The sequence below is a fragment of the Carettochelys insculpta genome, chromosome 2, assembly GCF_033958435.1.
Source record: "Carettochelys insculpta isolate YL-2023 chromosome 2, ASM3395843v1, whole genome shotgun sequence".
In the NCBI taxonomy this organism is placed as follows: domain Eukaryota; kingdom Metazoa; phylum Chordata; order Testudines; family Carettochelyidae; genus Carettochelys; species Carettochelys insculpta.
Genome location: NC_134138.1, coordinates 193,501,746 through 193,573,142, shown reverse-complemented (window position 1 = coordinate 193,573,142; position 71,397 = coordinate 193,501,746). Strand labels below are relative to the sequence as shown.

Genomic DNA, 71,397 nt, shown 5'->3' with positions numbered 1-71,397 from the left:
AATTTTAATTATGCAAGGGTGCGCGGGAACACAATTGTCACATAACTGGGTGGACTACTGTACCTAAAAGAGGTATACGAGCAGGAGGGAAAAAATTGTTCTCCTCAGCCTCTGAGGCTAGGACAATGAGCAATGGGCTTAAACTGCAGCAAGGGAGGTTTAGGTTGGACATACGGAAAAACTTCTTAATTGTCAAGGTGGTTAAACACTGGAATAAATTGCCTAGGAAGGGCTGTGGAATCTCCATCACTGGAGAGATATATAAGCAGGTTAGTCAGACACCTATCAGGGGTGGTCTAGACCAGCAGTTCCCAACCTTTTCCAGACAGGGACCCATTTTGACAATTCAGGAAGACTTGATGACCCAAGGAATACAAAAATGTAGGGGAGAGGGAGGAGAGCCATAGCTAGCTAATTTTGCACCTCAGGCAAGAACATAAAATTGTGTCCCCTCATGTTTATATGTTCATAATAGTTACTTCATAGACAAGGGGAAATATAGTAATAAAATAACACTACCTTTACTATAGTTAGTCAGAGTGGTGGTGGTCGAAAGACACTCATCCCCAAACTCCTCTCCCAGCTTAAACCCCACAATCAGGAGCTAGAGGAGTCACACTGTGGGGCTAGGAGTCACTCAGGGGCTTGAGGGGGCTAGGTGAGTCACACTCAGGGGCTGGGAGTCACACTCAGGAACTAGAACAACAAGAAGTCCTGTAGCACCTTATAGACTAACATATTTTGGAGCATGAGCTTTTGTGGGCAAAGACCCGCTTCATCAGATGCCTGATCATCTGCATGAAGCAGGGCTTTGCCCACAAAAGCTCATGCTCCTGTTGGCGGGGGAAACGTTGTTATATTCTGTTCTCATAGAAACATTGTTTTGTAAATGAATGCTTACTGATGTTCCCATGAGGTTCAATATTGTATTTAGTATTGTTAGTGAATCCTCCTTAGTTTTCTCATGAAATTCAGCATTGTTTTGTTACTGAAATCCTGTTCATGTTCTATACGACTGAATAACTCTACCTCCCTGTAACTTACATTCTGTTAATAATCTATTGGTACTTTACCTCCTGCTCAATAGGGAATTACCAGAGCGGAATGCCATATGGGCAGTAGGAATTCGGTTTGAGCTGGAGGAATGGATAAAGGGAGTATGAGAAACTCTCCCCTGGTTTGTTGGGGGGGTGGTGAACAAAGGAGGAGAGAGGTATAAGTATTGCTCACTTTGTGTTGCAAGGTGCGCAGGCTTTGAGGAGAGATCCCCCTGCGCCTTACTTGGCATGCCAAATAAAGATTCTTCTTCCACTCTCGGTGTGTTATGGGGCCAGCGTTGCACACTGGGCACGAACTGCCACTGTGCCACCTTAAGGAGGCAACACTCCAAAACATCTGTTAGTCTATAAGGTGCCACAGGACTTCTTGTTGTTCGTGAAGATACAGACTAACACAACTACCTCTCTGATACTCAAAGACTAGGAGTCACTCAGCGGCAAGGGGGAGCTAGATGAGGCACAGAGACCCCTGCAGCTGGAAGCAGGCTGGGGCACAGAGTCCCAGCCAGCAGCACCAGCTGTGGGAACCCTGCTGGAGTCTGCAAGGACCCCATCTCCTGCAGATGCTGGAAGCCAGGGTGCTAATCAGCCCTGCCTGCCTCCCTCAGATTCAGGTCCTCACCTTACCTGAACTGGGCACTACTCTTCGGGTATGCAGTTCTCTGCCCTGCAGCTGAAATGGTTCTCAATGTAAGTGATTGGCCAATTAAGAAGTTGAGAACCACTACCTGCATGGCCCCTCAATATGCCAATATTTTCATGGCTGACCTAGAACAGCGCTTCCTCAACTCTCGTCCACTGACACCCCGGCTCTATTTACACTACATTGACGACATCTTCATCATCTGGACCCATGGGAAGGAGACTCTGGAGGAATTCCACCGGGACTTCAACAACTTCCACCCCAACATCAGGCTCAGCCTGGACCAATCTACACAGGAGATCCACTTCCTTGACACTACCGTGCTTATACACAATGGACACATCAGTACCACCCTGTACCGTAAACCCACTGACCGCTACGCCTACCTCCATGCCTCCAGCTTCCATCCCAGACACACCACACGATCCATCGTTTACAGCCAAGCACTTAGATATAACCGCATTTGTTCCAGCCCCTCCGACAGAGACAAACACCTACAGGATCTGCACCAAGCATTCTTGAGACTGCAATACCCACCTCAGGAAGTGAGAAAACAAATCAACAGAGCCAGATGTGTGCCACGAAGCCTCCTACTACAGGACAAGCCCGAGAGAGAAACCAACAGAACACCACTAGCCATCACCTACAGTCCTCAGCTAAAACCTCTACAGCGCATCATCAGGGATCTACAACCCATCCTGGACAATGATCCCACACTTTCACAGGCCTTGGGAGGCAGACCTATCATTGCTCACAGACAACCTGCCAACCTAAAACAAATCCTAACAAGCAACTATACACCGCACCACAGTCACTCTATCTCAGGGACCCATCCATGCAACAAACCTCGTTGCCAGCTCTGCCCACATATACACACCAGCAACATCATTACAGGACCTAACCGGATCAGCCACACCATCGTGGGCTCATTCAGCTGCACATCTACCAATGTAATTTATGCCATCATGTGCCAGCAATGCCCCTCTGCCATATACATCGGACAAACTGGACAGTCTCTACGTAAAAGAATAAATGCACACAAATCAGACATCAGAAATGGCAATATACAAAAACCCATAGGAGAGCACTTCAATCTCCCAGGACACACAGTAGCAGATTTAAAAGTAGCTATCCTGCAGCAAAGAAATTTCAAGAACAGATTCCAAAGAGAAATTGCTGAGCTACAATTCATCTGCAAATTCAATACCCTCAGCTCAGGATTAAACAAAGACTGTGAATGGCTGGCTAAATACAAAAGCAGCTTCCCCTCTCTTGGAGTTCACACCTCCAGATCTACTGATGACAATACAACTCAGCCTGCCTGACTGAGCTAACCTCCTTATCCCCAGCCTTGCTCTGGCCTATTTATACCTGGCCTTGCAGATTTCCAGGACCAGCATCTGAAGAAGTGAGTTAACTCACGAAAGCTCATGCTCTAAACTTTTCTGTTAGTCTACAAGGTGCCACAGTACCCTTCGTTGCTGCTACAGATCCAGACTAACACGGCTACCCCTTTGATACTTGACTTCAGGAGTGTGAATGTTTCTTAACAGCCATTTGTGGAGCTGCCCAGCCCAGCCCATCACCCTTCTGAAATGTAATCGCTACCTATTTTTGGGTCCAGACCCATAGGTTGGGAAACCCTGGGTGCTTGGTCCTGCTGTGAGAGCAGGGAACTGGACTTGATAACGTCTCAAGGTCCCTTCCAATTCTAGTGTTTTATGATTCTATATTTTCAGTTAAAGAATTTCTAAGCAATAGTCTCAGTGAATTCTGTGCAAACATAATGAGGAAAAGTGGGCTGAGGCACTGTGGAAAATGGGAACATTTTACATTAGCTACAGAAGTGAGCTTCAGTCAGATCTTTAACATAAGAAATCAGAACGAGGGCACAAAATCAGGAATATCATGCATAACATTTTTGGATAGTTTTGTTAGTGTTCAGAGTTCTGTATAGACATGCATTTCACATTATGGTGTGTGGAAGCCATCTTATATAAAAACATTTCTTGTTTCTTATTTCTGCATGTACACAAGAGCTTGAACTTTTCCTCACCTATTTGGGAATGGCAGGGAGGATGAGTTCTATGGAACACCTTAATGAACTGTTTGGATTTGGGGCTTCTACTCCCTGACACCTGTTCCTCCTTGCTGCTAATAGTTTTCTCTCTGAAAATTATTTATGTTTCTCTAACTAATTGCCTCTGGCATTGGGCTTGTTTGTGTAAGGTTATAAAATACTAGAGTTAGCTGCATCAAGCAGCCTTGCTGGACCTGGTTTTACTAGTGTCTAGTTTGGCTCATCTGGTGCCTTATTGAATTTAATAAAGCTGAATGTTAGCCACCTAAAACAGAGAAGCTCTCTGCTTCAACAGGTATTACTACTGTGAACACAAATCTGCATTAATCTTGCATAAATCTCATGTTTCAAGGCATGAATCAACCAGTTGCCACTGAAGGTTGGGAAGAAATTTCCCCATTATGTAAAGCAATAAAAAGGCAAGCAAATTAAATTAGGTTTGAGTTTTATGTAGAGATTTTTCATTGGATTTAAGGAAGAAATCTGTACTTCTACCGATACAAGGAGATGCATATAGAAGGCTGGTAAAGAAACATACGGGCTGTGTCTGCACAGGCACAAATCTTTGAAATAGCCACATTTTGAAGATTACTAATGAGGTGCTGAATTGAATATTCACCTCCTCATTAGCATTAGGAAGGACGCTTCCGGCCGTGGCGCTTCAAAAGTATTGCTTTCAAAAGTGCCCGGCTCTGTGTGGCTACACGGGGGTCCTTTTCGAAAGGACCCCGCATCTTTCGAATCCCCTTGTCCCACTCACTGATCAGAATAAGGGGATTTCGAAAGGTGCAGGGTCCTTTTGAAAAGGACCCCCATGTAGCTGCGACGAGCCGCGTGCTTTCAAAAGCATCCTAATGCTAATAAGGCACTGAATATTCAGTTCAGCACCTCATTAGTAATCTTCGAAATATGGCTATTTTGAAGATTTGTGCCCGTGTAGACACACCCATGATGTCACAATAACTTCTTGAAAGATGTTTGACTTCCCAATTGAAGGAAAATATACAAATCTCAAAGAGCTGATTTTCTTTGTTGTCGTAACATAAAGTGCTTGATGTGTAATAGGAAAAAAAAATCAAAACATGATAGAAAATAGTTTTAAAAAGTACTATAATAAATCCAACTAGTTTAAAGAAACATCTTAAGAAATTATACATGTAATTTATAGAAGGTGGCTTAGCTGCTATTGAGTAGGAAAGTATTTTTAAAAAATCAGCCAACTCAGGAGCAAGGTATATCACTTTTCTAGGTTGAAAGACTTGCCCACAGAGATCAGAATCAGCTGTCAGGTCACCCAGTTGTTTGGTGTAGCCTTGGAACTGGACAGAGGAGAAATTATGTCAGAGCCCGCCAGTGATAGCCTTTCAGAGTAAGGACTAGTCATCTCATTCCAGATCCTCTCCATTTGAGGCTTAGGCTACACGCTACATCAGTGGGGTTTTTTGAAAGTCACTTTCCTAATTAAAAATAGTTAAATTGGTACAAAATCTGTTTAACCCAGGCCTGATGTGCTACATAGGTTTTATGTGGCCTTCTAATTTTCACCCTTCAGTCTTCCTCTGAATTCCTAATGTAAAAAACAAGCTAAATAATAACCTATAAAAAAAGCTCCTGCTGCATATATACCCCATAAACAAGCTAAGTGCTGAAGCTCAAACCATTTCCTTTGCAGGCCACCTCTGAAGTACTAGTTAGCCTGATAAGTTGCATGTTTACATCAGTAAATAAATCCCTGATTTGCCACTCCATACCAGGTCTGCAAAGACACCCTTCCTTGTTTTAATCATTAGAGAGACTTCTGCTAGGTCAGGCAAAACATTACCTCCCTTGCCTATCCCCAGGTTAACAGCTGATCAGGGATTTCTTTCTGACTTCTATTAAGTATTAATCAATAAAATTAAATTTAAGAACTTATTAAATATTTATTCATTTCTTTCATTAATTGCCACTGTCAAACACCATGCTTTAGATGAAGAAATCCTTTATTTATATGACAGTGCCTGCTACTGTCCCTGCTCATTGTGTTATGCTGTGCACAAACACAAACAGAACCAGAGGGCTGTAACAAGGATGAGGCAACTGAGGCACTCGCCACAGATGCTCCACCTCAGGGGGTGCGGTTAGCCAGCTGGGCAGTTCCATCCGAGCTCCATGTGGCTCTTTAAGAGCCACTTGCACCTCCTTATGCTGCCGCTGCCTCCAGCTCCTGCTGCTGCAGGGCCAAAAGCAGCTGCAGCTGGCAGCTCCCCTCCCCCAAACTCCATGCACACCCCAGCTGGAGCTAGAGCTGCAGCTGCAGGCAGCATAACAAGCTGCAACGGGCTCTTAAAGAGTCACATGCAGCTCTGACAGAGCTGCCCAGCTGGCTACCTGTGCCCCCTGAGGTGACCCTCCCCCAGCTGCAGCTGTGGTAGGTGCTCACAGTACTACACCATTCCCCTCGGCCTGGGAACTCACTGCTGGGTTTTTTAGGGGTACTGAGGAGCTGCTGGGTGAGTGGCGCTTGGGGGAGAAGCTGGGTGTGGGGGTACTGGAGAGGTTGCTGGGTGAGTGGGGCTAGGGGGAGAAGCTGGGTTTGGAGGTGTTGGGGGTTGCTGGAAGCCTGGGGGAGGACCTGGGTTTGTAGGGATGCTGGGGGACTTCAGAGGGAGTGGGGCTTGGGAAGTAGCTGGGCTTGGGGGTGTCAGAGGCTGCTGGTGAGTGGGGCTCTGGGGAGAAGCTGGCTTTGGGGGGCTGGGGTGGATGTAGAGGGGAGAAGCAGGCTGGGGTCAGTCTGCCCCCTGCCATTTTCTCCCTCTTTATCTCCGCTACCTGTTGGCCTGGCTACTTCTCCCTGCGCTGAGCCATGGAAGGTGCAGCCTGCTCAGCCAGCCTCCCAGCTGCCTGGGTGCCTGTCTGTGCAGCAGGCATGAGGGGGAAGCAGGCACCAGTGTCACCTGAGCTGCCTCCTGCTGGGTGTGGCTGAGGCCTCTTCCTGTGACTCACTTTACCTCCCTATCTGCACGACCCATCAGTCAGTGAAGGAACTACACCGGCACAGGGGGATTCAAATCCCTGTTTACTGACTGCGTCTCACATGTAAGGCCTAGTCTCGTATACACACAGCTGCTCTGGCCGGCTGTTAAGCAGAGAACACACTGAGCACCATTGGTGCACTAATGTATCATTGGCAGAGATACACACATCTCATGGAGCTGGAAGGGACCTTGGGAGGTCATTGAGTCCAGTCCCCTGCCCTCTGGGCAGGACCAAGCACCATCCTCCCCCACCCCACCCACACAATCTATTTCACCCCACAGCCCTAAATGGCCCCTCAAGGGGTAAACTCACAACCCTGGGTTTAGCAAGCCAATGCTCAAACTACTGACTTCCCAGTTTTTATACCTCAGTGCATAATACTCGTTCCCTGAGGTACTGCAAGTGGTTTGCAAAGCACGAGAAAGAGAGAAAGCCCTGTGTTGCAATGCCTGCTCTCTGCCACTCTCCACATACAAGATAGCGCAATGGACTTGTAAACCCAGGGATGTGAATTCAGTCCTTGAGGGGGCCTTTCAAGGTTCTGGGGTAGGTTAGATTTAAAAAAAAAAAAAAAAACAAGCATGGCAGGGATGGTGATAGGCCCTGCTCTGAGTGCTGGGAACTGGACTTGACAACCTTTCAAGGTCCCTTCCAGCTCTGTATGTATATCTCCTTCACAGGGTTTTGTTTGGGAGTGAGGGAGGATGTGGCAACACCGGGATGACTGAGCTACCAGCACATTCTCCCCTAAAAAAGGAGATACTGACAAAAGTACGGTTTTACGTTATTCATTAAGGCCTGTCCCGTATTCACATGCACTGCAGCTCTTGAAATGCTGATTTTGTAACTGAATTGGAAAAAAAATGGCTCTTCTCACTGTTTCGGTTGCAGACCCCTGGCTCTAGGCTCTGGGGTAGGTAATGCCCCCTCACTAGAGCCAGCACACAGATAACATTCTTACACTCCTACCCAGGGTGCCACCTGGCAACAGAGCTCAATCCCTTCCTTGTCTGACTCCCTCAAACAAATTATCTGCCCCGGAAACTACTCATGGCAGGGTCATTATGATTAGGCAGTGTGTCCAATCCGCTGTCTCCCCACCTGGGTGCGCTTTCTCTGCAACCGTAGTCTGTACCAGCCAGCTCACTTGGTGCTTAGTGTGCCTCCTGCCCTGCCCATTTCTCCCGGGCAGGCAAGGTGTGCTCCTCAATTGCATCTGCCTGGGCATGTTTTGAACCTACTCTTCAACTTCCAGGCAGATTTTATACAGCTGGTGTCTTCAGGTCCTGGCAGGCATGAGGCCCTCATCACTATAATAAATACATGTGTTTTTATCATTTATTATTTAATATTTTCCATTTTTCTACAAAATAACTACTATGAATTTATAAACATGAGGGGGCACGATTTTATATTCTTGCCTCAAGCGCAAAATTAGCTAATTACAGCACCTTGCCCTGAATATTTTATAATCTGCATAGGAAAGACAGACAAAGGGTTAGAATAAATGAAGTATTACCGCACCCATATTACTGATGGAGAACTGAAGCCTGGGGTTAGAGAGGAGGCTAAGGGGCCACGAGTGTGTTAAACTCCCCCATCCCCAAAGAAATAGACCCTGAATCAGAGAAACGGGTCTATCACCTGTAGGTCACCACCCTTTCCTTAACCCAATAATGAGGGGTTGAAAGTATGGTTCAAAATCAGAATTAAGTGTATTAAGGGTCAATTTACAACACTGGAGAGGGAAAAGGATCCGTAAACAATAAACAATTGGATAAAACACACAACTGTGGAACAGTGACCATCCCAATAGGGATGCAGCCCCCAGACCCAGCACAGTTGCCCTGGATAACCAATATGATAATTACGCCTGAATATAGTGACCTGATCTTGGTGGCTTCTGTCAGGAAGTTGGGTGCTCAGGCTCTACAACCTTTAGATTCTATGGAGCTCTCAGGAGGATCACTGAGGAGTCCCTCAGCACTGGATTCATTGAAGGAGAATCACCGATGGTAAGAGTTTTACAGGTGTACAGGTGGCATACAATGCAACGGATGGATGAGATGCTGATCTTCTCTGTCAAGCAACAGACAGACAGCAATGGGCAGCGTGCTGCTGCTGAGGGGGATGGCAACAGACAGTGACCTTATGAGGTAAGTCACAGTCTTTTACAGATTCCTTGGCAGGAAAACTTGAGAGGATTTGTACCAAGTGTAAGAAAGGTGCCCGCAGGAACTCAGTGCTGCTGAAGTTGGGAGGAATGTGTCTCCCAGGCATCATTCTCATGAGAATGCAAAGGTGTGCATATGTGATACCTTGCAAACAAAGACTGATGGGTAGCCAGAAAGCAATAGAGAACAACAAGAAGTCTTGTGGCACCTCATAGACTAACAGATATTTTGGAGCATAAGCTTTCGTGGGCAAAGACAACAAGACTTCTTGTTGTTCTCGAAGCTACAGACTAACACGGCTACCTCTCTGATACTTGTCACCAAGAAAGCAATCATATTTTGTCTATTGTAAACACATTGTTGTAAAATCACAATTTATGCTAACACTCAGTATAAGAATTGTGAAATCTCACCAATGCTCCAAGTCATTGTGGGGGACAGGGCAGTCGATATAACTGCATAAGACCTGGATTACACAGGGCTCCTGGGTTTAAAGCATTGTAAAGCAGATGGGGAGGGGTAGGGGTTGAACCAGCTAGATGAGTGCCTTGGCCCTGCCTATGCCTTGGCCATATAGCTATAAGCCTGGTTTGACTAGCCCTCCCCACCTGTTAAAAGATAGAGCTGGGTACTAGTGTTTTTACGAGACTCCACTTTGGTGGATACCAAGAGCTGAAATCACAGGGTGGCAGCTGAGGCCACCAAGAGCTGAAATCATAGGGTTTTGCCTCAGGCCAGACCCACAGCAGTGTACGGAGTGACTGGCGGGTGGCTGGTAGGAGGAGCAGCAGATGGACAGTGCAACCGGCGGGCGGGCAGGCGGTAGGAGGAGCAGTGGACAGTGTGACTGGCAGGTGGCCGGTAGGAGGAGCAGCAGACGGACACACCCCGCCCCGCTCTCTGATTTGCTCACCTTGATAATTTTTTTCTGATTTGTCAACTTTGATTACTGTTTTGGTTCTCTGTGCCTTAAACATTGAGTCTGTTCTGGTACGGCTATGGTCTGAAGAAGTGGGTCTGTCCCATGAAAGCTCACTTACTAAATTATTTCTTTAGTCTTTAAAGTGCTACTTGCCTGTTTTTTTGTTTTGATAGTATATAGACTAACGTGGCTCCTTCTCTGTTACTATTCAACAGGCTGATCTGTAGTGTGATACCTTAACTGCCAGACAATCCTTCCTAACAGTGCTGTCTGAGTTTTAAATTCTGGTGCCATTTACCCTCCATCAGTCCCATTCATTTTTGCTGGGCTCGCTGAGTACAACCAAGAACAGAGAACCTGATCTTGTCTGTTTGTGGACAGAATTTAGCACTGAATGCATTAGGCAGCTATTTGTGGGGGGAAAGGAACAAAAGAATAAATCTGAATATTTGTTTGTTAGCTCAACCTAATAAACACTAATCAGGTTATTCCTTCCTTCCTCCACCCCACCCTCCCTCACACACACACAGGGTGGGGCGGGGGGGGCGATAGCAAAATGGTAGAGACTAAAAGTTATTTACACAAAGCGTCAGCTGTCTCCAGAGTGCCCTCTTGTGGCTATCGGCATTGCTATTTCAACATACTGGGTACATCTCCACCGCCCAGTAAACTGACCTGGTCAGGGTTGATCTTCTCAGGTTCGATTTTGCATGCCTAACAAGGAAGCACAAAATCAAAATATCAGGGGTTGGCAGGTGGCAATCTCGTGAGGAGTAAGGGAGGTCAATGGGAGAACTTCCTCAGTGAGGATGGCCAGGTAAATTGATCGCAGATAAGTCAATTCCAGCTACGCAATTGCTGTAGCTGGAATTGCACACCTACAATTGACTTTAAGGTCTAGTGTAGACACGGCCTCTGTTTTCTCCTCACAAAGGCCCCTTAAGAATGGAATACAGGCTGAAATGAAGATAGCAGGTTCTCTGGAGCCCTGCTGGGGCTAGTTTAGAAGCAGAAATAATTACTTACTGTATTAACATGACTGAGTTTAACTACAGAGCTAGTTCCGAACAGTTCTCAGGGTCCCAAAATAAAGTCCAGCTCCACATTACAGCTCTTGCTTAGTTCTGGTATCTTCTGTAGCAGGAGGCATTCATCCATCCCAGTTTGTTCGCAGTCTTTCCTCCCATATCTTCCAACCTGGAGCGGAGTCTTCTAACTTTGGCTTTAAGCTGTATAAAGAGTTGTTTAATTTATCAGTATTACCTACCACAAGCTTTGAACAACCATGAATCACAAAAATCATGAGACCAGCTTTAAAATAATGAGTTTTAAAATATATATGTCTTAGAACTTTTGGGTTTTTTTCCTGCTTTTTGAGCCGTCTGGGTGTACTCAGCACACATTTTTTGGCTTTACTCTACAACTTTGAAGACAACATACTTATTTACTTGGAAAAATAAGAGCTCAGAGTCTCCTTCAATTTCTTAATTCCAGCATCTGGAGATTTAACAAAAATATCATACCTTGAGTGTTGGCAACACTGGTAAAAAATAACATTAGCAAAGTAGTTCTAGAGGAGAATGGAAAAGACTCTGGAGAAGAGCTCTGAGAAGTCCAAAAGCTTCTGCCTTCAACAGAAACTGGTCTAATAAAAGATATTACGTCACCCACCTTGTCTCTCTCATATCCTGTGGATCGAATCTATTCTCTGGAGGATGGTGAATAGCTCTCATTTCCCATGAAGTATCTCAGGACAGACTTTCAGAAATGTGTTATATTTACAGCCTATTCTGCTCCTAATCAGTTTGGAAAAAGGACATAAAACCAGTGGTGAAAGTAACAAGTTTCTTACAGGTACTGCCATATCCCACACACACAAACACACACAGGGGGCTCGGGGCAGTGGATTGGGTGGGCCGGATGGGTTGTGATACAACATTACCCATAAGAAATTGAAGTGTGGGGGCTTAATGCAGGGGGTTCGATTACAGTGTGCGGGGGGCAGGCTTTGGGCAGGAGGCGGGGATGGGGGAGCTGCAGGAGCTTGGGGATTCAGGGAGCTTAGGGCTAGGTGTGTGTGTAGCTTCAGGAGTCAGGGCTGGGGGTGCGAGGAGGGGCTCAGGGTTGGGACACGGGGGCTGAGGGGAGTGGAGGAATTCAGAGGCTGGGTGTGTGGGAGGCTTGGAGCAGGGGGAAGAGCGGATACAGGAGTTAGGGAAGGAGGCCCAGGAGATGTGTGTAGAGGTAAGTGTGGGGGTAGGGCAAAGAGGGCTGCAGCCACCCATACCAGGTGGCTCCTAGTCTTCTACCCCAACCCCTGTCGGGGAGTGCGGGGAACATGCACAGCTTGAATAAAGTACTCCTCTGCCCCTCCCCTTCGCAGCCAGGCGTGAGAGGAATGCATGCAAGCTGTGCACTTTCCCCTCACTCCCTGGCAGGAGAAGGGGAAGAAGAATAGCAGCCCTTGGGGGAGGGGCTCAGGGCTAGGCAGTCCCAGACTGGTGTGGGTGTTGCATTCCCAGCAAGCCCCTTTCACCTGCCTGCTGCTTTGCTCAGCCCCTGCAGTAGAGCTCTGGGAGCCAGGCTGGGAGAGGCCACGCTTCCTCCCATAACAAAGCACCCCAGCCCATCAGCTTCTTCTTGCTGGAGTGGTGCATCAGGGTGCACTGGCTTCCTTTACCCTCTGCGTAAAACAAAAGCTTTAAGTGTTGCTTATGTAGCACTGACAAATTCCTAAGTAACCTTATGTACACGTGTCACATTCCAGGGTGCAATCCAGACCAGTGAAGAGTTGCGTCACTACCTGTCCTGCAACATAGCATGCCTCATAATGCTTTCCTATTGTAGTTCCCAATCTAGGCCCCTCACAGCCTTCACATGCAGGTCACACCATGAGTGTATGGCTGCAGCCCTGGTCCAGCAGCTCTGACCCTCAGTCCCCCAGCAACACCACCAGTCACACTCTGGATTCCACCAGCCTTGGTACCATTTACAGGTAACCAAAACATGCCTTCTGCACTGTCCAGCCCTTTCCCAGACAGATCAGATACCAAGGTTTGTTGCTCCTGAACAGAGTCTATATTCAACTGTTTTTTATTTCAATTGGAGTCATCAAACAGTTTCAAGAACAATACCGAATTGGTACAGATTAAAATAAAACGCACATTTATTAACAAAAGAAGTTAGGATTATAAATGAATTCAAGAGTACAGCAAGCTTGGGGTTAAGACTTGGTTTAACATGGTCTTACTCTCCCACAGTCTTCCACCAAAATGGTAACTACCCCTTTCCGTGGCCAGGATCTCTCCCACAGATGGTACTTTGTCTTCTTAGGTGAAAGAGAGAGAGACCTGTTAAACAACTTTTACCTTGGCAAGGCTATGCAATTCTGAAATGTGCTAGCATCATAACTTCATATACAATGTTGCAACAAACAATTCACCATATTATTCATCAGTTGGTAGTTTTAAAATGATACCTCACCAGGCCTAACGTTGGAGCAGAAACGCTTATTCTCTTTATATGCATATTCCAAACCCTTGTTCTCTTTACATCCATATTTTAAATTTGGTATTGCAACACTAGATTGTTACAGACTAACTAAGGACAAACGCAAAGTGCTCCACTTCAGAAGGAGCAATCAGTTTCACACGTACAGAATGGGAAAGGACTGCCTAGGAAGTGAGTACAGCAGAAAGGGATCTAGGGGTTATAGTGGACCACAAGCTAAACATGAGTCAACAGTGTGATGCTGTTGCAAAAAAAAGCAAACATGATTCTGGGATGCATTAACAGGTGTGTTGTGAACAAGACATAAAAAGTCATTCTTCTGCTCTACTCTGCACTGGTTAGGCCTCAGCTGGAGCATTGTGTCCAGTTCTAGGCACCACAGCTCAAGAAAGATGTGGAGAAATTAGAGAGGGTCCAGAAAAGAGCAACAAGAATGATTAAAGGTCCAGAGAATGTAACCTATGAAGAAAGGTTGAAAGAATTGGGCTTGTTTAGTTTGGAAAAGAGAAGATTGAGGGGAGACATGATAGCGGTTTTCAGGTATCTAAAAGGGTGTCATAAGGAGGAGGGAGAAAACTTGTTCTTCTTGACCTCTGAGGATAGAACAAGAAGCAATGGACTTAAACTGCAGTAAGAGAAGTTTAGGTTGGACATTAGGAAAAAGTTCCTAACTGTCAGGGTGGTCAAACAGTGTAATAAATTGCCACGGGAGGTTGTGGAATCTCCATCGCTGGAGATATTTAAGAACAGGTTAGACAGATAGTAACAAAGAGGAAGCCGTGCTAGTCTATACACTATCAAAACAAAAAGCAGTCAAGTAGAAGTGGGTCTGTCCCACGAAAGCTCACCTAATAAACCATTTTGCTAGTCTTTAAAGTGCTACTTGACTGCTTTTTGTTTTGATAGGTTAGACAGAAGTCTATCAGGGATGGTTTAGACAGTACTTGGTCCTGCCATTGGACAGGGGGCTGGACTCGATGGCCTCTCGAGGTCCCTTCCAGTCGTCGTATTCTATGGTTCTATGATTTTATGGTTTAGCAATTTGTTACTGTTATTAATTACTTTTGTTAATCTTATTAATTGTACTCCTGTAACATTTCATATATGCCTACAGTTTAGTTAGCTTAGTAAGTAAAAAATTAGAATTTCTAATATTGTGCCCATGTTAATGAGATTAGAAGAATGCTGGAGGCCACAGCTTAGATGCTTGAAATACTAGGTACTTTGGAAGTGCTTTTAACACTGATTGTGTGTGAAAGTGGAATGCCTGTGTTGAGATAAAGGTGTGAAGAGTATCCTTAAAGCCAGACTGCCAAGGAAGGTCAAAGCATGGGTGAAGATAGATTCAGCAGGACTTCAGGAAAGAACCATCAGTACAAGGAGTGGTTGGACTGGCAAATTGACAACTCTAAAGAATGGAGCAGACACCCCTAAAGACAATTAATTACAGAATGAGCCTCTCAGAAATGTTTTGGGAACAACTGATATCAGAGAGATAACTACCAGTCACAGACTGACACAGCAGGTTCCACCAGCTTCAACAAGGAAAAAGGGATTATAAAAGCTGGGTGCTTTGCCATGGTACTTTGGGTTCATCCTGCCACCAAGTCCAGGAGAGCATCGGATCATGACCGACAAGGCCCTGCTCTCCCTCTGTGATCAGTCTAGCTGGCCACTAGATTGATCCAGACACTGGATTGGTAACTATAACATTGTCTGGTGGGACTGTGCGCATGGTGTGTGTGTGTGTTTGTGTGATTGAAAAGCATATGCTACTGCTGTATTCTCAATAAATGCGGCATGCTGCCTTTTCCCCTTCAAAAGATCTCATGTGCTTCGTTTAAGCATAACACTATTTTGTACAAAAATTACTACCATAGCACACAGGGTCTGAATGCAGGGATGCTGTCAGTCAGTCATTGTCACAACTCTGGTTTAGTTAATTTCTCTGTAAGCTCTTTGTCACATGCATACATCATTACTGAACCCATGACAGATAACCAGTTAAATACATAATATATATGGTGTGTCTAAAATGCTTAAATAATAACAACTGGGCCCACTGAAGTCATGGAGAAATCTCCAACTGGCTACAATGGGAACAGGATTTAGCCACTACAGTCAATGGTCCCTGCCCTGAAAGATGTTAAGTGTCCACTGATGTCAATGAGAAGCGAGCACATTCAGTATCTTGTAAAGTTAAATCCTATAGGAACTTAGGAACATTAGAAATGTCATGGTAGAGCAATGGTCTGTCTAGTCCAGTGTCCTGTCTCTGACAATAACCAGCACTTGGTACTTGAGAGGAAGGTGCAACAAACTTCATTGTAAGACAGACTGGTGGGAAGGACAGAATGACTAGCAAGAGCCCATCTGGGTCGTCAAGCCTTTCCAGAGCTGAAGACTAGAGATATTGCTAGCTATAGACAGAAGACTGGAGATATTGTTAACGCTATGAAGGCAACTTGAGTCTCTGCCTCTGCCTTATTAAAACCATTAAAAAAAAATAAAAACTATTTCCAATACGGCACTATTTCCAGATCTGAAGTGGGTCTGTCGCACAAACGCTTATCAACTAATAGATTATTCTAGTAGCCTTTAAAGTACTACATGACTGCGTTTTTGTTTGTTAAGATACAGACTAACATAGCTACCTCTCTGTGATCATTAAAAACTAATTCAGGCACTTGCTTGCTGTGAAAACAGAAAGCAGTCAAGTAGCACTTTAAACAGTAGCAAAATAATTTATTAGGTGAGCTTTCGTGGGACAGACCCACTTCTGAAGTGGGTCTGTCCCATGAAAGCTCACCTAAAAAATTATTTTGCTAGTCTTTAAAGTGCTACTTGATTGCTTTTTGTTTTGATAGTATATAGACTAGCACAGCTCCCTCTCTGTTGCTTGCTGTTGTTTTTCACCAGGCTGGGTGCCAATTTGGGGTCAGTAGTATACCCAGTGACTCCTGGAACAGGGCCATGCTAAACACCTAAGCTATGTCTACACTAGAGCACAATTTTGAAAGGTGCCCTTTTGAAAATGATGAATCGAAAGATTGCCTGTTGAAATACAGTGTCCACATGCTAGCAGAGGCTGGTGCATCCAATCTGCCATTTTGAAAGGGCGAGGCGCTCTTTCGAAAGAGAGCATCTACACTGTCCCAAGCGCTCTTTTGAAAGAAAGGGCCAGGAAACACAATGGATGGAGTCACACGGCAGACAAGCCCTTCCAGGGCTTCAGCCAGTTGCCCCCTTAAAGGGCCCCTCCCCAACAGCCTCATCCTCACAGCACAAGGCCTGTGGAGCTGCCATGAGCCCAGTAGGCGCCAGTGCAGACAAGGTACAATGGACAAGCAGCAGCAACTTGAGCTGCTTCTGGCCATCGCCAGTGGCATGGTCGCCCTGCTGACCTCAGCAGTGGCAACTGCCCTCCATCTCCTGCAGGGGCTGCCCCCCAGCATAGCCATGGAACCCCCGGCCCTGTGGCTCCTCCGGGGCCCCCTCCCCGGGTTCTCTGCCAACTCTGGAGCTACTCCAGTAGCTCTGACTGGTGGAAGCACCTGGTGATGGGGGAATGGACAATGCCAGGTGGCTCCAGAATTTCACAATGTGGAGGAAGACATTCCTGGAGCTCTGCCGGTGGCTAGCCCTACGTTGCAGCATCAGGACACCAGGCTGCAGTGCGTCCTCTCCAACAAAAAGAGGGTTGGGACAGCAGTCTGGAAACTGGCCAGCCCAGATAGCTACCACTTCATTGGCCACTGGTTTGGTGTGGCAAGGCCACAGTCAGGGCCATCATCATGAAGGTAAGGCAAGCTTGGGCCACACACCCAGCAGGGAGAGGGGGGTCCTGGGAAAGGGGGCCTGCCTGGGCAGGAAAGTGACCCGGAGAGGCCTGGGAGGAGGGGGGCCGGGAGGGGCTGAGGGCTGGGAAGGGTCTGTGGGGTGGGGGTGGGGGGTTGACACTCCCCATATGCCCTCATAGGTGCATATGTCCTCCATCTTGTGCAGGTGGTTCAGGCATTGAATGCCATGCTCCTGTAAAGGGTGATCCGTGCTGGGGACGTGGACACAGCCATCGCTGGCTTTGCAGCGCTCAGGTTCCTGAACTGCTTCGGTACCCTTGATGGGCCCCATATACTGATCTGTGCCCTGGAACAAGCGGAGGCCAGTACATAAACAGAAAGGGGAACCACTCTGTGATGCTCCAAGCCCTGGTGGACAGCAGGGGCTGGTTCCAGGACGTTTATATTGGCTGGCCTGGCTGCACCCACGATGTGCAGGTGTCTAGAAACTCTGACCTGTGCTGCCACATGGAGGCAGGAACTTATACTCCCCAGAGGGAGGTCCCGCTCGGGGACACCATGGTGCCCCTGTGCTCATGCAGCCCTATATGGACCCTCCAACCCCAGACAGGAGCACTTCAACTCTCAGTTAAAACACGCCTGAAACGTGGTGGAGTGGGAGTTCGGGCAGTTGAAGGGCTAGTGGCACTGTCTCCTGGCATGCCTGGAGGTGGGCCTCCTGAGCATCTCCAAAGTGGTGGGTGCCTGCTGCACTCTCCACAATATTGTGAAGAGTAAGGGGGAGGATTTCATCCAGGGGTGGGTGGCTGAGTCTGGGATGGGCTATGACCAGCAAGCCGCCGCCCCTAGCCACCAGGTCCACCGGGATGGGATCCACGTTGGGAGGCCCTCAGCGAGCACTTTGCTCAGGAGCCCCACTGATTACCACCCCCAGAAGGTCCCCCGCACACTCCCCTCCCCCCCCCACTCCACCCTCCCCATCACTCCCCTGCACACTCTCCCCCGCAACCCCCAACCAAGCACACAGCACACGGGATGTGGACAAAATAAAGTATATTATGTTTAACCACATTGTGTGGTTATTAACAGCAACATAGAGTGGAACAATATACTTAAAAATACATGGGGATGGGGGGGTCAAACTATTTACGTTGGAGCAGGGTACACGGCTGGAGTTATTGCAGGGTAGGGGTGAGGGCCTCAAGCCACAACGTCCCTGGGATCCCCATCCACCCCGGTTTGGGGTCCCCGGCAGGGTTGGGATGGGGCAGGGAAGACGGGGAGGTAGGGCCAGAGGGGGCTGCCTCAGAAGGGGCCTCTACAGGGGGGTCCAGCAGGAGGACAAGCAGGGGGCAGTGGGAGGGGGCAGCCGGGTGAGGAGCTCTCTGAAGGTGTCTGTCACGTCCCTCAGGGTCCCCATCAACTCCGCCCAGGCCACCCGCCACCAGGTCCCCTCAGCCTCCTCCAAGCGGAGGCACCACTCCACCACCTCCACCTGGCACTGGACAGCGGCGGTGAGGGTGTCCTCTGCGCTCTGCCTCTGGCCCCTCCTGGAGCACGGACACCCTGGTGCCAGCACTGGGGCTGCCCGGTCTCCCTCCCTCACCTCTGTGTCGGGGGATGTCCATCATGACCAAGGGTGCTTGGCTCTCTTACAGTGCAGCTGCAGGAACAGAAAAGAAGGGACAGGCCGTGAGTCTGGAACCCCATTCCCCTGTGGGCAGCAGGTCCCCGTCCCCCATCCGATGGCAGGGCAGCCCTGGGGGATCACGGAGGCAGACGGGGTCCATGGGCCACTGGGGGCGACCCCACTCTGAGGTCTGGCCCCACCCCACCCCTCCCCCCAGCAGCAGGCCGTGGCGCTATCCATGGGAGTGGGTGCTCAGTGCTGCTGGTGGCCATTATGGTGTCCTGAGGGTGACGTCTAGCTGGGCTGTGGCCAGCCACAATCCACTGGAGGTGTGGGGAGCCCTAAGGCAGGTATGGAGCCCCGATCAATGATGTGGGATGTGTGCTCTGTCAGGACCTTAGCAGAGAGTCCACTGCTCAGCTCAGGCGATGCCCAGGTGGCAGAGGTGTGGCTGGCGGAGTGCGAGGGGGTCTATGAGCAGCTCACCCTCGTCACTTGACCACTCCAGAGCTGGCCCTGGCTATGGTCCCAATGGGGTGGTGCTGGCTGCAGGTCCCAGTTCCTTGTCCTCTCCGGGGTGGGGCTCCACAATGGGGGTGTCCAGGATGTCGGGTGGAGAGGAGCTATCCGTGGGCCCCAAGAGGCTCCACAGCCCCTTGTAAAATGGGCAGGATGCGGGTGCTGCCACTGATTGCCCGGCTGAATCCCTTGCCCGGGCATAGCCCTGCTGCAACTCCTTAACTTCACTCCTGACCTGGTCAGGAGTGCAGACAGGGTCACCCTTGGAAGACAGCCTGTCGGCCAGCCAGGCGAAAGCTGCCACGTTCCAGTGTTTGGTCCTTATTTCTTTTAGCACCTCTTCCTCCTGCCAGAGGCTCAGAAGGTTTCTTAGCTTGTTCTCCATCCAGGCCTTTTCTGAGCCTGGCCAGTCCCCTGAGAGCCCTGGGCATGCTTGATGGGGGGGGACCCTGGGGCTCCTCAGGTCTCTGGCTCATTGCCATTGCGTTCCGGAAGCTGCAGAGGGTGCTTGCAGGGGTGTGCAGGAGCAGCCAGTGTAATGGCAGCTACCTGCACGCTCTCAGCTTCCTGTTATGGGGTCTCTGGGTCCGTGCAGCTTTAAGGGCTGCTGAACTCATGGACCATAGAGCCCCAGGCACTGGCCAGCACATCTCCACGTCCCAGCTGGCCAGCGCCATGGCGGACCTGCTCTTTCGAAAGAGCGGGTTGCAGAGAGTCTACGCACGTTTTCTTTTGAAAAAGCCCTTCGAAGGGTGGGGTTGGGGGCTTTTCCTACTTTCAGTTAGGAGGAGCGAATTTGAAAGCTAGGGCACATTCCTTCAATTTTCCTTTCAAAAGAGCATGCTGTGTGTGTAGCTGCACCGCACTCTTTCGAAAGAGGGCCTGAAATTTTGAAAGTACCCACCACGCAGGTCTAAGGTGAGGAGCAGTTCCTGCAAAACTTCCAGGAATGGAGACTTTTCTCTGTCTGCGTGGGGCTTGCCCCAGTATTGCAGCTCTGCTCACTATGGCCAACAAGTAAGGGCTGCTCTGCAGAAGCTGACAAACTCAGGTACAAGCCAATGGGATGTGAATGCAGAATTAGAGCCCACAGTGGAGGCTGATGCGTTTCTAGTGGGTAGGGCAACATATAAATGTTCTTCATGGCATGAAATATGTAGCTAGGTTTGCAACTGGTGCAGGAATCTGGCCACTAACGTGATGTGTGAGGTGCTGACAGCAGAATAATTCAGGTCAAGAGGTGGGGCCTTACTGGAAGCTATAATGTAAATGCCCTAAAGACAAATCCACCTACAATCAGCAAAAACTCATTAGCCAATGTTCCTAGATTTTTTGTTTGTTTCTTTCTTTCTTTTCCTGATCTTTGCACAGAGTGTACAGCAAGATTCTTTTGATCTATTTGGGACCTATTTCAAACTGACTGTCCTCCTCTATCCCCGACAGTCAGCTCCAGGCAGGACAAACTGAGCACCCCATCCCCTTCTCCTGTGTCAGTATGGCCTGGACCCTTCTGCCTTCTCTGTCCCTAACCAGACCATATGGACAAATTAGCCAAGCCCTGCCTCTTCCCACCCATATAGACCCAGGGACTGATAGAGCCCCTGCCCTAAGGACCAACTGATTTCCCATATCTCACCCCAGTCAATTCACTCCAGGAACACTACTGTCAGCTTGGTGGGACTTGCCAACAGAACCCACAATGGGCCTCCCACCTCCAGAAAATCCAGGGTGTTTTTTGCCTTGCATTGCTGATCAGCCACTGTGCCCTGGATGCTACCTCAAACTCTTCCCTCAGGTACTGGCTAAGGGCCCTGTTCCGCCCCCCAATAAGTCCACAACAGTTGGGTTTTGCAGCTAGATTACCGTAGTGAAAGTGACCTAAGAACAGAAAAGTGGCCATAACAGGTCAGGCCAACAAGTCTGTCTAGCTCAGTGCCCTGTTTTCTGCCAGTGGCTGGGCCATGAGTCAACGGGAATGACCAGAGCAGGGCACTTATCCAGAGATCAATCTCTTGTCATCCAGTCCCAGCTTCAGGCGGTCAGGGGCATGGGAATATGGGGGAGTGGAGAGGCAGGGCCCGTCACTCTGCCCATCCTCTTTCTCCCTACGTCCTGCCCCCACCCCAGCCAGGCTGTAAGGTGTAAGCTAGGGTGTATAAGAGCAGAGAGCTGCACACCCTCCAATGGCCCACAGTAGGGCAGCTGGAGAGCAGCCCCCAGGTTTCTGCAGAGGGAAGTCGTGTCTAACCAATCTATTAGAATTCTTTGAAGGGGTTAATAAACATGCGGACAAGGGGCACCCAGTGGACATAATATACCTAGAGTTCCAGAAAGCCTTTGACACGGTCCCACACCAAAGGCTTTTATGTAAATTAGGTGGTCATGGGATAGGAGGAAAGATCCTTTCATGGATCGGGAATTGGTTAAAAGACAGAAAACAAAGGGTTGGAATAAAAGGTAAATTTTCACATTGGAGAGGGGTAACTAGTGGTGTTCCCCAGGGGTCAGTCCTGGGACCGATCCTGTTCAACTTGTTCATCAATGATCTAGAAAATGAGGTAAGCAGTGAGATGGCAAAGTTTGCAGATGACACCAAGTTGTTCAGGACAGTCAAAACCAAAAGGGATTGTGAAGAACTACAAAAAGATCTCAGCAAACTGAGTGATTGGGCAGCAAAATGGCAAATGAAATTTAATGTGGGTAAGTGTAAGGTAATGCATGTTGGAAAAAATAACCCAAATTACATGTACAACATGATGGGGTCAATTTTAGCTACGACAGATCAGGAAAGGGATCTTGGAGTTATAGTGGATAGTTCTCTGAAGACATCCACGCAGTGTGCAGCGGCAGTTAGTAAAGCAAATAGGATGTTAGGAATTATTAAAAAAGGGATAGATAATAAGACAAAAGATATCATACTTCCCCTATATAAAACTATGGTACGCCCACATCTTGAGTACTGCGCACAGATGTGGTCTCCTCACCTCAAAAAAGATATAGTGGCATTAGAAAAGGTTCAGAAAAGGGCGACTAAGATTATTAGGGGTTTGGAACGGGTCCCTATGGGGAGAGGCTAGAGAGACTGGGACTTTTCAATCTGGAAAAGAGGCGATTGAGGGGCGATATGATAGAGGTATATAAAATCATGAATGGTGTGGAGAAAGTGAATATAGAAAAATTATTTACCTTTTCCCATAATACAAGAACTAGGGGACACCAAATGAAATTGATGGGTAGTAGGTTCAAAACTAATAAAAGGAAATTTTTCTGCACACAGCGCACAGTCAACCTGTGGAACTCCTTGCCCGAGGAGGCTGTGAAGGCCAGGACTCTATTAGGGTTTAAAAAAGAGCTTGATAAATTTTTGCAGGTTAGGTCCATAAATGGCTATTAGCCAGGGGTAAAGTATGGTGTCCTGGCCTTCAGAACAAGGGCAGGAGATGGATGGCAGGAGATAAATCACTTGATCATTGTCTTCTGTTCTCCTTCTCTGGGGCACCTGGCATTGGCCACCGTCGGCAGACGGGATACTGGGCTGGATGGACTTTTGGTTCACAGTTCACAGTTCTTTCCATGGCCCATCTGCAGCTCCTTATCCCCCAAGGACGCCCTGCCCAGGGTGGCAGCCCCAGCCAGGTTAGGTAAGAGCCCCTCATGCATGCGCAGGGAACCACAGGCCCTGCGCCTGCCCTGAGTCCGGGACTCGGGGAAGGGAGATGGAAGGGGAGCTTCTCTCACCACCACCCCCTTGGCTGGTGGAGGCCCCTAGGCTGCCCGGTCCAGCTCTGAAGGGAGGGCTTGAGGGAGGAAGAGGAAGGCCGGGGCAGGGCCATGCAGGGGGTCCGACCTCCCGGCCCCCTGAAGTGCAGCAAGCCCTGGGGCCGAGGCTCAGCACACGGAGCCGCACCTGGGCAGCTTGGCGGAGGGCACCGAGGGACCTGCCCTGCCCTGCCCAGCCCATGAGTTTCGCTTCTCAGCCTCCCCCCACGCCCCGGGAGCCGGCCAGGGAGCAGCCCAAGCGGGCGGGCCACACGCGAGCCCGGGCGGGGCCGGCGTCCGGCTCTCGCCGCCTCCCCCGCACCCACGACTCCCGGCGGAGAGGCGCTGGGTAGGTGGCGGGGGCCCGGCCCGGGCAGCGATGGAGCCGCTGGAGCGCGCCGCCCTGGCCCAGCGGAGTGAGGCGCGGGCCGGGCAGACGGCGGCGGGAGCAGCGGCAGGTAAAGGGCGGCGGGGCTGGAACCGGAGGCGCCGCCAGGCGCAGGTGCAGGCGCTGTCCGGGGCCGGAGAGCGCTTTGCAATGGGGCTGGGCCACCGGCCATCCACCCACCCCCTGCGCGCCGCGGGCGGAGGAGCCGCAACCCGCCCCCTGCCGGCCCCGTGCGGGCGCGGGGAGAGGCTCTCCCTGGGCTTCTCCCGCCCGGCGCGTGCCGGCGGGGCTGCCCCACACCTGCGTGGGGGCAGGGGCAGGGGCAGGGGCAGTGGCGGGGGAGCCAGCTGGGGAGGGCCCCGGCCCGAGGTCGGCCTGCTGCCGAGCCAGCCTGGGCTGAGCGGCTTTGGCCAACGCTGTTGGGAGCGGCTGCGGGCGGGAGCACCAGGGAGAAGCTTGGCCCGGGCTTGGCCACAGGCTCGGCCCACCAGGTGGAGTGGCTGAGCGGGAGCAGCGTGTCCTGGGGGTGGGCCCCCTATTGTGGGGGACTTTCCTGGCTTCTGTACTACCCTGGTGAAGTGGACCAGCGAAAGGATCTGAGTCCTCGCTCCCGCTCCCCTTACCCAATGGCCTCGCTGACCCTGCGGGCGCCCCTTCCACTCCTCCCGGTAGCAGAGTCCTTCACATCCCAACAAGGTTGGGCCCAGGTCTCCTGGGGCTGAACCCCCAACCTCGTAGTTGCTTATGGCAGGGGCTAGGGTGTCCCCGCTCCAGGGTGCTCCCTTCACACTGGATGCTTTCCTGAGCCACTGGTCACCTCATGTAATTCAAAGTGACTACAATTTCTTACCCAGCAGCACGCCCAGCTGCAGACTTCGTTGCATTGCCAGCCTCCAGCTCCTCCCATTGGTTCTCTGATCCCTTTCCAGTGATCTCTGGTCGCTGCAGGTGTGCGTCTTCGCACAGGATCAGCACTCTTTGGGCGGCATTGGCCTCTGGCTCTGTCACAGCAGGTTTGCCTCCCAGCACAGCCACACTCCTTCGGCCGTGTGTGTCTTTAGCTCTGTCACTGCAGGTCTGCCTCCAAGCACAGCTGCGCTCCCTGCTCTTCTTCTTAGCCCTCTCTCCTCTTCTCCCAGAGGCCCAGTCGAAAAGCCAGCTCACACGGAAGATGGGACCTGGCCTCCTGGTTCCCTCGTTGGCCTGTCCAACCTGTAAATCTGGCTGACTTGGAGTGTTGGCCTCTTCCCATTGTCCCTGGGGACTATCAGTCTCAGGTCCCTGGTTTCTCATGGACCCTTCCCCTTTCAGTACTGGGCGCTAGCCGACCAAAACGCCCATTGAATTTTAGTAAGGGGCCAACAGTCCCCTTAGAAGCAGATTGCTGATGTGCTGTGTGCTTAGCTCTGGGCAGAGGGGCATTGGTCTGATGCAGATTTTGTGACCAGGGCGGTCCCAGGGGTGGGGTGGGACCTAGGGCAACCCTCCTCCCACCCTGTCCACCAGGCACAGGGTCCCAGGCAACCCCTTCCCCTATGTTGTCTGCCCCACACCTCATCCTGCTGCACCCCCAGCCTGACTCCCATCCGTGACCATCCTGGTGAGGGATGACTTGGAGCAGGGGGGGGGCAGTGGATGGCAGCTGCAGGTGGTCACCTTCCCCACCCTCCATCCCTCCTGCTTCACTCACTGCCCAGCACTCTGCTGCACCCTTCCGCCCACTAAGCCCCGCTTTTGTGCCAGCAGCTAGGAGTGGAGGCCTCCGAGTTGCCCGCAGAGGAGTGGGGCTCAGCAGGCCAGGAGGCAGCAGTGGAGCGGAGCAGACTGTCACTCCATGTGGTGAGTGTGGGGCAGAAGGAGGGAGCCTGAGGGGAGATGATCCTCTGCAACTGCTGCTGCCATCGCATTTTGCCCCAGATAATCCTCACCTCCCCTCCATAAAATGGCTGAGGCAGCTATGGGGCCCCCAAAAGCGTGGGGGCTGGGGCAGCCAGCCAACGTCATCCTATGGACAGGACACCTCTGATTTTGACTTACAAAACATTAGAAAAGGCAGATACTAGTAAAAGTTACACTAAAACAGCTTCACCTGCCATTTGAGCTACATTTGCAAATTACTTGTTTTTAAATATCCACACAGCTACTGTACTGAGAACTGGGGAGCAGCAAACTACAAGTGAGACAAGTGATACAAGTTTTAAACGAACAACTCAGCAAAGTGACTATGATGAATTGGTAACTATTTTTCAGTTTTCTCAGAACAGTTCAAAACCCATGAGGACCTTGGGCCATGTTTCCTCCCATTTTCATGGGTGCAACTACCCTGGACTTCAGTGAGAGCTGCCCTTGTGTGACAGAGAGTGGAATAGGCCTGATATTTGTAAATATTTGAATTTCCCTGAATCATGATGCAGTTTTCTCAGGCTGATAAGGATGGAATTCAGTAGTTCGCTTAACTTGCTATACTTTTGCTTAAGAGAGGAATGCTGGAAATATACTGGTCAAAGTTCCAAAATAAAAAAGAAAGAGAGATGGTACAAACATGGAGCTCATAGGCCCAAATCCACAAAGGTGTTTAGGCTTCTAACCTCCACTGACTTCAATGAAAGTTAGAAACCTAGATAATTTTGTGGAACTGGGCCTTAGATTTCAGGTATAGCAACAGCACAAAGTAACTTTAGAAAATTACTAGTAATTTTACTGATAACCATATTCCTTATAGTTTTAGAAAACTAGCATTTCATGGATATGGAATTATATGCACTTGGATTGAAATACTGGCCATTTTGAAATCAGCAGCAAAATTTCTAAACTTTGACTTTAGCAGTGTATGGATTTCACTCCACTTCTTTAGAGACGTAGTGTCAGATTGTGCATGAGTTCATTGGGTTTGTACAAGTGTAGTTGAATACAAAATTTTTTCATAGATGGAACCATCTGATGTTTATTTCCTTTTCATGTAGCAACCAAAATAGTACACATCCCACTTAATTTGCTTCTCCTACTAGTCCTGTTAGTGACAGATAACCCATACCTCTTTGTTTCCCCTCCTTTCTTCCCCTTCTCCCCCCATGTAAACCCTTATTTCTAATTGTCTGCTCCAAATCTGAAGTGGGTCTTACCCACGAAAGATTATTACCTAATAATAAATAAATCTGCTAGTCTTTCATGCGTTACAGGACACCTTGTTATTTGTGAAGGTACAGACTAACAGGGCTACCCCTCTGAGTTTCAGAATTATTTGTTTAACTTGAGGAACAAAAACATCTATCCTTCCTTCCTTTTGTGAGTCAAACCTGTAATGTCAACTTTCTTCTGTGACTAATTTTTGTATTGCAACTATCCCTGAAGAGTTTAATGTTCAAGGATAACATTAACTAGTTTATTTTATTACCTGAAATACAGAAAGAACTTGGACCCGAATCCTTAAATACAGATGTCTTTAGCATGCTGTTGATCATTTTAGAGATTTTTCTAACTGAAACATTTTGGCCAAATTCTCCACATTTGTGATTGTTATTATACCTTGTAACTCCATTGACTTAGATAAAGTTAATCGCGACTTGTCCAGAGCTAAGAAGGAGCAGAATCTGCTAGGGGAATGTCCGGACCATTCTCTGAAATGGTGCTGAAAATAGTTTGGTCCTATTTGTAATTATGATTAAACCATATTCAGCACTGGTTCATCTGCACCAATTGCAGATACCCTTTGTTAGCATCACATTGGTTTGATGTTATGGACAAGGCTATAGAAGCCCAGTCTTATCACAGACAATCCCACAGTCAGTGGGATTTCTTTCAACAGAGTAGTTGCAGGATTGGGCCCTCAATCATTTGTTCCTTGTAGAAAAGCACATTATGGTACAGCAATGTTGTTCAGTTCAGGTCCAAACTATTTGTCTGATGAAACACTTAAATTTAATTTAACAGGATACATATGACATGAGCAAAAACCGTGTGGCTTTTTTGATGTGCGTGACAACGGGCAGGCATGGTGCAGAAAGGGATATTGAAGTAATGAATAAGTGGTTTGACGTGTACCAGTTTGAAATGCCTTCTGGACAATGCATAGATCCTAATGGGCAGGTAGGTCGTTAAAATTATACCATACCAAGCAGATAGCTTCACATGTAATGCCTCCCACATCCTCCACCACTGGTGAGGTGGTGCTTTTTGAAGCTGTGGTGAAATCAGTACTGTAGAAGTCGATACAATATGATGTTTAGAAGATACTTGCCCCACCAGAATTATTGATTATCTTTTATAGTTAGGGCTTGGGTCAGCCAAAGTACCTGAAGCTGTGGGTATGGATCCTTCACAGACTGATCTCCGCAGGAAAAGGGACAGCCTAATGCATTTTAACCTTCAGCTCTGTGGACGGCAATAGGACTTCCACAAATGAGCTCCTCTCCTCCAATACCCACCAAATCCAGATATGTGGTGGGGGACAACAAGCTGCAGCTAAGGGATTATAGGTTGGCTGGATTAACCTCTCTGAATGATTGTTTCCAGATTTGATTTGAGACTAGCTGAGCCAAAACAAGCAAAAACAAATGTTTGTTTATTTAAGGATACATGGGAGTGTGTTTTTTCTTCCTTCCTCTTTCTCCCCTTTATGGGCAGTCTGTTGTACATTATCACACTATGAGGCTCTCCCCTTGCCTTTATTGCCCTTTTGTAGAAAGGCTAATCTTTTGACATTGCCTCTGTGTTGGTTGTTTACAAAGATCAGTGTCACAGTGTTGGTGTCCTACAAAGATCACCTAGCCGTCACAGCTGAGCTGGCGTCCACCAGGCAGGGGTGGCCACAGGGTGATTATCAGTGAGCAAGGATCAAAGTAGTTGTCAGAGTGAAGATCAATAAGCAAGAGTCAGTCAGGCCGGTGATGGAGACGAGAGAACAGGCATGTTTAGGAGGCTGGAATCAGGAAGCAAAAGTCAAGCTCAGAATCAGGCTGAAGTTTGAAACAGGAGATGAAGAAGGTGCAGTTGTAGCAAGTCAAGAATCTGCATCCAGGCAGAGAGCTCTGCAGGGTTAAATAGTGCACTTGGCCAATCAGAGGCTCTCAGGGCGTTGTCACTCTGGATCCTTTGGGCGGTACTTGCTGTAAGGTCTATTCCTCACAGTGTTCCCCAGCTGTGGCTCTGCATAGGAGTTATCTCAGGCTCCACAGACCTGCAGGGTTGTAGTCCCACAGATCCTTATACACTTTCCAGTGAGCTGTTAGCCAAGGACATCTTGAAAATGTTGTTGTTACAGCATTGCTGAAATTGTCCCTTTGTCTTGCACAATTCCTTAGTGTGCTTTCTTATATTATAAAATCAAGAACAGGAGTTGGCTCAGATTCTGCCTTTGCATACACTTGTGCAACCCTGTTGATTTCAATTTCAGTAGGATATGTGTAATGGAGAGCAGAATTTGTCCCAGTGATATTACTTCTGGGTTGCAGACATAATGTAAATACTTTCTAAAGTACTATTGCACCATGTTCCTGCAAAGTTTTTGAATCATATCATATTGAAAATCTATGAATTTTAAAAAAGTAAATGTATTTACATGTTAAAGGTGCCAGTATGGACTGCATTGAACACCCAAAATGTAGTGTATAGAGAGCTTGACAGCATTCACATTTTACATTTACATTCTAATATTCTCATTTCTCAGCTCTGTTTCCTTTCCGCTCAGATCCAGTGGTACAGCACCACAAAATCTGCCTATATGAAGGGAAATGCTTGCATTTAGAATTCAGGCTCATCACTGGCACTAAAATGCTCGGATGAAAAAGCTAATCTGTAAACTCTACAGTATTTACAAATAAGCCCACACAGTCTTGCTACCACTGAAGTCAATTGGAACTTTGCCATTGGTTTCAGGGAGAATATGATAACACCTCAGAGATTTCACTGGGAATTCTGGGGGCACTGCTGCAGGACTGACTTCTAAATATTTTCATAACTCTTAAGTAGCTGAGTAAAATCATATTAGTGGCAAGCAAATGTTAAATTGTTATAAAATTGCATAAACTTGTAATTATTATGCAAAGTCTTCAGAACCTCTTTATTTTGGGGTATTGACTTTCCATCACCACATCCTCATTGTGGAGCATTTTTAAATTAAACAAAATACATGTTTTGAGAAATCAGTTCCCTTCAAAACTCTTCCTTTTCTTCCATCATTTTGTCAGTGAAGGTAAATTAACTGAGACTTGGGAATATTTACTAGGGAAAAAAAGTGTTAATTTCAAGATCTTTGTCTGCGTCATATCAAAACCTGTAATTCCCTGATATAGTTTCAGTTGAATAAAATCAAGCATATTGCTCAACTACAGCAGTTTAGTGTTAACAATACTTACAGATCAGATTGTGATATCACTTTGCAAGTGTGAATGAAGATCAATTTTTATGAATTCGATGATGTGCCAATTAGAGTTTCAAGATGAAGTCTAACAAACTAAATTTTCCAAAAAAGTTTTACAGCTAATGTAGGAATGAAACCTAGTTATGATAATCCCTTTTTATTGAGTTCAGGGGGGTGTTACTTACTAATTTTAATGCAAAATTATTTTCACACCAGCTTTTACTTTATTTCTCAAATCAGGATACATGATGTTCTTAACCAATCAAGATTTTGGCAGTTCACCCAGAACCACGTATGAGTACAATCAATCCGCAGTTCATCAATCAAGTATAGACACAGCCAATCAATCAAGTATAGACACACTGAACACAAAAATAAATACATTAAATATGTGTTTGCAGTTCCAGATCTGTTCTTTCAACTTTGTATTAAAGCTGGTTTGGGATTTAGGTCAAGAAGGGAAGAAATCTCAGTCACAGGACTGTGTGGGTAAAGAGCTGGAATAATACAGCTTTTTTGTTAGCTATTATTGTTTGTATTATAGTAGCATCTAGGAGCCCAGTAGAGTTAATGACCCTGCAAGGGGTACTAGTAGATTTAAAATACTTATTGTGGCTATTTAATTTGATCCTTTTTCTGTATTGTTATTTCAATTGTTCATAAATAATCTCCTTTTGAGGATTATTTATTTTGATTAGTGCATCTAACATAGCTATTTGTGACAGGAAATATTGCCAGCATTGGAAGAGTTCCGGGATCAAATCAATCAATCTGAGGATGAAATCAGCTGCTGCCTCATCGTTCTTATGAGTCATGGGAGGAATCATAACCTCATTCAGGGTAAAGATGGTGACACGGTTGATCTTGATGATATATTTGCACTATTCAACAATGTACAATGCCCAAAGCTACAAGAAAAACCTAAAATCTTCATCATTCAGGCCTGCAGAGGAGGTGAGAAGGACATTATGTGTTTGCCGAAGTAGTTTTGAATTTTTAACTCTTCCTTTGAAAGTTTTATTTCAAGTCTCTATAAAGTATCTACAGTATGTCTTGTTAAAGCTAACCCAGTTACTTCAGCCATTCTCTGTACTATTGTGTTGGTCATGAAAAACTGGATGCATTCCCAGATCTGGTCTCTCAATCTCGAAGCACCCAGTGTTGAAAATGGCAGAAGAAATGCCTTCTACCCACAGAGGGCAGCAGCGTACTGTTGCGAGTGAAAGAAACTATGAAGTGACAAAATGAATCTGACCTGTCCTCCTAACTCAGCAGAATAGGTGGAGGTGACAGGTACCTCAAAGTTTGCAAAACTTATGTAGTAGAAAATAGGAGAGTCCTCAGGGTTCTGAATGGGAAACTGAACAGCAACCCGTTCCTCACAAAGCAAGGTACATGAGGCCTGACTTCAACTAATGCCTGATCTTCTCGGGTAACTGCCTGGCTTAACAGTCACAGACAGGTGGCAGTGTTGGTCTGTATCTTCGTAAAACAAAAAAGCAGCCTTCTAGCACTTCAAAGACTAACAGCATAATTTATTAGGTGACAAGTTTTTGTGTGACAGACCCATTTCTTCAGATCTGGAAATTCTGGTTTATCAGTTAGCCCACTTCTTCTTAGAAGAATGTCCAGCTTCTTAGAAATGTCCAGCTTTGCCAAGAAACGGATTTTTTTTTTTTTAGGTCCCTTGAATAGTCCTGTAAGACCAATCTCACTGATGAAATGCTTGTGGGGATTCACTGTATTCAAGATGCAATATTTCACAGTGCAGTTTTATCACTGTTGATGCATAGAACATAGCAGCGTTCTCTGTAAGCCGAGCGCTTGGGTGGCCACCCAGAAGAGATTCAAATGCTTCACGACTGATAAGCAGAGCACCCACACCCTCCACAGCCAGCTGCATGTGTTTCTATTGGTGGTGCACATCCACATATACCTCAGTGCACATAACAAAATGTATTCTGCACATGGGGAACACTGACACAGTCAGAAATAATGTTCTCATCTTCTACTAGGAGACTGTGCTAAGGCTGTGGCTAAACAGGAGTCGGGGTCCAATAAGCCGACAGGCTCATAGGGTCCTAGTAGCTTCAGAGAGGCACCTAAAAGTTCAGATACCTGCCTGAAAGTTATATTAATAACCTGAACAAAAATGGAGATAGAATGTTCCCAAGAACAGGCTTTTTTGTGGGGCATTGGGAAAGACGTGACCAAAACCAGAGTCCACCTCACTTCAGAGCAGCTTCAGATTCTAACACAAGTCAAACATTAACGGAGATCCATGGTTGTGTGCAGACTTGAGCTGTTGCTGTTTGTACAACTTTAAGCATTGTGCCCCAGAAGCCACTGCTGTCACAGCCTGGCCTCACCTTCCTCCCAGGCATTGAGACTGTCTAGCAGTGCTGATTGATAAATTAAAATAGACAAAATAACCATTACATGATTTGAAATTGAAGTGTTGCTTTAGTTATTCAGGTTCCTGAGATACATCATTTTCATTTCTGATTTTTGTGAAATTTTTCCCCAAATATTTTGGTTTCAGAAGTGTTTGTCGTCAATATTTTTGATTTTTTTTGTTTTGTTTTTACTTTTATCCTTCTTATCATCTTATTTCCCAGTTTTTTCCAGTTTGCAACTGTATAGCGGGAGAGGCAATGGAAAAACGAACGGTTGAAAAAAGGACAACTGACAAACCAGAAAACTGAAATGCAAACAAAAAAAAAAAAGAAACCTGTTACTCATTTTCTAATGTTGTGTTTAAAAAAGTAGGAATTGCTGACAGTGACATAAAATGATGTATTTTTTAAAAATATACTTTATTCAAAAAGTTTCCTCAACTCTGCTCTCTATCTATCTCACCAACTCCATTACTGCTGTATCTCAGTAGAAAAAGGTGGGAGTGTCAGGATGTGAAAATACTCTGATACCTTGTAAGTTTTGTATAAGAGAAACAAGTGAATAAACAGCAGCCTACACATGCAAATCACTCAGAAATCATTACAGGGAGCAATATTCAGTATTTTTAAACAGATTTTCTTGTCATAAAAACAGGAGAAGAAGACCATGGAGTTGAAGAAATAGAAGACAAGTTCATGGAAGCCGATTGTATTTATAACTTGATAGCCATCAGGAGGCTGCCAACAGCTAGCGATTACTATGTTGTATATTCCACTCAAAAAGGTAAGAGAAATGAGGTCAAATGAGGCCCCACGTGCATACATGAATTGTGATTGATTTTAGTGGAGAGTTGTGTGCATGAGAGTGGAATTTGGACCTTTTTAAAATACAAATTATGACTCTGATATACAGTAAACCCTCGATTTAATGGACTACTGGGGGAAAGGGGTGTCTGTTAGTGCCGAAAGTCCGTTAAATCTGAGTGCTGTACTGCACAGTACCCACCCCTGGACTCCCTCCCCAAAGAAATGCTGGCGACTCAGCAGAGCTGCTGCCAGGGCCACCATGTGCTCCTCCCCGAATGGTGGGGCGTGTACGCACGGGCAGGCAGCACTCGCATGGACGCTTCACCCCTGGTGGGAGGAGCACATGGCAGCTCCTCTGGTCTCGGCCGCTGGGGTAGCCCCGGCGGCTCCTCCAGCCCCAATGGTTCTGGTGAACTGCTGGCATTTATTAATTTATTTGGGGGATGTCCTTTATTTTCGATATCCGTTAAATTTGGGCCTGTTAAATCAAAGGTCTACTCTGTATGTAGTTTGAAGTCTCTCTTATTTGGTCCAGTTCCAATCTAGTGCAACGGTTATCCCATTCGACAGAGAGATTAAATGGGATGTTCAAGGTCATATAGGAAAACCTATGGCAGAGCTAGGCTCCCTGTAACTCTTAAGCTCTATTCTGTAAAAACAAAAGCATCTCTGACATAGGCAATGTGTGTCTCTCAATAACTTGTATTTCATAGTACAGGGAAAAGGGGTGAGAACGACTTATAGTGAAGAAAATACAATTTGCCTCTATTGAAACCAAATATCCAAACAGGATGCAGATGGAGAATGTGAATTCAAGCCTAGAGCCAAAAACAATGGCCATGCCAATCAGAACTCAGTCATCTTGACAAAGAAAAATCAAAGTCATCTTTGAAATGGTGGACTTGGGACCAGAAAACTGGGGAGCCCTAGCCAGAGCTGGAAAGAGAGGTGATATTTGAACAAGGAGGAGGCAATATTCATTGTATGGGGAACAGAGAATTTTCATTTCCCCAAATGGTGTAACTGGACAGAGTGTAAAAGCTGATGGAGACCCACCCTGATATGACAATGAACTCTAAAGCAGCTGGGAAGTAGCCTGGAGGAATGGCCTGAAGAGCAAACAGGCCCTGGAGCAGTGGTTCCCAACCTTTCCACTAGTGTGGATCCCCAGTCATCCTCCCCAACCATTTGCCAATCGATCACCCTGTCAAAGCCAATTCTAGTTGCTAGGTACACTTCACTAAATGCAAAAGGAAACCATAGCATAGATTTTTGGACAGCAGTTAATAACGTTATTGGAAGATATTGAATTTAAAAATAATTGATTGTAACTTTGCAATTTATTTAAAACTTATTTTCTATGTTCATTTTTATTTCTTTTATTTTTTTTGCGGACCCCCTGCAATACCCTCGCGAACTCCCAGCATTCCACAGACCCCAGGTTGGGAACCACTGCCCTAGAGGGACAGAGATCTCTGAGACCCTACAGAGAAAGGCAGTCTTAGGTTGTCCTGACAAAAAGAGGGTCTGTAAATGGAGGTTGATTACAAAAATTGTAATATTTTCTCTTCTTTACATTTGAGAACTTTTTTAGCAGTGAAAGTTAATGCTAGTCTAAGGCAGGAATTTAAACCAATAAAATATTGGTGACAAAACCCTATGCATTCCACTATGAGTGCCTTTTTCAGTTTAGTTTATGTCTCTTGGAAAAACTTAAGCAGAAAAAACTGTACTGGAATATGTGTGGAAATAAATGTTTGTAATGCTGGTAGATCTGTAGTGGGAGTTAGATGCCTAGGTACTTCTGAAAAATCCTAGGTTTTTACCTACTTCTTTAAGCATTTAAATACCTTTTAAAAATCTCACCTCTAGTTAGGAAACTGAGTAATGGCTGGGTATTTTCAGAGGTACCAAGCACCTGCATCCTCCAAAAAAAATTTGCTGCTGAAGTCAAGACATAAGTAATTGCATAGCTATTAGTGGCAAAGCGTTCATCACTCAGAAAACAGAAACTGATCACACTTCCAGTTTACTGAAATCAGACCACAAAAAACCAAAAACCCTCATAAAGCACAGCTTTGATGGAGAATTTTACTTTATATTAGTAACAATATGGGGGGAAATCCCCTAAAATTTGGTTTCACAGGCGTGGACTAAGGCACTTGCAAGATATCACAATGGAATCAAAAACATTACATTGCATTCTCCATTGGAATTTGAGCAACCATCGTTCAGTGTAGTCTGTGACTAGTATATTCTGATCTCTTGAGGTACTGTGGGGCAGGAGTGAGAAAGAAGGGAGCAATAGCATATGTCTCCATTTCTTTTGTCCTGATTTCAGTAATGATAAGTGTATTTTATTCACTTTAATGAAGTGCATAGTTTTTAAAAGAAACAAGACTGTGGGAACTGGAAGCATGTGAAAGATCACAGCCCTTGAACTGGGGCTTCATTTCTCTGTAGCCTTTCTTGCCCTTCTTTCTTTTCCAAATTAGCTCTCCCCACCCTTCCTCTATAGGAAGATTATATTGGTCAACAATAAAGATCTGAACAGGACTTTCTTTTATGTGAAGGGTTAGGGATGGCCTATCTAGGGAGTTTAGTAGAGAACATTTTAATTGCAAATACAAAAATCCTTTATGTCGCAAAACGACATTTCCATTAATAAAACTAAAAGGATATCTAAGTCTCAGGTATTATTTGATCTGAGCAAAAACAAAACAAAAAAAATTGTTCCAGCTTGAAACCACAAAACCCAAGAAGAAAAGCCACACAGCTACATACATCCCTTCATAGTCCTCTACACACTCTCTCAAACACGTTGTCCCTGTATCTGAGCAAAGCAACCACAACCTTCAAGGGCAGTGGTTCCCAGACTTTTCAGCATCATGCCTCCCTTCTGATTTTTCAGAAACCTTCACACCTCCCCTCTTCTTTTTTGCCGCTGGCCAGCCACCCTAGCCGCCTGTGAGCCACCTGCCTGAGCTGAGCCCCTCCCCTCCCCTCCCCCCAAGCCATCCCATCATCCAACCCCATCTTCCTCCTCCCCCCAGCCCAAACTCGCTCACCTTTGCAGTAGGCAGCCAGCTCCACGTGGGCCTTCACTGGCTGCTTGCTTTTTATAGGGCTGTTCTGGGTCACCAACATGAAATGGCAGGGGCTGAGAGCTGAAAGCAAAGGACGGCTTTTAATTTGGGTGGCGGGAATGACTGGGGGGCAGGGGAGCCTGGGTTGCCTCATGCCCTCCCCCCCAGAATTTCTTCATGCCCCCCGGGGGGCATTCGCCCCTTGTTTGGGAAACCAGGATCAAGGGACACCCAATAGTTTTCACCACGCCAATGGCATGGAGAGTTCCTGAGGGTGAGAGTTGCTTAGCTTGGGTGTGTACTGCATGTCTCCCAACAGTCCGGTGTTTTGTGGGACTTTCCTGCTTTCACCCACATAATCCCCTCTGTTGAAGCAGCTGCTGTCCCACAGAACTGGCTGGGCTTGTCTCCCTGGTGGGGTGTTGCAACGTGGCCCTAACAAGACAGGTGCAGTGCTGCCCAGGTTTGGCCTGGCCGCCTTGACAGAGGGTGTGTGGGCCAAATTTGAGTGAGTGGCACTGCAATCCTGGTTGCACCTGAGCTGTGTTGAGGGGCTGGGCCAAACCTGAGCAGCACTGCAACCCTGTGCACCAGGGGCCAACTCACAATGGCTGGAACAGAGACTCAAGCTCAGCCAGACCTGTAGGACAGCAGGTGCGGGAGCTGCCACAGCAGTGTGGTAAGCTTGGGCTGTATTAGCTCTGCCATTTTCCTCTCTTTCCCCACCACCTCAAGCTGACCTTTTCTGGGCTTCCCGTCCCCAACTTAAAGGCACGATCTGTCCTGTTTTAGCTACTGGAAATGTTGGACGATACAGTATTTTCTTCAGGAGCTCTGTTCCCTTGCTATTTGAGAGCAACATTTGAGTGTTGAGTGGTTTGTAAACTAAGCATTACAGTGAGTTAGGTCAGGAAGATGTCATTAAACTGTGGCCTTGCTTGTCACTTATGTGTGCGGCCTACTTGTTCCTTCTTGTCTCTCTACATACCTTTTAACCCCCCATGTTAGAAAATAATACACGTTGCATTTTCTTGACGCCAAAAAGCAACTGTAACCTCAACAAAATGGAGCAACTTGAGTATTTTAAATTTCCTTTTGTGGTCACCCTTAATTACTGTGTATGCTGGGCCAAATGCTCGGAGTGACACCAGTTTACAAGAGCTGTAGTTTACAGGCTTTGGAAGGGTGGGTAGCACCACCACAGATCTGCCAGCTCCGTGCCGCTTTTTTACTCACTTGCTCATGGTGGTTAGCCATAGCAGTGCAGGGCTTGCACTCCACTGGTGATTCAGAGCCACAGTCCATTGTAGCTAATCTTAACACATCTGCACAGAAAGGAGAGGGGAAAGCACTGTATCCCCCTTTTCCTCTTGGTGTCCGTGTTAGGACTAATGATTGCATGTGGTAACATGTTTTTATAAGTTCTTAAGTTGCATTTTGGCAATCAACTTTTATTAGGAAAAATTTAAATTGATGACCTGTTCCTGCTTTTTTTCATCTGTAGGTTATGTTTCTTTGCGTAACAAGAAAAAAGGCTCTAGGATGATTGAAGCAATCGATGAGGTCTTTTCAGAGCATGGCAGGAAGAGGCACATCGGGGATTTATTTACTGAAGTAAGTATGCCACAAAACTGCATACAGAGTATGTTAAAGGTGACCTGCAAAGTAAAATTAGTTGTGTGTCTGCTCTTTATTGCTTCTTTGCATTTTATCATTTATGAATGATAAAAAAACAGTTGAATTCTGGGAAAGTTAGCAATAAGATACTAAGAAAAAGTCACCAAAAAAGAATCAACTAAGTACTATACATGACTGAAAACAAGCTGATTAAAATCAGAGGCTGCAGGGCAGGCGTGGAATATATGCAGGTGGGGGGTGCCCAGCTAGAGTGAGGTGATTTTCCTACACTGTCTCCAAGTAGCTTGAGAAGCAGTTGACATTACTTTTCACTGTGAAGGCTTGTGCTCAGTTTTGTGACCAGTGGGCAGACATTCATTCCTGTGGTTAGAAACCTACAGCTAGAAGGCTCAGTGAACTCTGCAGAATTGATCTTGGAAAGTTTCTGCTTAGTGCTCTCTTGGAGAGGAAGGTATTAGCTCAGTCTCAGGAGAGACAGCGAAAACAGCTTCTACCCCTCACCAATCCGAAAGGAAAGGAACCATTATGTCTGTGGAGGGGCAGCCTGTCCATAGTAGTGTTGAGTCTTGCCAACTCACTGGATATAATTGGCTGCTTGTCCCATTCAGCTCTCCCCACACCCTCCAGATGGGAGAGCAATACAGGTGCTTTGCCTCAATTAGAGCTTTTGCTTCTGTTTGTTAACTTGTAAATTTATATTTAGATGCATTTAAATACAAATGTTTGCAGACCCAGTTTTCATGAAGGCTCAGCCTACAGTCCTCTCTCTGCCCCATAAGATGCTGTCTGTAGAAGCATCATTCACCAGGGAAAGTTTGAATTATGCTTTTATTCATTTAAGGCTTTTTCAGGTCAATAACAACTTGGCTCACAAAACCTTTCACGTTGATGGATACCCTGTGAAAGAGACAATAGTAATGGAATCAACTCTGACCAAAGCTCTGTACCTTGCACCTTAATTGTCTTCAGTGGAACACTAACTGCCTCTGGAATTGCACAAATTACAGCATAAAATAAGTACAGATAATTAAATTTAAACAGTCACCTTCTTCCAAATTATAGCAAAAGTCTTCTGAATGTTCCTTTTAACTAACTGGCTGTATTACAGCATTTTTCATAACAAGTATGTCTTACCCATGAAAGTGCATTATCTAATAAATAAATGTATTGGTCTTTCAGGTGCTACAGAACTGCTTATTTTCAACAGTGGCAGGTTTTCTCAAGAAATTTTAACAAATACTTTTTTACAGGATCTTTGAAAAAACAATTTAGGATCTTATCAGAGAGATAGCTGTGTTAGTCTGTATCTTCAAAAACAGGAAGAAGTCTTGTGGCACCTTATAGACTAACATATTTTGGAGCATAGGCTTTCATGGGCAAAGACCTGCTTTGTCAGATCTGTAATCCCTTGAATCCTGATGAAGCAGGTCTTTGCCCCTGAAAGTTTATGCTCCAAAATATCTGTTAGTCTGTAAGGTGCCACAGGACTTCTTGTTAGTTTAGGATTTTGTATTTGTCTTCATTTGTAAATACAACCAAATCGTACAACAAGTTTTGTGTTTTGAAATCACTGGCTTCTTTTCCAGTTCTGTACAAGGCATTTTCTCTTTCCCTGTGATTGTTAAAATTCATCGATAAAATCTATCCTGACCCCCCAACAGATCTCTTACAGCAAGTTAGTTCTAAGTATTAGCCTGTGGAGTACATTCTACCAGCAGTGCAGTCGAGAGATTTGAATGTTACCAATCTCTCGCTACATATTTTAGAGTATCTGTCTATACTCTGTTTTTCAAGAACTCCTCTTAAACTGTAAGAACTAGTACCATGAAATTTCGTGTGCAGCTTCCTCCTACCCTAAATTAAACCAAGGTCAGGATTTGGTTGTGCCTGGAAAGTGGGAAGTGCCTGCAGTCCTGTGATTTTCCAGAACATGGAAAGGGAGGGGCACAGAGAGGAGGCACAACATATTTTAGACTCACTCCTCAGGGGGCAACAAACTCTGGGAATAGTGATACTGCAGTGTGACTACCTGGGGGGCAGCTCCAGCAGGAAGACAGTGACCAGATGAAGACAGGGCCCTCCATCCTGCCAGCCTCTGGGCAGGTAAATCCCCGCTTCCCCAACACGCCCTCTCTGGCATTTGGACACAGAGCTGCACAGGGGAAGCCCTGCTGTCCCCCGACAGTGACACTCCCCCACCCGAGATGTTGGGGTGAGGAACTGTGGCCCTGGGCCCCCCCTCTAAGCTCGGGCTGGGGCCAGGGAAGGCAGGCCAGACCTAGCCCCACACCTGCAGTTCTCAGCGGGGCTGGAGAAAAGTGCTGTGGCCCCAGCCTCCAGCCCCACACCTCTCACCAGGAAACGTGGCCTGGCCGTAGCAGAGACCAGTCCTGAAGCCACAGTTTGACACCTCCCCACCCTGAGGACAGTCAGGGGGGCCCAGGAGCTGCAGTCTGACCTGCTCCTGTCCCCAAGAACAGGCAGGGGAGCAAAGAACTGTGGCCCAACTAGCGCACCCCCTGAGAGCAGGTGGTGGGATGGGAACTGCAGCCTGACCCAGCCACTTCCCTAAGAGCAGGCAAGGGTGCCTGGAGCCACCCTCCTCCCCTGAGTATGGGCAGGGGGGCTAGGAGCCATGGTCTGACCCTGCCCCCTCCAAGGACAAGAAGGGGGGCTGGGAGCCACAGCCTGACCTGCCCCTACCCAGGGACAGGCAGGGGAGTGAGAGCTGTGGCCTGAATTTCCCCCTGTTAGGACAGGTGGGGGGGCAGGGAACCATAGCCCCAAATGCTCCCGCTGAGGATATGGAGCGGGGCCTGGAAATCATGGCTTGTCCCAATCCCCCTCCCCAAGGAGACCCCAGTGTCAGGAACCGCCAACTCACCCCCCAGAAGAGGTGCCAGAGCCAGGAACTGAGCCACGGTCTTCTCCGTGAGGAGATGTGAGGGTGCCAAGGGGACCCTGGGGCTGAGCAGGTGGCTCTCTCCCAGACCAGTGACACCTTTACTACGGCACGACTCCCCAGAATGCCCCCCGTACTCCTCGCCCTGTGCCCAGCCCCCCGACCCTAAGGCCCATCCTACACCCAACCCTGCACCCTCCATCCCTACTGTCAGCCCCCACCCCCTACCCTCAGTCCTGCATCCTCCACCCGTGTCCTCAGCCCCCCAACTCGCTCAACCTCTGCCCTTCTCTGATACCCCCATTCCTTGGCTACAGCCTCCCACGTCTAACCCCCTGCCCTGCACCCACCCCCTACACCCAGCTCCTGCCCTGACTCCTGCTCCAACACTCCCTGGCCAGAGCCTCCCGCCCCCTGTTCTGACTCCTGCATCCCCAACCCCTGCAGTGACACCCCCTGCCACACTGCCCTGACTCCTGCTCCTTCCACTCCCTGCTCTGAGTCTCTCGCACCCAACCTCCTGCCCTGCCTCCTGGACACCCCCCGCCCCACCCCTCCCATTCCCTTCCCTCAGCTCTGTCATTTAAATAAAGCATCTATATTGTCCTGACCAAGTGGGTCTCTGCCCATGAAAGCTGATGCTCCAAAGTGTCTGTTAGTCTGTAAGGTGCCACAGGACTGCTTGCTGTTTTGAAAGGTACAGACTAACTCGGTTTCCCCTCTGATCTATTTTCCTTCTAATTTATTTAAAAAATATGTCAGTGAAGGACCTGAGCAATGCTAGGTGCATCTGCTAGTGCATCCCCATAATGTCCAGGGCTGTACCCACTGTGGCTGGGACCGCTGCTGTGCTGTGGAAATCCCAAGGAGTGCAACTGTAATACTTAACACAAGCAACCCCAGAGGTGCTTACCTCGGTTGCTGGGGCTCAGTGTGCTGGCACCTGAGGGAGAGGTGCTGCCCATGGGAGGAAGGGGAGCCAAGGGAACACTTAGAGTCTGCTCAGCAGCTAAGAGGGACAGAAGCTTGTGACAGACTCTGCCCACCCTCTTGCTCCATGCTTTATGGAAAATGGGTTATGAATATAAGTCCTCCCTGATACGTCTCAATGTCCCTGAGCTTCACCTTGGTCCTGCTGTGTGGCTGCTTGACATCAGTGAACGGCTGTTCCACTTCCGCTCTCGTGGAAAAGTTTCCTGCTTTGCTTTACAGATATTATCAGGGCACAGCAGGTTACTGTAACCACTGTGGATATACTTTGTCTCTGGAGGTCCAATCTTGTGAGCCGAAAGCAAGAGCAGTCTTTCCCACGCACCGAAGGCACTCTGACCAGTCATTCTGCACCTGCTGAGCCTGTAGGTGAAGCGCTCCTTGGAGCCAGCAGGGTGACCAATGCAAGGCCTGTTGGTTGCCTAGCAATAAGGCTAGTCTGGTTCTTCCAGCATCAACATCCCCTGTCATAATCCATCAATTGGAAAAGACAGCCCCTTCCTGCAGCTTTCTGTACAACTCTGTGTTCTGAAGAATGAATGCACCATGCACCTTCCCTGACCAGCCCACAGCCAGGTCAGTAAAGCACCCCCAGTGACCTTCTAGTACTTGCATAGACATAGAAAAGTTGCTCTTGGGTTACTATTTGGCAAGGTGATCTGGTGCCAAAGTAGGAACATGCGTGTGCCCTCTCTTGTCCCCACTGCATTTTTGAAATCCCATTGCAAGACATAGTGGAAGATTTCACAGACTGTTCCCAGAGCCACAGACCATTGCAGCTGGCAATTAATGGCCCTATATACTTGCATCACAAGAGCTCCCTGCAGTGAATGTCCCAGCTCCAAAATTATTCCTGACTGATCAGCAATTGGGCACTGCAAGTTTTCACAGTACAATCACCGCTCCTCCATCAAGAGTGCAGCTCTCATTTTGGCGTGCCTGTGCCTGTGCCAGAGGGCTGGTATGAGGGCCACACACAGTAAATCCAAACAACTCTGCAGCTCATCATCCAAAACCTGCGCAACAATGTGACCCCACCAGTTGGTGCTTGTTTCTTGGGCCTAGAACCAACACTCCACCCTGGGCAGCTGTTCCAGGAACGTCAACAGTCCCAAATGGCCTCTTTCAACATCCTGCAGCAAGCTAGCCTGCAAGGAAGCATCATGTTTTGCACAGCTGCTGTTGCAGCTCTGCAGATAGTGCATGCACAGAATTCATGTGCCCTTGCGAATGTCTTTGCTTCCACACGGAAGAATGATTTCTGACATGGAGGCAAATGGAAGTCCCAAGAGAGTTCATGCCCCCTCCCCACAGCTGCTCTGCCATGTCTTTTCCAGCACCCCAAGCAGCCAGCATGGAGGTAAATCACCATGGAGGGAGAGCAGTGGGGGACGTCCTGGCTGTGGCTCCTACCCTGTGCCAGGCGCAGCACCTGGCTGGGCTTTAGGCAGGATAAGATGAGACTTCGTCTTCCTCTGTTGAGGGGGGTCAGCCCCACCTCCAGGAACCCCCCCAGACACACTTCCCCCAGCTGTAGGGAGGGGGTAACTGTATGGGGAGCTGCTTTCCCATCAAACAACCCCTGTGCATGTGGACTCCCCACCATAAGCAGACTCCATGACAAGCTTCATGGCCAACCCCCAGGACCCCTCCTCTGAGTACCCCCACACCCAAATTCCCACCCTATCAATCCTTGTCCCCTGCACCCCCTGCCCTGCCCCCTGCCCTCAGAGCACACCCTGGCTGAGTGTCACCACTCTACAGCCAGACCCCACCAGCCCTGTCCCCAGACACCCTCCTGCTGAGTCCGCTGCATCTAAATTCCCACTGTTGTGAGCCTCATCCCTCCCACACCTACCCCCCACCCACCTGATCCCAAACAGCTGTACTTGGATCCCAGCTCCGCCAAACCCCACTCTCACAGCACCCAGACTCCCCCTTTAAAGACCCCCACAGACCTCCCACTGAGCCCCACTCCCCCACCCCACTGAGTCACAACCTCCCTCACCTGGGCACCCCTGCAGAGTTCCATTCTCCCTGCAGCTGGACATGCCCCCCCCCATGAGTCCCTGTGTATCCAGATTCCCCCACACCTGGCCACTCCACCATGCTCCCTGCACCCACATTGCCCCACAGAGAGCCCTGTCACCCCACACCTGGCTAAGTCCTTCTACCTTTGGCTCCCACCAGGCTGAGCCTGCCTGACCCACACCTGGATCAGGGCTCAGGGCTGGATGTTCATGCAAAGCTCTCTCCCTCCCACTTGCTACCTTGATGCACCAGGTGTGGAAGGGTAGGGCCCCACAGTTTGCTGGGGCAGGCCTTGCACTGTCAGGGTCAGATGCACCCTCACAGGGAAGTCCTTGTCTTAGAGGTTCTGCAGGGTGATTCCCACTTCTGTGCCGCTGGTGGCCTGCGCTCCCCACTGTCATGTTGGAGCCTCCACATTAATTTTGCAGAATTTTGTAATACTGTGCCCAGAATTCTGTTACTTTTTGGCACAGAATTCCTTTGGGACTAAATTATGGGACAGAGAACACTGCGCCCTGGCAATATGTTGTTCCCAGTCACCCCCGTGCAACTCATTTTGACCTCAGGAGGCATTGCAAAGTCTTCCCGAAACACCCTGCACTAGCCCGTGTCCAGCTGTACAGTGGGCCCCCTACCCATCGTGCACCGCTCTCTGCTCCTGGTGAGGACACGCACCACTGCCACAAGGAGCATAGTGTGGACGGACACACACGTCTGGGGGCTGTATGCCGACATAATTTAGTGCAGTGGCCCTCACTTGCAGGTGTGGCTGGTGGGGCTGGCTAGGCCCAGTCTATTTCCTTACCCCTTTGTTACCCAGTGTGGGAATATATACACCCCATCACACTTTGATGGACATAACTGTGTAGTGTAGACTTGGCCTAAGTTGGCACCATGAGATAGTTAGGTTAGCAGGAGCTTTATTTAAGTATAGACACTTCTGTGGGTGGCCTTGTGTCAACCCCACTCGGTAGTGTCAGCCAGGCCTCAGACGGTAAATCTCCCACGGTCAGGGGACGTGCATTGCTGAGCGTGCAAGAGTTCACGTTATCTTCTCCCCAGCAAAAGAAAGTTCACAGCCACCAGACAAGCCCTTGCGAAGAACAGACTTCGCTGACTGCTTCCTCCTCACCTTTGAAGAGGGCAGGCGCTGAAGCACTTTCTCCATCACAGCTTCAGTGCTAGAAGAAGGGAATAAACTGCCTCTGAAGGAGGAAGGTGGTGAGGTGGGTGCAGTTCTTTACCATCTTTGTAGATGGAGGATTGGATGCAAATCCAAATTTCTTTATCCACGTAGGGCTCTAGTGCACCAGTAATCAACTGGGGGTGCTGTGGCTCTGGTCTCAACGTGTCCTTCCATGGCCCTGGTGGACTAAAGGCTGGAGCTCCAGAGCTCCTGTGAATAGAAGGCTGGAGCCCTGAGCTCCAGCGTCCATCACAAGGCTAAACCCCAAGTGCCAGCATATGCCATTGAGCTGAAGCCATAGTCCTGTGCTCAGTGGTCCTGTGAGGCTAAAGCCCTCACCCCCAGCAGCCCTCATGAGGCTGAATCCTGAGCCCTGGAGCCCCAAACCTGGTGCACTCTGCAGAACTAAAGCCCAGAGCCCTAAGCCATGAGTCCCAACAGCCCCATAAGGCTAAAGCTTAGAGCTCCAGTGCCTGTGTGGGGCTGAAGTTTAGAGCCCAGCACCCTCCAACTTTCAGCATGCCCTGTGGGTCTATAGCTCAAAGCCCCACATGAGAGAAGTGCTGGAGTTTGAGGCTTTAGCCCTCGAAGGAGCACTGGAGCTCAGGGCTCACGGCATCTGGTCTTCCAGGCCACAGACCTTCTGGAGCCAGCCCTTGGGCCCCATGGAGCCATGGATGCCTGGTTGAGAACCACTCCTCTGGAAGGTGCTGGTGCAGCTGTGGAGACGTATAGGTAGAGTGAGGATCACGGGTCAGTCACAATTCAGTAATCATGGAGGTAGATTAGATGTGGATCCAAATGTTTGCATCAGCACATGGTGTTTTATGTTACTTCTATGCCCTTGGATTCTGAGGGGCAAGGAGCTCACAGCTGTTGTGCCTGGGTTAGCCCTCAGCGACTCATAAAGCATGGGTATTACAGAAGTGATTATCATCTTTTGGAACCGAAGACCCAACGTATCTTGCGTGTGTGTATCTTTACCTCCTTTAAACTTGTCAAAAACACCCATATATCTTTTTTTTATACTTAATAACCATTTAGTGCCTTTATTACAGCATTGTCCTTGGCTCCAGACGTGAAGTGTAGCTCATCTGGGATACGTGAGTGGCCTCTTAGGGCTGGGAGTAACCTGAATATTGTTGTGTGACTGTGTACCACAAAATTCACTTTGCCTGGGAGGCAAGATAGACTGGAGTGCCCAAGGGACTGTCTGTGAGTCCATGGTGAGACAGTAATAATGCTTTAGGACCACACATGCGTTACCAGGTTGGTGAAATATAATTATTGATCATAAAACCAATTTGGGGATTTGCACATATGAACATAAGGATGGCCATACTGGGTCAGACCAAAGGTCATCCAGCCCAGCATCTTGTCTTCTGACAGTGGCCAATGCCAGGTGCTCCAGCGGGAGTGAACAGAACAGGTAATCATCAAGTGATCGACTCACTGTTGCCCATTTCCTGCCTCTTGCAAACAGAGGCTAGGGACACTGTCCTGGCACATCCTGGCTAATAGCCATTGATGGACCTATCCCCCATGAATATATCTAGTTCTTTTTTAAACTTTGCCATAGTCTTGGTCTTTTCAGCATTCTCCAGCAAGGAGTTCCACAGGTTAACTGTGTGTTGTGTGCAAAAATATTTCTTATTGTTTGTTTTAAACCTGCTGCCTATTAATTTCATTTGATGACCCCAGTTCTTGTGTTGTGAGAAGAAGTAAATATCAATTCCTTATTTATTTTCTCCTCACCAGTCATGATTTTATATACCTCTATCATATCCCCCCTTAATCATCTTTTTTCCAAGCTAAAAATTCCCAGTCTTATTAATCTGTCCTCACATGGCAGATGTTCCATATGCGTAATCATTTTTGTTGCCCTTTTCTGAACCTTTTCCAATTCCAGTATATCTTTTTTAAGATGGGGCGACCACATCCGTACACAGTATTCCAGATGTGGACATACCATGGATTTATGTAAAGGTAATATGACGTTTTCTGTCTGATTATCTATTCCTTTCTTAATGATTCCCAACATTTTGTTAGCTTTTTTGTCTGCTGCTGCACACTGAGTGGATGTCTTCAGAGAACTATCCGCAATGACTCCAAGATCTCTTTCTTGAGTGATAACAGCTATGTCACACCCCATAATTTTATATGTATAGTTGGGATTATATTACTTTGCATTTATCAGCACTGAATTTCATCTGCCATTTTGTTGCCCAATCACCCAAGGTATTAAGAGCCTTTTGTAGCTCTTCACAGTCTGCTTGGGATTTAACTATTTGGAGTAGTTTTGTGTCATCTGCAAATTTTACCACCTCAGTGTTTATCCTTTTTTCCAGATCATTTATGAATATGTTGGATAGGACTGGTCCCAGTACAGACCCCTGGGGGACACTACTATTTACCTCTCTCCATTCTGAAAACTGACCATTTATTCCTACCCTTTGTTTCCGATCTTTTAACCAGTTACCAGTCCAAGAGAGGACCTTCCCTCTTATCCCATGACAGCTAACTTTGCTTAACAGCCTTTGGTGAGGGACCTTGTCAAAAGCTTTCTGAAAATCTAAGTACACTATATCCACAGGTTCCCCCTTGTCCACATGCTTGTTGACCCTTTCAAAAAAATCCTAATAGATTAGTGAGGCACAACTTCCCTTTACAAAAGCCATGTTGACTCTTCCCCAACAAATTACATTCATCAATGTGTCTGACAATTCTGTTCTTTACTAGAGTTTCAACCAGTTGGCTCCATTTCTTGACACGCTGCCCTGCAGTTGGCACTGATGGGCATCAGCCACTCCATTCACCGGGCACTCCGTGGCACAGGCGTGGCTGGATTCACATGCCACAAGTCAGTTGGAGGTATAGGTCACAACCCAGTGCTGAAAAAAATTTACACTTGATATTAAGAGTTTTAAAGGTTCAAGATTAGTCATGGGTGAGTAGCAGTCAAATGACTGTCTTGGGACAAAAGCCCTTGAAATGTGCTGAAAGTACAGGGAAAGAGGCCATAAAAAGGGGTTGGTGTGTGGGGGTGCAGGAGTTAGAGTAGGGGGTTGGGAGATGTTGGGGGCTCAAGGCAGGGGGATGTAGGGAAAGGGGTGAAGGGCAGGGGAGGATGCAGGAGCTGAAGGGGTGGAGGTGGGCTCAGGGCAGGGGTTAGTAGGTGCAGGAGTCAAAGCAGGGGTAGGGGCATTCAGGGCAGGGGATTCAGGAGTCAGGGCAAGAGATTGGGCCCAGGGGCTCAGGGCAGGAATTGGAGGTTGCTGAAGTCATGGCAGGTTTACGAAAAAAAAAAGTTTAGTACCACTGATGAGCCTTGTGTGGAGAACGTTTAGTAGGCAACTGAAATGCTGATTCTACCAGCTGTCTATGTCTTCTTTAAAGCTTTAGAGCCTTAGAATATGCTCACACAGCAATAGACACTTGGGGCCAGATGACTCAAGCTCGCAAAGCTTGGACTACAGGGTTGTTTCACTGCGGTGTACACTTGCAAGCTCAGAAGGGGAGCCCAGGCACTAGACTCCTGTTGTGGGAGCAGTTGTAGCCTCAGCTCCAAGAGCCTGACTTTGTTTGCACAGGTCGGCCATGGATATTTCTTCGCTGCATAGACATACTCTTGCCTATAGACCTCCTTGTCTTCTCATTGAGAGCAAATTTCTGGAAACCGTCACTCAAACAAATTGTCTTGATGATGTATATTAAACTATTCACATATAAAAATAAATCATAGGAGTAAGTACCCTAGCATTACCCTCATGTTTACAGCAAGTCTGTAATATCGAATACAGTAGAACATCAGGGCTATGTTTACCTTGGGAATGGAGGCTGTTTGTAACTCTGAAAAAACATCACAGCCGTTCTTTCAAAAGATTGCAACTGAACATTGAGTTAATACAGCTTTGCAATTTTACTGTCCAGAAGAAAACTACTGCCTTTAACCCTCTTACTTAAAATGAAACAAGCACAGAAACAGTTTCCTTGCCTTGTCAAATCTTTATAATATTCCTTTTTTAGTTAAAACAATACTGCATGGTATTTTTTTAATCTTTATTTCTGCCTGATTGTATACTTCTGGTTCCAAACGAGATGTGTGGTTGAGTGGTCCGTCTGCTATTGTGGAGTCTGTAAATCTGAGCTTCTACTGAACATGGTTAAGAACAGGAGCAAGTCGTCTTAACCTGAAAAAAGCAGGATACTTCAAAAGCATTTTCTCTTGTAAGCCACCTGTGACTATGCTCATGACTGTTAAATCCCCATGGTTTGGAGAACATCTGAAACTTTGGGGTTTGGATAAGTGAAAGTGCTATTCTGAGAGGCTGTTTCAGTGATGTGGAAATGCAAGGAATGAAGGAAGAAATGCTGATGTTAGCTTATTACGTTGTATTTTATTAAAAAAGAGTAAAGCACAACTTTACTGGGAACTGCTCTATGAATACAAAGGTGCTGCTTAGTGCTTCCAGGTGCAGAGAGGCTAGCTGAGAAGTGGTTGGTGTGGGTGTCTGTATGCGATGAACTAACATAAGGCCACTAGATGGACACGCTGTGGATTTGGGTAATTAGGATTTTTGAATGAAGGGAATTTGGAAAAATGGAAATACTCTCTATTATAAAACCTAACTCATAAATTCAGTTGACAGCTATGTGTTTTTTATGCACCCATAGATCCCTGAGCAATTGAGTGAGGTGTAGGATAAAAATAATACTACTGATAATAGCCTAGCTCTCCTTGTAAGGAAACATATTATATCTGTATGAGATGAAATTGTCTAAGCTTTTATACCCCACACATTAGTAACTGAGAACTTTAATTAAAAGCTAAGTCCTCCCGACTACTATGTGAAATAACATATTTACTGAGTTGCCTGGAGTATCTTCTTTCAAAGTCATTGATACTTATACCAGATGTACCCCTAACTGGTTGTACTTGGCCCATTCTATTTTATATGATAGTGTCAGTAACAGAAGAATGTGACAACTGGGTGCGCACGGAAGAAGTACTATAGTAACTCTGAAATACATTATTGTCTTTGCAAGGCAATAGGAATCTTGCATGTTTTCGGAATATTTCATTAACATATTTCTTGAACTTTTCACCCACAAAAGCGTAGATCAGTGGATTCAGGCAGCAGTGAATGAAGGAGATGTTTTCAGTCACCTGTAGTGCCAGGTCTACATTTTGGCTGGTCTGGCAGTCATCTATGATATGTAAGCTTCGCAAAGAATCCAGGAAAAGTACAATATTGAAGGGTGCCCAGAAGAAGAAAAACGCAACTACAACAACAAAAACCAGCTTCATGGCTTTATGCCTGTTTCGGTTTGTGCATCTCTTCAGGGCTTTCAAGATGTGGGAATAGCAGAAAAGGAGAATGGCAAGTGGGATCACAAGGCCCAAGATATTGACTTCAGAATTGGCTAATAGTTTCCAGGCGATCCTATTATTCTGGTAGAAAGAAGCACATTTCATAGTGCCTTCTTCATTAAATTCTTGGGTAAATATGAGATTTGGTATGGAAGCTAAAATGGACACTGACCAAACAGCGAGGCTTATAACTATGCTGAGCCTGGTTGTTCGAACTTTCAGAGCATACACAGAATGGACGATGGCTAAGTACCTGTCTATGCTCATGAGGGTTAGGAAGAATACGCTGCTGTAGAAGCCAATGTAGTAAACACCACATATTATTTTACACATTTCATTTCCGAAAGTCCATTGGTCAGAAGTGTAATGAGCCAGGAAGGGGAGTGAGAAAACAAAAAGCAGGTCAGAGATGGCAAGGTTCAGCAAATACACATCAGTCATGCTGGTCAGTTTCTTGCAAACTATTAGAACACAGAGAACCAGGCTGTTTCCCACCAAGCCAAACACAAACACTGCGCTGTACAGGACTGGAAAAAAAACAGATCCAAGTAGCTTGATACGCTCTGTGTTGCAGGTGGAGGCCAAGTCAGGATAATAATCATCAGTAAAATTAGCATGATTTGTCTCGGTTGTAGAGTCCATCATGAGGTGACCTGTTCAAGAGCAAGAAATTTAATAAAATACAACAATCCTTTTGTTTAGTTAATAAACTAGCCACAGGTAAGCCCTGACACCCCACATATCCCCACCAAAGTCAGAAGGATGGCACAGACGGTAAAAGAGTAAAATTTGGCCGTGAGGACAGGCTCGCCAGAGATCAGCAACCAAAACAGCAAGAACAACCTTTTTTTCTAATTCAGTAAAATACTCAGTAATTCAAGAGCCACAATGCGTGTGAATACGAGAGGGTCCTTAATAAGTAACATCACACCATACTTTTGTCACCCCTGTTTTGAGAACAGCGCACACAAAGATTTGTAATGTGGTACACGTTTACTGCAGGACGCTCGCAAGCTTTTTACATAGTCTCTTGGGTTTGCATTTTTTGTTGTTGGCAAATTTCTCATTGCAAAGGAGACATAAGGGGAGCCCAGAAGAACTCTATATAAATACAAAGGATTGGATCCATTCAGTTTAAAATTCTCTGTTTTCATCTTTGGTTATCCTTCTTTTTGAGGCCATTCCAACCCCACTGTAATTACATCAATTTTATTTCATGTTTAATTTCAGTTTTCTTTCTTAAAATGCATGTTGGCCTTCACAGCAGGAATGCTGCAAGTTTCCTTTTCCTTTTCAAAATCAGGACTTTATTAGCAACATTATAAAACACAGATACAGTATCATATCCCACAATGCACTGCGTATATTAAAGGGGGAGTTATTCAATGTTTTGAGATCACATATCATTTGCTATTTAGATCTGAGTTGTTCATTTTGGGGCTTTTAGACATTCACTGTTTATTGAAAATAATCAGAAGTTTTTCTTTTTTTAAAAAAACTTGGCAATTATAGGGCTAGGAGTCACAAAGAAGTGCTTAAAGAGCCACAGGCAGCTAAGGAGCTGCAGGTTACAGATCCCTGGCCTAACCTGTTCAGGGAAAAGAACATTTTACTCTAATGCATGGGTGTCCAACCTTTTGGCTTGCCTGGGCCGCATTGAGTGAAGAGGAATTGTCTTGGGCCGCATATAAAATATATAATATAGTTAATGTATACAAATCACATAATAATGTTAAAAGTTTATGATCTTGTGGGGCTGCATTACTAGCTGTCCAGGGCCGCATGCGGGCCGCGGGTTGGACATGCCTGCTCTAATGCAATACTGAAACCAAATGAAAGCTTTTTTGAGGTTTGAAAATCTTTGGTAAACTTTTGGGTTTTGTGAGATGTGTTTTTTTGTTAGCAGCCTCACTGTCAGTTATTCCAAAATCCCATGAGAAAGGCTGTTCCCTACTAATTAATTTGTGCCAGTGCTCGTCAGTGCTGAGCCTGGCACCTCTAGGCCTGGCCATTCAGAGCCTCAGCACCCTTGGGTTTGCTGTATCCATTACATAAGCAAAAAAATTGCTTACAATGCCTGCACCTAACTGCTTGAGCGGCAGCTTGTCTTTTATTACGAATTGAGAACTGTTGTTCCCATGCCATTGCCATGACAATGGAAAGAGGAACTACTGGGAAGCCCATGAGAGAACTCACAGGGTTTCCTTCTCAGTTTACCAGCGATGCATGGACAGAGATAGGCTAGCATTGGGGAGACACTGGATTTATGACTTTTCTGGCTGGTGTGTGAGGAAAGTGATGTCTTTCTGTGAGAAGGGGAACACCAGATAGCATGTTAGTGAGCAGAAGAATTTCAAAAGTCTAGTTAGCTAGAAAGCTTCACTCTGGCCCAGGCACTGTCAGCGGTCCAGAAAGCAGAGTCTTGGGCCACTTCCAGTTTTTGACACCCCTGGCCATAACAAAAATGAAAAATGATGTCATAAAAATAAGTTTTTTTGCCACATCATCAAATCTCTTACTTGATTAAATTTGCCGTGCTAAGCTGAGAGAGTGTGTCACATTTTGGTCCGATTGGGATGAGCACAAAAATGAGTTGTGAAAACTGTCAAATGTCAAAAACTTAAGTGCCTAACTTTAAGATCCCTTTTGAGCTCGAGGCCAAGACCAAATGGCCCTCCTGGCCCCAATTCTGATTGGCCCGGCTCAGTCCCAAATCCCTGAGAGAAAAACATGATTCTGCTTAACTTCCAATAATAGGACAAGAAGCAATGGGATTAAGTGGCTAGAGGAGTTTAAGCTGGCTATTAGAAAAAACTTCCTAACTGTCAGGCTGGTTAAACACTGGAATGAATTGCCTAGGGGGGTTGTGGAATCTCCATCATTGGAGATATTTAAGAGCAGGTTGGATAAGTATCTGTTGGGAGTATGTTAGATGGTGCTTGCTCCTGCTGTGAGGGCAGGTGACTGGAGTTGATGACCTCTTGAGGTCCCCTTCCAGTTCTAGTGTTCAATGATTCTATTCCCAGTGTTCAGCCTGAATGAATGGTACTTATGGGGAATTCCATTTACTGTCCGTTCCATCCAAAGGTTAAGGAATTGGATTGATTTCTTGGTACATAATTAAAGCAGCAATAAAACTGATGTGGTGAACATGCTGAGCATCCTATGGTCTATCATTTCCTTGTTTCTAAGTAATATTTTCTGAGAAAGGACAGAGACAGCCAGGCTCACAGAGGAGCGAACAGCCAGTCTGAGATTTCACAAAAAGTCCATTTAGAATTCGGGAGTGCATAAAAACGTAAGCCTTACCAGTCCCACACTATAATATGCAGCTTTCTAATTTACTACAGATGAACAGTTAATTTACATACATATTTTCTAAATTACAAGCGCTTCTTATCATCACTGCATGCTGGGTGTAATTATCTTTTGCATCTTTTGCGTGTTTGGTGGAGTTCCTGTACAGTCAAGGTGTTAATCTGTCTGCTGTTGCTCTCTCCCTCGCCGTCTCATACAGAAACCAAATATTGAGTCTGCAGTTGCAAATCTCTTGTCAAAGATTTTTTTTTAAATTCATGGCCAAAATTTTTATTTTGCTTTTAGTTACCTACCTATCGACATAGCTGATACAGTGTTACCTACATTTAGGTACTGACCTATATACTACATTGATGTATCTAGAGATAGCTCAGTGGTTTGAGCATTGGTTGTGAGTTCAGTCCTTGAGGAGGCCTTTTAGGGGTCTGGGGCAAATAGATTTTAAAAAACCAAATCTGTCAGGGATGTTGCTTGGTCCTGCCAAGAGGGCAGGGGGTTGGACTCAATGACCTCCCAAGATCCCTTCCAACTCTATGAGAAATGTATCTCCATATATCAGTTCAATAGGACAGAATTGGGAGGCAGCTGCTTTGGCAAAGTAAGTCAGGCAGTCATATGGCAGTAATGAGAGTCATATGGCTTGGCTGCTGGAACTACAATGGTAGGAGCATGGGGGATTTTGCTGCTTGTCCTGAACTGCCATCTCCCCTTTCTTCATATGCTGAGGAAAGGAAATACTTAGCCTCTCTATAGGGAGAGGGCTAGACTTTGCTGTGTGTGTTGATGTGACACTTCTATCTCTTGGGGAAGGGACCTTTATGCCTTTTTGAAGTATACACAGAATCTCATTATACCAGCATCCAACCCCCAAACTGCAAACATGGTGAACAACCCAACCTCATCTGCATCCATAGAGGCAGATGTAAAGTTGACACCTATGCATTTGCAGAGCTCTTGTAACGGGGGTCCTGCTGCACCATGCCCCCAGCAGCTACACCAAAGCCACTTTCTTGCCCTGGTTGAACCCGAGTTATTTAAAGTGAATTAGCTAACCTAAGGTAAGAATACACCTCTTTTTAATACGCGTACACACACACACCAGCTCACTCACTGTCTCAGCGTGCACTCAAACACAAACTAATCTTTGCACACAGTAAATTAATTACTACATAGCTCCCAATACTATCATAGCATTTGCCATAGTAGATCCCATCTATCCATTCCTGTCACCTGCCTCCGACATTGCTGGAACCTGATAGAAAACATCCCATAAGGCATTCTGTTACTCATGCAATCAAATGAGATTTATGAATTTTCTCCTATCCACAATGAGGTATCATTTTATGTTTATAATTTTAACTTTGCAAAATATTGTAAGTCTTACTCTTTTTCTGAACCTTTAGGTACATTTTGCTACTTACATTTTTGACGCTGAGGAGAATACATACATTATTAGACAGCTAGTGGTAATTTTTTATGCCCCCATCATCAATACTTACCTTCACTATAGATTTTTTGTTTCAGTTCCACTTCATAAGTGAAATCCTCGTGTTCAAATTAAAATTCGGGTTGTCTTTGTCCTTTATCTATTACTTGAATCCCACTGGTACAAAACAGGGCAGTCAGACGTACAAATAGGTTGTCAGTTACTCTTCAGAGTTGAGAATACAAATACTGTACTGAAGTATCTGAAGAGTGTGTTTACCTCAGAATCACACCTCAGTCTGATTAAGATCTGGCATTTTGGTACTAGGCAACGTCAGAGACTACTTGGGACAATAGCATCTTATTCTTATTTTCCACAGGTGCAGGCCACAACCTCTCTGGCACCCTTTACTCTTTTCTTCCACCCCCCACCCACAGTCTTCTCAGGAGCTCTTCTGTCCCTGCCTGCACCACTGATGGAAGCTGGAGCTCAGTACAGTAGCCGTTTTCCCCCAAACCATCTGTCTCTGCAGAGTCTAGTAGGGCTCTGAGAGATACAAAAGTCTGGATCAACAGCCAGACTTCATCCATGAGACTCAACTTGTATCGGACCTGGGATCCACACTTATGCTTTGGCTGTATTTGCACTGCATGCGTACCCAGCATGCCGTCTCACACTGCCTCTCCAGAAGAGTATCTGTGTGCGCGTATGTCCCGTATAAGAAAACTACATAGCTTAATAAACGCATGTGGAAAGGCTGTGTAGCAGCTGGCGACACCAGGTTGCTCCTGGTCAGTCACAAATCAGCCTGCAGTCTGGAAATTGATGGGGCTGCGTTAATGGAAGTTGTGAAAGGCAATTAATCACGCCCTGCTGTGGAGGCCTGTGACTCTGGGAAATGTGCGTGAAATAGAGGGTGGCTTTTCAGAAATGGGTTTCCTCACCTGTGGAGGAGCAACAGATGACACACATATTCCAGTGGGTGGCACTCATATTCCAACCAGCCAAAGCTAGGTACGGGTGGAGTGAAAGGCATTCTTCGTCTGCCCATCCAGAGCTTACCTCTTTGTCTTTCATACATAAGCTATTAGCTGCAGACAGTTTCCTCGGTTGCGTGGCAGATTAAACCATGGCAATGGGCACATGGGGGATTTTATTGCTTGACTTGATCTATCCCCTCTCCCTTCTCTGTAGACGGGGGGGCGGGGGGGGGTGAGACTATTTAGGCAGAGAGAGGTGTGGACTTTGCTGTGCATAGGCCTATTCAGTGGTTTTCAACAAGCGGGGGTGTGAAGGTGGATGCCCCTGACCAAGGTGCAATCTGGGGCTGTGGTATGTGAAAGACAAAACTCAATATTGGTACCATTTGCCTTAGTCCTCAGCGGCCTGATGCATTATTATTCTTGTTTCTATGGAAAGGAACCTGTGGGATAATGAAAGCTGTGATTCTAGTAACTGGAGGCAGCTGAGGCTCAGATCTCCAGCAGCCCATGGTTTTTGGGAAAGCCCCAAGACAAACATTCAGCCCTCATGTTAATTTCACATTCTCTGTCTAAACACTTACACCCCCCTCTTTCCATGGTGGCTGACTGACTGCCAGATGTTATCACCACAACATACAGGCCCATGAATGGTCCACTTTGAAGGGCCTTTTCTCAACAAGCACAGCTAGAGATTCTTTTACTAGAACCAATACAGCTCAACAGCATGCTGCCATGCAGCTCGGAAGCCGAGTTTTCAGCTTGTAGAACTAAGCAATTCTTCTCTAGGCCTTCTTTCTGTAACACTTTGTGGCATGGAGGGGCAGCGCCCCCCCCCCCCCCCCCGGTGTTTGGGGACATGCCTCGCCCTTGTGCTGTGTCATGGTCAAGTGGTGCCTCAAAGCCAAATCCTCGTCCTGGAGGTAGGGACTGACAGTGATTACACACTGTTGTGCAGGCAATAGTCACTGCCATGCTGGAACCTCCGCATGTATTTAATGAGAAATAAAATACCCAGAATTTTGCAGACTGTTAAAATAGTGTGCACAGACGGTTTTCTTTTTGGTGCAGAATTCCCTTTCATATAATTTATAGGCTGGAGAACACTGCCAGATAGGACATGAAAATTATGCTCCCTGGCATCCCTACGTGGCTTATTTTGGCCCCGTGAGGCCTCACAAAGGCTTCCTGAAATGTCCTGCATTAGGTGATGTAAGAACTGTGGCAGCTGTGTGCCAATGGAAATTAGTGTAACGGTTCTCACTAAGTGTTTGTTTGGGAAGCATGGCCTCGTGGTCAGGGGTACAACCCGTGGCTAGTCGTGAGGTTGCTGGTAGGAGAGCCTAGGTCATTCCTCTCCACTGGATTCCAACCTTGGGACCTTTGGATTGGAGCTGGTGGTCTGACAAATGAGGATGTTTAAGGCTCCCCTTCCTAGGCTACTTCTTATCTCCTTCTCAACAGCAGCTTAGTCCCAGGCTTTCCTCTGCTTCCAAACTAGGAAAGATAAAAAGATATTGCCAATGTCCAAAACTCAGATGCAGGGGAGAGAAGAACGCTGCCCTCTCAGCTTGTTGCAGGGGCAGGGTCCCCTTTACGACAGTCATCTTACAGATTTCAGGCTGTGCTGCACTTCAGGAGCTCTGGGTTGCAGCTTTATGCTTTTCCAGGTTTGCCCCCAAATCAGCTGTTTACCTCTCTTTTGCTGCTGGTATAGCGGGATGGGGCTGCCTCGACGAAAACTAATTCCTTAACTCTTTGTTATCCAGTGTGGGGTATGTAAAGCCCATCTCACTTAGATCAACATAATTTTTTTAGTGTAGACACGGCCTAAGCCAGCATAGTAGGGCAGTTACATCAACAGGAGCTAAATTTCAGTATGGACATTTCTGTAAGCTGCCTTGTGTCAACCTAACTCCATAGCGTAGACCAGGCCTAAGGCTGTAGAACCACAGTCAGAGGAGAAGGAGAGTGAGGCTGTCATGTTTGGGCTTGGGAAACAAACACTGAATGGTGGAATCATTCCGTCATGTAGGTGAGGTAAGACAAGATCTTGTAGGTGCAGAAACCTGGAATGGTGTCTAGAGCTTACCTCTGCCCTGCAGTGCAAGGACACCTGAATGAGAACTACACTAAGAGTAGAGAAGCACATGGCAATCACTGTGTAGAAGCTGGTGACTCCAGACTGTTACCAATCTAAAGTTAGGTGGATGATGGGACTGTGTTAATACAAGTTGTGAAGGGCAATTAATCACATCCTGGTATGGAGGATGGTGACTCCAAAAATGTGTGGGAAATACTGAATGGCTTTGCAAAGATGACTTTCCTTAATTGTGGAGGGGCAAAGGGCAGCACACACATGCCAATTTTGGCACTGGACCATCTTTCCAAAGAGCACATCAGTTGAAAGAGGTACTTCTCCATGGCCGTGTCTACACTAGCCCCAAATTTCAAAATAGCCACGCAAATGGCCATTTTGAAGTTTACTAATGAAGCGCTGAAATGCATATTCAGCGCTTCATTAGCATGCGGGCGGCCGCAGCACTTCGAAATTGATGCGCCTCGCCACCGCGCAGCTCGTCCCGACAGGGCTCCTTTTCAAAAGGACCCCGCCTACTTCAAAGTCCCCTTATTCCCATCTGCTCATGGGAATAAGGGGACTTCGAAGTAGGCGGGGTCCTTTTGAAAAGGAGCCCCGTTGGGACGAGCCGCGCGGCGGCGAGCTGCGTCAATTTTGAAGTGCCGCGGCCGCCCGCATGCGAATGAGGTGCTGAATATGTATTTCAGAGCTTCATTAGTAAACTTCGAAATGGCCATTTGCGTGGCCATTTCGAAGTTTGGGGCTAGTGTAGACGTAGCCCATGATATTGCAGGTGCTTGTGGGTCGCCCTGGGCATTTCACTAAGATCTTTGTGGGGTGAGCCAGAAAGGTGCATGACGCACCCACCTTCAGGCACACTGGCCTGTACAGAAAGCTACATGCAGGGACTTTCTTTCCAAACCAGGAGATTACAGTGGTAGAAGTTAAAATGTGCATAGTGATCCTTGGACCTGGCATTCCTCTTACTGATGTTGCTCATGAAATCTTACATAGGAAACCTGAAGAGCAGCAAGGAACAATTCGACAAGAGGCTGAGTAGGTGCTGGATGATAGTGAAATATGCCTTTGTCAATTTAAAGGTGTGCTGGTGATGCCTTTATGGCAAGATAGATTCAGTGAGAATAATATCCCCATGATCATAGACACAGGTTGTACTTTGCATAATCTCTGTGAAGCAAAGAGTGAAAGGTTTGAGTATTGAGGTCATCTGCTTGATTTTGAGTAGCTAACAGAGGAGCCCAGGAGAGTAAAATTCAAATCATGGAGGCTTTGAGGCAACACTTTGAAAACAAGAACTTTTAAAATATCTCTCTGTGAATGGTGCTGCAATGTTATATTACATGTAGTTTTCCTAGCATGCAATGGTGGCATTTGAGTCTTACCTTCCAGTAAGCAAATGATTGTAATGGATGAGGTAAAAGCAGTCAAGTATGATAAAAAGCCTTCTGTCCTTTTGGAGGCTGCAGAAATTGCTGAGGAATATGTTGAATCAAAGACTCATGAAGGAGGCAAATCCCACAGAAAGTTGAATTTCTTTGTCCCCAGTTTAAGAGAGGAGGAGTCCGTGCATAAATGTAATCCCAATTTTGATTAAAACAATGGAGACCCCATGTACTGAAGCCCCCACGCCTAAGAGGAGGAAGGTAGTCTGTCACTGTACGGCACCTGGCCATCAAGAGCAAGGAAGATGGAAGATCCAGTGAATTGTATCAAGACCGAGTTTTGGGAAGGTGGTTAATTATTTATTAAGGTGACTAAAGTCAATGGCATAGATTGGAAGGAGGACCACAATGTCCCAAGTCACTGCGATCAAGGAAAGTTTGGTAAGGGAGATAAACTCCTTAGTAAGAGTTCAAATATTTTAACTTTGGCTGAATTCTGTGTAACTGTACTGCTGGCTAAGGATCACTTCAAGTAGAAGGATTTCAAGGAAGATGTGCGAATCAGAAATCTGCTTTCTGTAGACATTTTAATAGGCAATAACATTTTTAGCCATGTGTAAGCAGGTGAACATTATATCTTGTAGTCAGAAACAATCTAGATCTGCCTCACCTGCTTAGTCAGTAGACAAAAGGGAGCGTTGTGATGACGAGGGAAATGCCCTCAGTCCTCTGTCAGATGAAGGTAGCAGCCTGTCTTTAGAAGAGAACTTTGAAAATTCTGCTGCTTCCTCAGAGTCTGCTCTGAACTTAATTGAGAAAGTTGTTTGGGGCTCAACACACTGATTCTTCCTTTCACCAAGAGAATATTTTTGCTCAGAATAATATCTAGCTGGGGAAGGGAAGGGTAGACCTTTTTTCTGGAAGTTTTTTTTAACTGAATAGCTCTCATAGGTAAAAAGAGGCATTTAGATGAGATTTGCAAGCAGGTGCTAGTGCTTGATAAATAAAAAAAGATATAATCGCTGCCTTTAACTCATGAGTGCCCATTTACTGGATATTTGGAAATAGAATCTGTGAGGGACTTACATAGAATATTTATTTGCCTCATGTTTTAGACAGTTAAAAATTACAGCAGGAGTTATGACTTTGGTCACAAGAGTAAGTAGCCAAAAGGACCTGGCAGGTCACATTTTCAGCTGTTAACCATCATTAAGGAAGTGTTGGCCAGAGATTGTGTAGGTATTCTAGGGCACCTCCCAAAACCTTCCAGAACTGGAAAGAAGTATGTACCTCTCAACACCGAAAAAACAGAACAAAGTATCAGCCTCACCCAAAAAGATTTCAGTTGTATTTTGGCTGTTTTCTTCTTCTTTTAATTAATATTTAATGGCAAAATCTTCAAAAACAATTGCCTAAACTTAGGCTTCCAATATAAGAGGCCTGATTTTTAAAATGGCTGAATTCAGTGGGAGCTTCTGGATGTGCTGCATTTTTGAAAAATCAGGCCATTTGTTTAGCTAAATGTGGACTTAGGCCCTTTGGAAAATGCTGGCCTAGATGTCTCACTTTCAGAAAACCTCGGCCCAGTGGGAGCTTTAATCATGGTGCTTTTTAAAAAGCAGCCGATGGCAGCAGACTCTGCTTTCACTTGGCCCAAGTCCTGACCTCAACCTACATTTGTGCAGCTTCACTGACCCCATTGCAATTGCTTGGGAGATTGAGCAAGATTTTCTGACGCTCCGTTACGCCAGTGACAATGGTCTCTGGTTCTCGCAGGCTGTGCACATCTGTACATTTTAGAATAAATGTATGTTTCTCTTCACCACCACCATGACACTGCCACAAGATGAGTGGAGAGGTGCTGCAGAAATCCCCAACTTTTGACTCAGAAGTCAGCATTGACGTGACGTTGATTCCACGGCCTCAGCTGATTCTCAGATAGATTACAGGACACGCCTGGCCCAGAAATTTCCTCAGTAGCTGGTGTCAGAATCTGACATCGTGGGTACCCTCTTCTCACAGCTAGTCAATGACGTCAATGGAATAAAACAGATGTGCAGGGACACTCTGTTCCGTTGATCTTAATGTAAAGTACAACACAAAACGGAAAAGATCAATACTGCCTCAAACCATGCGGTGTGTGCAGTATTCTCCCTGTACAGCTTGTACCTCATCAGGATGGCTTCATGCCGTTGCTATTAATCAGGTAAAACTGTTGAGATCTGGTCTACACTGTAGCATTACTTTGGTGTAACTACATCACTTGGGCTACGTCTACACGTGAAGCCTACATCGAAGTAGCCTATTTCGATGTGGCGACATCGAAATAGGCTATTTCGATGAATAACGTCTACACGTCCTCCAGGGCTGGCAACGTCGATGTTCAACATCGACGTTGCGCAGCACCACGTCGAAATAGGCACAGCGAGGGAACGTCTACACGCCACAGTAGCACACATCGAAATAAGGGTGCCAGGCACAGCTGCAGACAGGGTCACACGGCGGACTCAACAGCCAGCCGCTCCCTTAAAGGGCCCCTCCCAGACACACTTGCACTAAACACCACAAGATCCACAGAGCCGACAACAAGTTGCAGACCCTGTGCATGCAGCATGAATCCCCCGCTGCAGCAGCAGCAGCCAGAAGCCCTGGGCTAAGGGCTGCTGCACACGGTGACCATAGAGCACCGCACGGGCTGGAGAGACAGCGTCTCTCAACCCCCCAGCTGATGGCTGCCATGGAGGACCCCACAATTTCGACGTTGCGGGACGCGGATCGTCTACACGGTCCCTACTTCGACGTTGAACGTCGAAGTAGGGCACTATTCCGATCCCCTCATGAGGTTAGCGACTTCGACGTCTCGCCGCCTAACGTCGAAGTTAACTTCGAAATAGCGCCCGACGCGTGTAGCCACGATGGGCACTATTTCGAAGTTAGTGCCGCTACTTCGAAGTAGCATGCACGTGTAGACACAGCTTTGGGGTGGGAATAATCCACACCTCTGAATGATGTAGCTATGCCCACCTAATCCCGCTCCCAAATAGACAGTGCGATGTCAACGGGAGAGTTTTATGCACCCGGTTGGCTATGGCCTCTTGGCGTGGTAGATTAACTATGACGATGGGAGAGTTCATTAAAGTGTCTACGGTGGCTGAAAGCCGTTGGCGTGTAGACTTACCCTGTGAAAAAGCCTTGGTAGCTAAGTTTGTTCCACAAAGCGCTGGTGGTTTTGTCACCCTGCCACTGCCCAGCCTCACTGCACCATTGATGAGTCCAGCCACAGCCCTCCAGAGGCCCAAGCAATGAATGGAGCCCCAGTGGGAATCTTTGCTCCCGGCTCTGCAGTGCTTTCTTGCCACGACACCAAGTCCCCCCAACCCTTTGGAATGACTTTGGCATTGTGATGTGTGTTTGTTCCGCACCCTCCATCTTGCTCCTCCCCAGCCTAGTGCACCCCGTGCTCAGCCCCAGGGGAAGCTGTGGTGCTTCAGTCTTCTTAGCATAGGTACAATGTGCCTCAGCAGCACGTGCCAAGGAGTCCTCATAAAATTTGGCCTCCTGGTTAGGGCATTAGCTTCCCTGGGGACAGGCCGGGTGCTGACAGGGAGTGTGAGGTGAATGCTGCTCCATGCCTCCCCCATCCTCCTCCACCCCATTACAGCTGGAAAGGTAGGTGTGGGTCACAGGGGTCCAAGCTGAGCTGGGAAAGCAGCAGCACAGAGGGAGGAGCTCCTACATCTCTCTTTCCTACTGGGTCCTGGCACTTTTGCTGAGGTTTTTTGTTTCTCAACCAGTGGGATGTGACCCTGTGGCTCTTCCCTCCTGAGCCACTTGTGTGTGTCATCCTACGTGTGGGCAAATAGCCAATACCAAGTGTAATCACCCATGGGTGGACTCACCTGGGACCACTGGAGCTTGCTTAGTGCATGAGCCCCATGAACCACTGTTACATAAGCAGGCCAGTCTGGAGTTATTGGGTCTTAGGAAGTGGGAGGTTTTTCCTCTTGTGTAAAAAATACAAACTCCAGGTCCCACCTATGTGTGTCCAATAACTCGGGTCTTCTTCTCTAGAGCAGAGGTGCCAGCCTTGGAGTGCTGTTCAGATTCTCCTCTGGGGAATCACATTTTGCCTCCCTGAAATTCTCCAGGGTGTTATAACTGGATACTGTATATAATGCTGCATTTCTAGACTACTGCGTAGAGTTTCTGTGGGCTGCTAAACCTTGAGCAAGTTCTCAATCTCTCTGTGCCTTGGGTCCCCATCTTCAAAAACTGGGACTATTCTAATGCTACCTTCCTTGTTGTTGCTAAGTGTTGATCAGTCCAAGTGCAGAATGTGGGCATCCCACTAAGGAGTTCACATTGAAAACTGAACTAGAGGTTTGTAAACCACGTTTTGGAATTCTCCATGATTAATGGCATTAAGATGGAGGTCAGAAGAACTGGTTTATTCTGATCAGAGCTCCCGAAGAAAAGGCATTCCCGTTCCAAAGGTTTCAATCAATTTGAAAATTAGGGAGGTTGACAAAGAGAAAGAAATAATGTGACATTTATTAATAATAAACACTAGCGGGAAACCAAGCAGCTAGCAAGAATAAGTTTTACTGCTTATCTACATGTACATCATTCACTGCAGCTATTATCAGGAAAACCTCATAATGAAGACCTTTTAGAAGATAATGGAAATTACTCAGCTTTAATTTCAGCAGGCAAGGCTAACTTAAAAGGTTCAAGGTCTGACCAAAAAAAAAATGTCTCCTAAACTCATTAGTTCTTCTTCGAGTGTCCCCGTGGGTGCTCCACATTAGGTGTCGGGCTCGCCCGGCACCACAGATCGGATCTTCCAAGCAGTTTCTGCCAGACCGCGCATGCGCCGGTGCGCGCCGCTCCCTTGCGCGCTCCTGGCCACGTGCGCAATCCAGTCCCCGGCAGTTCCTCTTAACCGCCGTCGGCTGCAGACAGAATCTGACTAGGCTACGGCCAAGTTAGCGTATTCAATGGTTTTAATTGTTTTTCTTTAAAGTTTTCAAGTTCTTAGTCTATTGTTCAGTTAGCCAGTTGTTATTTTCATAAAAACAAAACAAAAAACAAGAAACAACAAGCGGGACAGCATTCAGTCCAGTCCTAGTAACAAGCGGAGCACCCGAGGCCAGGAGCCTAGGGCTATTAGCCCTCCTGCCGCGGCAGGCTATCGGAAAGGGGGAAAACAGCACAGAGAAGGTGCTAAGTACCCCATTAACAACTAAAAGACTCACCAACAATGTCCTCTTCAGGATTCAAGAAATGTGAGTCTTGCCGAGAGGCAATGCCAGCGTCTGATGGGCACAGTCACTGCATAAGGTGCCTTGGGGAGTCCCATGTCACGCAGAAATGCTCCTTCTGTGCAAAATTAACAGCCAGACCAAGGAAGGACAGGGAGATGCGGCTTAAAATGCTGCTCTTCGACAAGGCCATCCAGCCAGACGTGCCGGAGCGGCTGCAGCAGGAGGGACCCTCCGGGGCCCATTAAAGGAAAGCTGCCTCCCTCACCCCATCAGCGCAAAAACGGAGGAAAGTCTCCCCAGCCCGATCCCTGCCGGCAGCAACAGCGAGCGGGACGGGAGGAGCGCGCAGCCCCCAGCCGCAGCAACAGCTGATCGGCGGCGGCACGGAGAGCCACGTGGAGGCGGCTCAGCCTCCGATAATCAAACAGCCGCCCCACACCGCAGGCAGGGCGGTGGCTAAACAAGCGCTGGTACCGGCGGCACCGCAGGCAGCGGCACCGACCCCCGGGGAACCAGCGGTGCAGAGCACGCAGGCAAGCAGCCTGCAGGCACCGGAGGACACCGCCCGTGCGGCACCGCCCATAAGCGTGCCGAGCGTGGCACGGACGGGGCTGAGATCCCCTGCACGTCAGGGGGCAGAGCTACCCCCTCAAGGGAGGGGGAAGGCTGCACACAAAACAAGGCACCGAAGCCCCTCTCCAGACAGGGCTGCAGAGTTGCTTTCTCTCAGCCCTCCGCTCATGCTGCAGACTCCAACTAGAAGGCAGGGGTCCCCCCTAGCCTACCCGGAGCCCCCGTCTCCATTTTTACAACCAGCCTCGCCCTGGCTGGGACCACCTTCACCCTTCCTGGGGTTTGAGCCGCTGGAGTACTATCACAAATCGCTCTCTCCAGTGTCCCAGGTCTCTCGACGATCTCGCTCCCCCAGACGCAGGGGGTATGCACCAAGGGAGTGGTCCAGGTCACCTTCCCAAGAGCAGTGCCTATACTGCCATGGTCATCCCTATCACGCGGGGCATAGACACCACCGGCAATCTACCAGGGAAAGATCCCCACAGACGGTCCCGTATCCCCGAGGGCAATTGCGAACGGGAACAGAGACTCAAGTATCTCAGGGGGAACTGGTTATGGAACCCCGAGATTTTCCCTCGCAAGCTTCCAGCGAGCGGATGTACCATCACCAACAGGAACCGGAAGGGTCCAGAGAGGCGTATCCTAGTGGTTCCTCGCTCTACTCCCCGGACGAGGCTACGGCCCCGGGGGACGTCCATCCTCCGGACGATCTCAAACAGTTTCAAGAGCTGTTTAAGAGGGTGGCCTTCACACAAGGCATCCAGACAGCAGAGGTGCAAGAGAAACACCATAAACTCCTCAAAAATCTGAGACCTCCGGCCTCCTCCAAAATTGCAATACCGCTTGATGAAGCAATCTTGGAGTCCGCCACTATGATGTGGCAGACCCCCGCGACTATTCTGCCTGTCCACAAGAGAGCGGATAAGAAATACTTCGTGCCGGCGAAGGGCATGGAGTTCTTGTTCAGCCACCCACAACCAAATTCCTTGGTGGTGGAGTCGTCGCAACAAAGATCAAAGACATCTCAATTCAAGACAGGGGGAACAGACAAAGATGCCAAGAAGCTAGAGCTGTTCAGCAGAAAGGTCTACTCCTCCTCCACTCTACTGTTGCGAATGGCAAATTACGCAGTGCATTTAGCCAACCATAATTTCGACAACTACACTAGGTTAACCTCCCTCATGGACTCGCTTCCAGAGGACAAGAAACCGGTGCTCAAGGCCATCGTGCAAGAAGGCTACGCGGCCTCGAGGACAGGAGTTCAGATCTCCCTGGATGTTGCGGACACAGCAGCACGCTCCACAGCTACGGCAGTGGTGATGTGAAGGGAGTCCTGGCTCCAGACTTCGGGTATACCGAGGGATCTGCAGGCAAAGATAGTCAATCTTCCCTTCGACTCGCAGAAGCTGTTTGCTGAATCAACTGACTCGGTCCTTCATTCCAGTAAAGACTCAAGAGCCACACTTAGGACCCTGGGGATTTACACCCCTCCATACAGAAAGAAGAAGTACTACCCTCAACCAAGACGGTACCACTACCAGCAACAGTGTCCCCAGTACCACAGGGGTTACGAGCAAGGGCGACATCAACAGCACCAGCAGTACAGAACTCCCAGGTGACGTTCCCAACAGAGCCGTGCATCCTCGGGGCAGGGACAAAGGCCACAAGTTTGACACACAGATCCAGGGCTGCGCCATCACTACCATCGCACAAGGTCATCCGAAGCGGTTATTCCACCATCGCCTCCGACCATTCTACGACCAGTGGCAAAGGATCACCACAGACAAATGGGTGCTGGAGATCATAGCCACGGGGTACGCCATCCCCTTCCAGTCGCTCCCACCGCCACGACCTCCACCCAGGCCCCACCTCCAGGAGGCCTCCCACGTAGAGAGGCTCAAGCAGGAGGTAGATCATCTCATGCTTATAGGGGCAGTGGAAAGAGTGCCGGAGCAACTGCAAGAGAGAGGGTTCTACTCAAGGTACTTCCTCACGGAGAAAAAGACAGGAGGCTGGAGGCCCATCTTAGATCTTCAAGGCATCAACCGTTACCTGCACAAGCAACGCTTTCGGATGATCACAATCGCCTCCATCCTTACGGCACTAGACGATGGAGATTGGTTCGCAGCCCTCGACTTACAAGACGTGTATTTTCACTTAACTATCCGTCCGGCTCACCGACGATTCCTCCGGTTCATGGTAGGCACAGAACATTTTCAATACAAGGTCCTACTGTTTGGCCTCTCCTCGGCCCCCAGAGTCTTCACCAAGACCTTGGCAGTGGTGTCAGGCTACCTGCACAGACAGGGGGTATTTATATTCCCGTATCTGGACGACTGCCTACTCAAAGGGGCCTCGAAGGAGGAGGTACTACGCATGATATGCGTCACAGCAGGCACGTTCTCTTCGCTCGGCCTGGTTATCAATCTGGCAAAATCACAGATAGACCCCACGCAGGACATAGAGTTCATAGGGGCACGCATAAATTCTATTACAGCAAGAGTGTATCTACCAGAGACTCGCTTTTGGGCCATCGGCTCCCTCGTGCAAGTCATCACCTTCAGCCCTACGGTGCCGGTTCTGACGTGCTTACAGCTGCTGGGCCACATGGCAGCAGCGATGTTCGTAGTACAGAACGCCAGGTTACACATGCGCAGCATGCAGCACTGGCTGGCGAGCGTATACAAACCGGCAGCACACACCGTTCACAGGGTGGTGTCGCCCACGACAGAGGTGCGCAAATCCCTGCAATGGTGGGTAAACCCCAAGAACTTGCTAACAGGGGTACCCTTCCACCAACCACAAATATCGGTTTTTCTTACTACAGATGCCTCCCACATAGGGTGGGGAGCACACATGGGCGAAGAGGTGACGCAAGGGCTGTGGTCCTCCACGGAGCAGTCACTGCACATAAATACACTGGAGCTCAGAGCAGTGTTCAACGCCTGCAGACACTTTCGAGACCGTATACAAGGCAAAGTAGTCGGGATCAGTACAGACAATACCTCCACCATGTTTTATATAAATCGGCAAGGAGGAGCTCGGTCCCGTGCCTTATGTGCGGAAGCAGTCCGGTTGTGGAACTGGTGCATCGCCAACAATATAACCTTGAAAGCCTCGTACTTACCAGGCGCTCACAATGTGAAGGCAGACCAGCTGAGCAGGCGTTTCGCACTCACGCACGAGTGGCAGATCCGTCCCGATCTGCTATGACCGATTTTTCACACATGGGGCTTTCCCCAGATAGACTTGTTTGCCACTCAACACAACAAGAAGTGCCCACGGTTCTGCTCCAGGGCAGGACTGGGACGGGGGTCCCTGGGGGACGCATTCGCGATCTCCTGGAGGGGCCCCCTGCTTTACGCTTTTCCTCCCACAGTGCTGATCCACAAAGTCTTGCAGAAAGCCAGGAGGGATGGAGCCCGAATGATCCTGATGGTCCCAACGTGGGATTGACAGCAGTGGTTCCCCCTACTCCTGCGCATGTCGGACCGTCCACTGATGCCCCTTCCGGTGGCGCCGGATCTGCTCACGCAAGCCCAGGGGTCCATAGTGCATCTGCACCCCCAAGGCCTGCGACTACAAGCGTGGTTAATCCATGGCTCAGCTCCCTAGAGAGCACATGTACGGAGGAAGTGCAACAAGTCCTAGAAAGTAGCAGGAGGACTTCCACCAGGAAGACCTACAAGCAGAAATGGACTCACTTCACGGCATGGTGTTCTACCAAACAGCTAGCCCCCCTTGCTGTGCCTATACCTGTAATATTAGAGTATTTACTGGACCTCAAGAGAGGAGGACTCTCACTATCCTCGTTAAAGGTCCACCTTGCCGCCATTTCGGCATTCAGACACGAAGAGGAAGGGCACACAGTGTTCGCCCATCCCATGGTTACCAGGTTCCTCAAAGGGTTGGTAAACCTATACCCCCCTCGGAAGCCGCTTCCACCTTCGTGGAACTTGGACCTGGTGCTTAATGCGCTAACGGGACCACCATCCGAGCCTTTGGCCATGGTTTCCCTCCACCTCCTTATGATAAAGACGACCTTTCTTCTAGCACCCACGTCAGCTCGCAGGGTGAGCGAGCTTGCGGCAGTTATGGCAATGCCACCCTGCACTGTTTTTTCCAAGGAGGCGGTAACCATACGGCTGCATCCAGCCTTTGTTCCTAAAGTTTCTTCTGAGTTTCATATTAACGAACCTATTGTTTTACCCTCGTTTTATCCAAAGCCTCCTAACTCTAACAAAGAGGCGTGCCTACACCTCCTGGATGTGAGGAGGGCGCTAGCCTTCTATATAGACAGGACCAAGTCCTTCCGGAAAACGGATAGACTCCTAGTCTCTCTTGCTCCCAAATCGAAAGGGGAAGGTCTCTCTTCGCAGAGAATCTCGAAGCACATCGTATCCTGTATAAAAATGTGCTACGAACTCAAAAAGACTCCTTTACTGGCCACGCCCAGGGCTCATTCCACTAGGGCGGTGGCGACATCAACAGCCTTTTTCAAGGGCGTTGCTCTAAAAGACATTTGCAGAGCGGCGACCTGGTCATCCTATGACACCTTCGCCAAACATTATGCCCTTCACAGGGTATTTCAAGAGGATACCCGTCTCTTGACAGCAGTCCTCTCGGGGACAAGCTGCACATAATCCGATTACCCACCTCCTATCTTGGGTTACTGCTGGGTAGTCACCTAATGTGGAGCACCTACGGGGACACTCGAAGAAGAAAGAAAGGTTACTCACCGTAGTAACGGTGGTTCTTCAAGATGTGTCCCCGTGGGTGCTCCACTACCCGCCCATCCTCCCCACTTCGGATCTCTGTTTAGTGTTTTGCAGGAGCATCCGAGGCGGTTGGTCAAGGAACTGGCGGGGACCGGATCGCGCACGTGGCCAGGAGCGTGCAAGGGAGCGGCGCGCGCCGGCGCATGCGCAGTCCGGCAGAAACTGCTTGGAAGATCTGATCTGCGGCGCCGGGCGAGCCCGACACCTAATGTGGAGCACCCACGGGGACACATCTTGAAGAACCACCGTTACTACGGTGAGTAACCTTTCTTTTTGGCAGAATGGAAGAATGCATATATGTCCTGGAATGACTCTAGTTGGTGTTATTTTCCCCATCTTCCACTTGTTCTTTTGGGAATGTTGTGTTTCAGAGGTACACTATAGCATTTGCTGAACTATAGCAGGGGAAAAAATAAGCAAATATGGTTGGCATTTTGCTTGGCTATATTTCCTGATTTCTGATGATGCTTTGCACATTATACTACAGATAATCACACGCAAAGACAGCACTGTGCATAAAGACACCATTTCTGTAACATGAAAAGAAATAGTTCACCAAGAACACCCAACAAATTAATAAATTAAAGCCGCATGGTAGCTTTAAAAAATAGACCTTACAAGAGAGGCACTTAACTAACTACTCAGAACTGTTACCAGGGTCATAGGTGGGAACGTGAGCTGGGAAGATCATCACATTGCACTCAATTAAAAAAGAAAATGAACCAAAGTTCATTGACAAGCAGGCTGTGTTTTTTTGTAATGGAGATGTACCTATCTTATAGAACTGGAAGGGATCTTGAGAAGTCATCAAGTGCTAGCCCCTGTCTTCATGGCATTACTTATCACCATCCCTGACAGATTGTTGTTTTTAAATCTATTTGCCCCAGATCCCTCAATGGCCCCCTCAAGGGCCAAGCGCACAACCCTGCGTTTAGGAGGCCACTGCACAAACCACTGAGCTATTCCTTCATCCTGCCTATGATTTTTCTTGAGAAACCAAAGGTAGATGTCATCCTGTACAGCAAGACTAAAGGGACCGATATTCTAAGAAGAGGCCATTTCAATGACTGTAAAAGCACTTGTGGTAAGAAGAGAACCTGAGGCATAAGTCCTTGTATCAGAGGCCTGCTATAAGGCTGGAGGCCTGGGCTAAAGAATAGTTATAGTTTTACTGATATAAAACAAAGACAGACTGTGTGTAAGAGGCTTGACCAGATCACTGAATCTAGCAAGAACAGGGGCTGATACTTCACAAATACGCATTCCCAAAAAGTACCAGGCACTGAATACTCATGCAAACACATCCCGA

The 71,397-nt window shown here is 47.4% G+C and overlaps 2 protein-coding genes across 5 annotated transcripts; one reads left to right on the top strand and one right to left on the bottom strand.

Moving 5' to 3' along the window:
• Positions 1-23,279: 23,279 nt before the first annotated feature.
• Positions 23,280-55,925, top strand: LOC142008777 (caspase-14-like). Of its 4 annotated transcripts, XM_074986073.1 has the most exons (9): positions 23,280-23,571; positions 25,248-25,340; positions 25,642-25,736; positions 27,432-27,587; positions 30,585-30,813; positions 32,911-33,039; positions 37,653-37,762; positions 46,820-46,881; positions 55,390-55,925. In XM_074986073.1, the coding sequence occupies exons 1-8, from the start codon at positions 23,493-23,495 to the stop codon at positions 46,877-46,879; spliced, it is 951 nt and encodes a 316-aa protein (XP_074842174.1). In that variant the 5' UTR covers positions 23,280-23,492; the 3' UTR covers positions 46,880-46,881; positions 55,390-55,925. The 4 variants fall into 4 exon arrangements, with proteins under 4 accessions (XP_074842174.1, XP_074842175.1, XP_074842173.1 ...); XM_074986074.1 differs by lacking the exons at positions 46,820-46,881; positions 55,390-55,925 and adding an exon at positions 38,628-39,060; XM_074986072.1 differs by lacking the exons at positions 46,820-46,881; positions 55,390-55,925 and adding an exon at positions 38,638-39,060 and having other exon boundaries at positions 23,282-23,571.
• LOC142008776 (C-C chemokine receptor type 8-like) lies at positions 49,847-50,911 on the bottom strand. Its single transcript, XM_074986071.1, has one exon. The coding sequence runs from the start codon at positions 50,909-50,911 to the stop codon at positions 49,847-49,849; it is 1,065 nt and encodes a 354-aa protein (XP_074842172.1).
• Positions 55,926-71,397: the final 15,472 nt, after the last annotated feature.

Coding starts and splice junctions, on each gene's coding strand:
- LOC142008776 (XM_074986071.1), bottom strand. CDS start 50,911: ATGATGGACTCTACAACCGAGACAAATCATGCTAATTTTACTGATGAT.
- LOC142008777 (XM_074986072.1), top strand. CDS start 23,493: ATGGAGCCGCTGGAGCGCGCCGCCCTGGCCCAGCGGAGTGAGGCGCGG. Junction 25,341..25,641: donor GCAGACTGTCACTCCATGTG/GTGAGTGTGGGG, acceptor ATATCCACACAG/CTACTGTACTGAGAACTGGG. Junction 33,040..37,652: donor TGTATATTCCACTCAAAAAG/GTAAGAGAAATG, acceptor TTTCATCTGTAG/GTTATGTTTCTTTGCGTAAC.